General features: G+C 38.3%; 2 protein-coding genes across 2 annotated transcripts; one reads left to right on the top strand and one right to left on the bottom strand.

The window, feature by feature from the left end:
- Positions 1–13,279: 13,279 nt before the first annotated feature.
- LOC139717214 (prestin-like) lies at positions 13,280–50,995 on the bottom strand. The gene is made up of 16 exons (XM_071628714.1): positions 50,893–50,995; positions 36,624–36,956; positions 32,622–32,732; positions 31,078–31,334; positions 30,288–30,452; positions 29,163–29,315; positions 27,170–27,252; positions 26,414–26,564; positions 24,600–24,713; positions 22,735–22,812; positions 20,679–20,774; positions 19,618–19,794; positions 18,195–18,434; positions 16,223–16,487; positions 15,302–15,417; positions 13,280–14,332 (listed from the first exon to the last, which is right to left on the bottom strand). The coding sequence occupies exons 1-16, from the start codon at positions 50,987–50,989 to the stop codon at positions 14,210–14,212; spliced, it is 2,559 nt and encodes an 852-aa protein (XP_071484815.1). The 5' UTR covers positions 50,990–50,995; the 3' UTR covers positions 13,280–14,209.
- Positions 50,996–54,170: 3,175 nt separating this feature from the next.
- On the top strand, positions 54,171–58,638 carry LOC139717177 (tumor suppressor candidate 2-like). Its single transcript, XM_071628677.1, has 3 exons — positions 54,171–54,507; positions 56,833–56,959; positions 57,620–58,638. Exons 1-3 carry the CDS (start codon positions 54,332–54,334, stop codon positions 57,692–57,694), a joined length of 378 nt encoding a protein of 125 aa, XP_071484778.1. The 5' UTR covers positions 54,171–54,331; the 3' UTR covers positions 57,695–58,638.
- Positions 58,639–60,948: the final 2,310 nt, after the last annotated feature.

The following is a 60,948-nucleotide window of genomic DNA, read 5'->3' as shown; positions in this document are numbered from 1 at the left end:
CGCCGGCCAGCTAGCTATCTCTGGCGCTGGCAGCGATCGATGCATCTGGATTTGTGACTACTAGAGTCTTAGATATTTTTTTTTTTTGCTAGCTAATTAAGAATTAATAAAATCAAACAACTTATACCGACTATGAGCGAATGGGTAGATGACTGACATATGGCTGTAGCCAAAACTTGAATTTCAAGGTCAATATCGGTACGATCAGTGAATGTTTGTAGACTCTATTTCTTTGGCGATGACTTGGGTACTCGCGTGTAAGCCCTGTATATTCACATTTGTGTAAGACTTGCAATAGAATAAAAACCGCTTGGGAGAATTATTGCTAGGCGCAAGCAGATGTCTTGCTAATAAGCCTAGGCTGTTGACAAGTTAACTGATATAATTAAATACAAATAATGAAAAAGAATCTTGAGCTAGATATGGCGCAATAAATTGCAAGCTATCAGTTAACTTAACCTTTTTAGGGCAGGCTTTTGCCTTTACTCGGGAGTGTCGGGCCAGCAGGGGAGAATCTGTCTAACGTTAGATCTTGTCTAGAAATCTAGGCAAGAGTCCAGACTAGATCTAGACATATTGACTTCTAGAACCCTACATCCTATATCATTTTCGGTTGCCAATAACTTCAGGCAAGCCTAAGTGAGTAAACCAAACGGAATATAAATCTAACGTTAGGCGTTTCTAGGCCGTATCATGCCTAAACTTAAGTTACGACTACGTCTCCTGATGTCTACAACCAAAACTTCTACTGTTTTAGGTCTAAATAACCTTGCATAACATCACGCAAACGCCTAATATTGTAATCTACAAAAGTGATTTTTAAATCCTACTTTCTTAGTATGATTATGAAACGGATGTTTGCCACCATCCATGGTTTAATAATTATTCCTAAGTATCACTTTATCAAAAGTCAAATTCAGAGTTCCAGGCCAAAATTGAATAGGCCTATGGTCAATTCAGTGCTGAACATTGAAGAAGTGAAAACAATATAAGAATTTAACGCATCTTGAAACATTTATTTAGCTGTAGTGTAGGCTGTAAAATGTTTGTCGTAATAATAAAGTCTAGCCAGGAAAAGTATTCTAACTTTGTAGGACACCAAGGATAAAAAAAGAAAAAAAAATCAATGAATTATCAAATTCTTTGATCTAAACTTGTCTTCTAAGATGAACAACATATTTTACGAATATGCAGTGATAACCTAATTAAATAGAGAATCTAGTAGACATAGCTTGTTTCAAAATCTGTGCATTTTTATACCGTTGTATTTCACTTAATTGTTTTTAATTTTGCCTTAATTTAGCATGCGTCAGCGGTGTCTGAATTTCACACACTGCCGTGCAGCTTCGATTTCCATTTTTTCTGTTATTTGTGCACCCAACAACTGCACAATGTGTTTTTTTTTTATCCTTCCTTTGAAGCTTTCATTGTAGATCACTATGTCTGAATCACTCAATTTGTCCAAAAGAAAGGCATTGAAAGCCGCTGAATGACTTTTCCACACAGTGAGTAAACAATCACAATATTAGCGCGGCGCCAGCGGGCGCCGACCGCGGCGCAGCGGCCGCGCCCGGCTAACTATGCGCGATGGGTACGCTAGGCTGCTGAGCTGCAATGCAACTCGCTGGGTAGCTAGCTCGCTGGAAGCCCCCTTTGGCCCCCAGTTATGGCGACCGTTATAGCGCCGCTAGCGGCGGTAAGTGAATAGGTCATCAAAATTGAATTGGTCTATAGGCTTGTAAAAGTCTTGATGAAAAGTATATTGTAAAACCGCAGCTCTATTTTGAAGTCTTTTGGAACTTGTGAGGATTGCTGATGATATCAGGATAGAGGACATACATGTCTTGTCTTGGGTCAATCTTTTATTTTTTTCAAAGTGATGTGTAAAAGTAATTTCTTCATGCCATTTATATTGTCATGGTGTCTGAATGAAGCTTCAAGGGAGAGTCATCTTCTGTATTTATGATCAATTCTCTGTGTAAGACATAACTTGTCTTGCTGTATGACAATGATGACTGCATTTAGACAACATCATTAAGGTTTTGCCAAATTTACATGTATAGACCTTACCACATTCAGGATTTCAGTGTTTCATTCAATACACATGGCTGGTGTCAGTGTGAAGACAGCATGTGTGTGTTTCATGTTTCCAAACCTTGTCTTTACTTTCATACATGTATGATATTCATTTGTGTATCCTGTTACTCAAGATTCCATTGGGACGTAATTTATCTTTCAGTCATTTCTGAAATATGCTTTAAAAGAACAGTTATCCAAGAAATAAGGTCAATATGATTTAATTTGATCATAGCAACACCATTTCTGATAAGTTTTACTTTTGGTACTAGTTGAGCTGCTTGTTCTGTAGGTAGAAAATCCACAAGTGTTAATCTAGAGCAAGCAAGTTGTGTATGTTTCACATGGCAGCTGCCATGTATATATTATTCACTCTTTTTCACTGATCTTTGCATTAAAAAAAGTTAATACTTAGGAATCCAAGCAATACCTTACCCGGTAATTTATGAAGAAAATGTCTTTTTGTGGTCACAAATCTTGTAACTTGTTATATCAATAAATTATGGGTCCACTGGGCTTTACTTACAAATAATAATGATAAAAAGCTACTAACTCCCAGTTTTTTTTTCCTCTGTCTGTCTGTTCGTCTGTACTTGCTCAAACTTAATGTTAATACCTTACATACAAATAGAAAGCACATTACCAAAGCTGACATGACTGGCATTCTTGCTGTAGAGCAGTGTACATTGCTTTAAGTTCAAAAACATTTTTGGCAGAATAAATGTAATTTTCAATGCATTTCACATGATCACCAAATTACAACTCAAAAGGGTAACTCTGAACTCCTTTAAAAAAAAATCCAGTTTAGTTAAAAATAATATACATTCACCTATTAGCAGAAAACACAAATTATCACACAAAGTTTATATAAAGAAGGGGAGGTTGTGTCATAGACTAATGAACACTAAAATGGCAGAGTGACCAACAAATTAGTATTACAACAAATAGGGCAAAAACATTTTTCTTGCAATAAAAAGCAATCATTTATTGAAAACAATCACAATAGGAAATGCAATCGAGGCGGCTCAAAAAAAAAAATGAACGCCACACCAAACCATTTCATAGATATCCTCTGTATTCTGAAAATAAACTCATTTTTATATCATCTCATAAATCTGTATAGTGCATCAACATATCTCACGCAGGTCTGGGTAGGACATTTATTTCTCGCATATATATCGCCTCAACAATCTAACGCTGGAAGAAAAACTCAACAAGAGGTGACAGAAAATACTGGTACGGAACCACTGACATATACAAAGTAAAGTAGTGTGGCTCTTGTAACATTCACTAAGTTCTTTCTAGACTGATATAACATATAAAGAAATTCAAATCACAACAGAGGGCACTCGTGCTACAGAAGGCAGCTTTTCTTGCAGAGTATGTACAGTAGCACGAACAACACTGGTATAGAGTGTACTCCAGTTATAATGGACATGGTTATAACAACATTCCAGTTACAACGAAGTAAAAATTCAGGTCGCAACATTATCTGTTCTATATTTCTTCGGTTATGATAAATTTTGATACAAAGAAAGAAAACTGCTGGTCCCGCCGCGAGGACTTCAATATAACGGGAGTCCACTGTACTCTCAATAGATGCATGGCAGTCATAAATTCACATTCACTGCCAGCAGCCCTAAAGTACATTTCACCAAATGAAAACATACTCGTCTTACTCGCAGCATGTCATCTTCCTGATAGTTTGATGTTCCCCTTTAAACTACCAGGGTGAAATACACACATTCAGATACAAATAATGCAGACCCAAATATAAACTGGCCCCTCACAGCCTCTCCCAACATTGTAGCGAGATGACCAATGACCACTGGCCATTCATTTCCATGACAGTTTGATAGAGAAGCAAAATCTCCTAGCTGGACAGTATTTTGCCCTGCCTTGAAAGCGCTAGTGAACTTGACTGGGAAAGGCATTGTAACGGCTGTTAATTCTGAAGTTCCCGTGATCATCCCCTGGCAACCAGCAGCATGCACCTGGAACCACCACAATTTTTATATCATGTATTTACGATTTTCTGTTTGTATTTTATGTCATCTTGTATTGTATATTGTATATTGAATTGCCGCATAAATAATAATAATAATAATCATCATCTATTTTTACTGCTTTAAATGGAGCATAATGCAACATTTGACAGCTACCAGTGAATATACAAGCAAAAAGTGAAAAAAAAAGTGAAATACATAACGAAGTGAGCACTTCAATGTGCACATACAAACATATTTGGCATACTGACTGTAATGTCATGTCACAGCATTTTGTTGTATATCCCTTGCATTTCTTTGAATCTATGCTACCGGTGTACATGTATACATGTGTACCTGTGTCTTGTACAAATGTATTCTACTTAAGTACCACTGTACTATATGTATGCATGCAAACAAAGCAATTTTCCAGAAATGGATAATGAAACTGAAATGAATTGGAATTGAATCAAATTTGTCAACGTTTGTCAGCCATCAAATGACATTCTTCTCTCCTTGTGTACAAATACAGCAAACAATAATACTTGTATCCCATCCTTAACAGACTCACACACATGCGACAACATCATGTGGTTCTGCCTGACGTCACATTAGTTTTGCATACCTGTGCAGACTTACTGCCCAACTTGTGGGCCAAGCTATACTACGTATATATTATTACTGTGCATATTTCAGCTATTTTATGAACACCAGTAATTAAAGGTTTGCATTTCTCAATGAAGAATCTGATAAAATTTTGAGAAATATAGTAAATCGTTCTGTTTGTAGATTGGGTCAAAGGGGGCCTGAGCTTTCAATTCTACCAGAATCTTCATTGGAGACAAAACAACCTTTCTCAACATGTAGATAATTTCCCTGTTATACACAAAGACAGAAAAACACACAAACACACAAACAAACCACCATGCTATCAAGTCATAGGATACACTCCCTGACTTCATACTTATCATGCATCGTCTCTACTCCACGAAAGTATTATTTGGAATACTATTTGGTGAAACGATGACCTATATCCACAAAGGTGGTTTAAATTTAGTCCATGGTTTTTACCAAATTTCTTGCATGTGACAGATAGCGTATGTCAACAAACATCCAATAACTGTGCACTGATACTCGCATGTGTAAGGTATGCCTATTGCACAACCGATTTTATTCCATGTTCTAAATTAAGGTTTTGACCTTAAAACCATCTTCATGAATACTTGTGTAATAGTCCAGGCTCAGAATCCACAGCAAATGCTTTTGTGCAACAAAACCACAGTAGAATCACTCTCTAGCATTCCTTTCCATGCACTGCACAAACATTACTATTATTTGTTAGTTTTTTCAATTTCATTCTTTTTTCTCAGTCAGGAATAAGCCCTGACTGATCTGTGAGATGCTTAAAACTAATTTCTCTTTTTGTTTCATTTAATGATAAAAATTGTAACTGAGTAATAAAATGCACATCCACCACTCAGTAAGAAGAAATACAGCATCAAATGCAAAGAACACACTCGCATTACATGCTTCGACCAAAGAATAAAAGTATTCAAAAACATACAAGTCTGACCTCACGAGAGAGCTCAGAATATGGCAAAATGAAAACAGAACTCTAGCACGGAACTACGTAAACCTAATAAAGCTTTAAACACAAACATACAAAAATAAAATTTATCATAAATCCTCAATCATAACTGTCCTTCGTGGTTGAAGGCAGTGAATTCCTTTTTCTCGCCATCGCAGAGGTCTCATTGAAGGCTCACTATGGTTAGAAATGACATCATATCTGAAATGCACATGACACATAATCCCTCAACATCTTAGAACAATTCCATAAAAGCTTTGAAATCTGCATCTCCTCCTTGAAATATGCTGCAAAAAAACTTTAACAAAAAATGAAACAAATTTCCATGGACTAGTGCCTCACCTGTAATGCAAAAGTGACAGGCAGTCTATAATCAAATCACTTCAACAAAATAGTTTTCCATGTTAGTTCACTTCTCCACATCAAATGTTCTCAACACTGCTATTTCTATTGTCAAGGAAGAGATTGACACTAAATTTGTTGCCTGGTGGTCCATTTTGGGCCACCAACATCTTTAAATCTGAAATTTTGGTGGCGCAACAAACATATGTTGTGGCCTGATATACAAGCAAAAGAAACAATCCATTTTAAATCTCCCTTGCCAGATTCGGCCATCAAAAGATAAATTTATTACAAAATACTTTCCTGTAATACTTGCTTCACCTCAACTTTTTCTGATGTAAACATATAATCCATAAATGTGGAAAAACAAATTGTCACTGGAGTAAATGAAAGAGCAAAAATGAAATAAAAATCACTGTCATTACAGAAAATTTAGCACCATCATATACTGTAGCAGTATTTCAAATATATACATTTAAACTTCACACAAATCTAACTAAACATTACTTTGGAAATATTTCTTTACCATCCATTTCATTTCTATTTTTCACATGTGTGAATGCAAACAAGTCCGTGCTGGACACAAATTGACTTAAATATTTGGCACTTGCTAGAATCTACATTCTCCGAAGAGAGTATCTTCAAATATGAGATGACCTGTTCAATTCTCTGAAATTCACCTCCTGCTAGCAGATATACAAGTCAACATACTATGGTTCTAGTTTTGTTACTGTCCTACAAATGAGACTGATTGTATTCTTATAACCACTGATGAAAAGGTTAACACTAGTGACTGAAAAGGTTTGTCTGCACATTTCTTCTTTATAATACCACCATGCTCTCCCCAATGTCCTCGTAAAATTTTGGGAAACTGCTTTGATTACTGTATGACAAAGTTTTTCCTCAGTTTCACATGTCTAAACAAACAAATCATACACATACAATGTACTTCATATATAACGGGAGAAGGTTTGAATGCATCACACGACACACAAAATCAGCAAGTTTTCTGTATTTGTCTGGATGAAATATGATTTCGAGCATGAAAATAACATGACTACAGTGCTACCCCTAATGTCCATATCTATGTTTTGCTTTATTTTCGAATTTTAGGACATGCCATATCGCAGGACTTTATCAAATCCTATACTAAATGGGGAGACACTGTATATTAACCAGTTGAGGACGAGTCCCGAGTATACTCGGGCAGGTGTCTATGGGAATTGCGCGTTGTAGCAAAATCAAACCGTCCTCAACAGGTTAACTGCATGATCAGTCATAGCAACCTGATTACAAGCAAAAAGTCATTTGAAGTGCACACTGAGCAGCCACACAATGCTGGATCTGACTAGGTCGTTATATAATCTTTCAAAGACTCACAAGCATTTTGATACATTTCTTGACTAAATATACCATTTTGACTCACATACAGAGATAAAGCCTCACAAACCAAACTGACTTACTCGAGTTGTGCAGTGAAAACCTGAGAATCCTGGACAAATTGAAGTCCTCTGTCCACAATGAGAATTGGGGAAACATTTAAACAGCGACCAGCAATACCAACAGTGGAGGGATGCCAACCTTTTAAACTAGTATCTGTAGTATTCTGAGGGCTGAAAATGAGCATTTTTGGTAAAAAAACAGTATTTTCATCTTTCCTGTAATACATGTGTGTAGTAATGCACTTTGGGGGGGGGGGGGGGGGAAGTAATTTCCATCATATTTGCTTTATTTTTGCACTAAAAAAAAAAAAAAATGGAAGTAGTGCAAAAAAAAAGTAACAGTTGATATCTCTGACAGTGAGATCACATCTTTCTTTAGCATGTTGCCATGGTAACCAAACTTATACATTTTATCTCCTCTGAGATAAGGAAGACAAACAGAAAAAGGGATTATACTTGTACCTCTAGGTCCTGCAAGATCAAGTACCCTAGTATTAATGTTTTGTCAACTGAGATCCAACCTCATGATCAAATAAGACCATTTTCCCCCTGCAAAATTAAAAAAAGGTTTATTCAGAAGCAAATATCATATTTCATACAATACAATACCACCAATATTACATGAAATGCCGCAGACATCACTTGATTTGTGATGTTTTTCTTTTCATTAATATTGCAAGTCAAATTCTATTTTTTGCTTTAACAACTCACAAAATATCTGCCTTCTGTATAACTAGTGCAATGAACTGTATAAGCGGTTATTTTTGCGAATTTCGCGAAATCACAGTCGGACTGCAAATTTAAACAACACACAAAAATGTCGCGTTGCACTATAGGTAATACTGCATTTACGATACCATTGGTGTCAATTCACAAAACAAGATCTGGCGAAAATGTCTCTGACCTCCTCATTCGTGAAAATATCTGTACGCAAAAATAACAGCTTATACAATTTGTCTCAAAGGAGAAAAATCACTAACATTTCTCTCAAAAATTTTAGTACCATTTTCTCGTTTTATCCTCATTGTGGTTTTCTTGATGACAAAAATTGCCAAGTCCAGATTTGTGACATATAACGCGCACAATATGTCAAAGCATATATACAACTTTGCTTTGGTATGTTTTTATTACAGATGACTCTTATAAATAAAAGCTTTCAAACTCTGAGCCAGTAGACTTACTCAAATCACTGTACTTTAACACATAAATTTCTTAAAGGCTCTCCTCAATGTGTGGCTGATCACAGCCTAAGTTCAAGTTACATATTCTCCTAGTAACTTGGTCCTCGGTTGCTGCGAGTACAAGGTAGCAAGAAGGTATAGCATTAAAAAAGTTTCAGTCATTATCTATAAATCTAGCTCATGCATCCAAATACACTCAAGTTTTTACTGCTGGATCAAGAAATTACACTATACACACTGCACATCATTATTGAGCTTTTACAAAGAAATTGACTCGAGTCAACTACAGTGTAAAAGAATGAAATAGATTAATATTCTTCTTTGGAGTAATTTATATAAAAAAATGACTGGTAAACATTTTTGCTTGATGGAAAAATTCTCATCAAGTAAGCATTTTATTAATTTATTTTCAACCATTTCATTGTCTTCAGTTATCTGAAGAATAATCTTTAAAATGTAAATCTGACAGTTCAGCATTATTGCAATCATAAACAAGAATCACTCTTGTGATCTGAATGCACAGTCTTAATGGAAAGTATTATTCTTGTGGTATATGGAAGACATTTTGTTCACTAAAGTAATATCTCTTGTACATCTAACCACATCCATCCATACTAAAGACTCTGAAAATCTCCTCAGATTTGCAAGATGTTATGACAACTTTAAAGGACAAGTTCACCTTCATAAACATAAGGATTGAGAGAATGTAGCAATATTAGTAGAACGTATCATTGAAAGTTTGAGGAAAATCAGACAATCCGTTCAAAAGTTATGAATTTTTGAAGTTTTTGTGCAGTACCCGCTGGATGAGAAGACTACTGCAGTGTATGAATAACTTAGATGTCACATGCGTACAACAATATAAGGAAAATATAAAGAGAATTTCACAAAATTCCATCTTTTGAAAAAAAGTACACATTCCCCTGACTCGTTACCGACAAATGTTATGGGTAATATTATTCCCCCTGCCTTTAGAAAGAGGCAAGTCAAGTGCACTTTTATTATGCCAAAAAAGTGAAAATATGTTGAATTTTCTTTTACATTTTCTTTATACTGTTGTACGCATATGACTCACAAACTGTAGTAGTCTCCTCATCCAGCGGTTCCAACACAAAAATTTTAAAAATTCATAACTTTTGCATCGATTGTGCAATTTTCCTCAAACTTTCACTGATGTGTTCTACTAATATTGTTGCATTTTCTCAATCCTTATGTTTATGAAGGTGAACTTGTCCTTTAAGTACCAGTAATTCACACCTGATTTCAGAAAGGTCCCCAGACAAAAGTGCAGGAGTTTGAAAGGTGTGTGAAGAGAAGAATGTACTTTGATAAGATAGTTTGTGACTGATGGGGCAAAAACTACACACACTAAATACATGTGTACTGCACAATTAAGGTTGATTGGCTGGACGCTGTGATGCCATCATTAAAACATGATCAATGTAATCTCAGCCTCAGAGATCTTATAACAGCTGATACATACATTCACCGATCATAGTCTCGTTTGTTAAGTCATATTGATTATGAGATCAAGGTGAATTGAGATGTATTAAAATGCCTTATCAATAGAAGACACAAACTTTTCTTAATATGAGTTACTTGACATGATCTCTAAGTTGCTCCAGATCACAAAAGGATAACATATCGGTATTTGTTTGTTACCGAGTGATTCCAAAAGACTAAATACTCGACAGAGAAAGAGCTCATAATAGATTTTCATGGTTTTTCTTCATAAGTTTTTGATAATGACAGCATAGGAACAAATTAAAAATGTGAAATGATAATCTATTACTGGCAGCATGTAATGGCAGCGGATGGTCATCAGTGTCATACATATGTGACCCGCTACAACAAAAGGATCCTAAAGTCGCCGACAGCTGAGCCGAGATAATCGGGTTTGAAGTCACGTCATCAAAATTGGTCAAAACAATCGGATTTCTGTTTCTGACATAATCTTGTAGTCTAATGTTTTGTCTATCATCTGCCTAAAATTTGAAGCTAAATGATAAAAGGAAAGGCAAGAAATTAGCGTTTTTTCTGGGCCATGATTTTCCAACTTTCAATGTAACAGAAACGTGTCCGAAGATTTGGATTTAGTGCCGCAGCTAGACTCCGCCCCGAGCAATGAGGGAGTGATCTTATTGGTCAGTGCGTGGCATCCTGATTACTGATTGGTCGTGCGTAGACCGCTGGAGCTAAGCTTGTGAACATCACCTGCTATTGTCAAGCGGTGAAAACTGTCTCGCCTCCCCTCCTTGATCATGATAGCGTCGGAAGGAAAACTTTGAAGGCATTTTTCTCTAGACTCTGATTTTCTCAACCACTTGACATGCGCTAATAAAATCATCGATTTTGGTCTCCGCAACCGAGTACTTTTATGAGTTGTGCTATATATGAAATCAAAGTAGAAGAGTAAGGGAATCATGTCATGCCATTTTCAGAAAATTGACCTCCCCCGACTTTCAGATTCTTTTGTTGTAGCGGGTCACATATTGTCTTTCATATCATCACAGCATTGGTAATTGTCCACTGCATTTGCTAGTCTGAGTTGTTTCCCTGTGCCAAACTTCCCTGCAATACATGTACTTTCAGTAGAGCACCAGCAAATTAGACAAATCATACCTGTTTTAACATAATTTCCACATACTTTGACAATGCGCAGCAATACACAGAGTAAATGCATAAAATAAAACAACCCTTGGCAATCTTTTATAATGCCCACATGCTGTTTGCACATGCATACTGTCATTCACTCCTTTTTGTGCTTTACAAATGACGTGAGACAGTGCAGCTGCTGCATAAAAATGATTTACATCCAACTTGGATCAGGAAGTGGCAGCTATAGTGCCAGATTAATCATTAACACAATACTTCTCACCGTTCATGAATCATGTCATGTGTAAATCATTAACTCACATGAAAAGAAACAACTCGCTGGTATGCAGGATAGTAGCATTTTCCACTCCACTGGCTCCGTACATCTTTGGCGCAATTCCATTTCTGTCCATCAGGTATGCATGCATTCAAATCAGTTTTCAAGGTAATTACATTCATCGAACTAGGTAATTAAACATTGGAAGGAGTTTTGATGACATAAACAATTTGAATGTTGTAAAGGATTACTGCATGAGACAAGGAGGATTGCACAGAAATTACTGGTAGACATTTGTGCCATCATATCCCTCTAAATATTTCATTCACACTCAAACTTTCCAACCAGCATATTTCATTCAGTTCTCATCAAATGTACACAGGAAGTTGCATATTTTTCACTTATTCCCCTGCAGGTCATCATTTCACGCTATTGCTTTAAAAAAAAAAAATTGAAGAAAACAGTGGGACCTACCAAAGTTTGACTTCACTCGGTGCTTCACTCAATAACCAGGGGCCCGTTGCATAAAAGTTACTATTATGGTAACTTTGCCATCCAATGGTAACTACCATGGCAACAATACTCAATAGCCAATCAAAATCAAGAATTCCATGGAAGTTACCATTGGATGGCAAAGTTACCATAATAGTAACATTTATGCAACGGGCCCAAGGTAGAACTTTGTGAAGCTAACTTGGATAAACACATTCATAGCTCCTATATACGTCTCCTCTTGTTCAAGTCCACCTATGTACACAATTTCTGTGCCTCCTTCTTCAGAGATATCAAAACCTAAACACTAAAAAGTGAGAAAAAAATGTGGATTAGGATGCTCAAAGGCAGCATCTCTAAGCCATAGCATGCTCATCATGTAGTTCAGTTTTAGCCCAAAACATCACATTCCTGTTTACATAAAGCAAATACAGCCATTTGGAGAAAAGTCTTGAAAATATGTTGCTAATAACATATCATTTTTCTAACTCTGTGTGATTCTGCCATAAGATACTGTCAGCTTATTACAAAAACCCAACAGCTTCACCTTTTAAACGATGATTCACCTCAAAAAGATAAACATATTTACTGTTTTTACACATTTGTGACATTTATGAAGAAGAGAGAAGAAAAGATGTTGAATAAAGATGTTGACAATAAAGACACTAAAGATAGATAAAGGCTAGCAGAGATAATGGTAATATTCCATGTGACATGCATACAGCTAAAACCAGTCATAACAGCGAAAATGTGTTGATATTGCAAGTAAAGATAACTTTCCATACATACTCCAATCCAAGCAATTGAAAAAGCAAAAAAATGCAGACATCACAGCAAGAAACGTATTTGAAAATCATTTGTGATGTACATTAAGTCACTGTCAAGAGGCATTAAGTACTGTCAAAGTGGGTATTTTTGCGCGAGTAAGTTTTCACGCTGGCCAGATAAGATGAATTTCGTGTGTTTTTTTAAATTCCAAGGAATCAAAACAGTAATTGGAAGAACATGTAACAAGCCAAAATATTTGCACACTTTTATTTTGCACCATCTTATGGTCCCGTGAAAATTTCCACACTGCAAAAATGTCCACTTTTACAGTAATCTAAAGGCTGTTTATTTAAATAACAATGAAACATGCACATAAAGTCTGTCCAATTATTTTGCAACAGTTTTGGAATGCTTGTAAAGTCACTTAGTACTAGCAATATAAATCATATTTCTATCTTATTTCTATCTGACTCAAGCTTGGTGTATTACAGCAAGTCACTTTCCATCATCTGAAATAACAGATACAGATATTCACTTTGCAACCGCTTGCCAATCAATTGACAACTGATTTATGTCAATTGATTTACGACAATTAATCTACATGAATATAGGGCAATTTGTCAACCAGCTGCAATAACAACTCGATGCAAGAATTTCATGAAATTGAAAAATATTCACTTCGTTCCACTATCTTTAACAAGAGATTAAAATAAGCAATTTCCCGCTTCATCAACAGGATGACAGTCTTGAAAGGGACATAGTTAATGAATGTGTCTTCAGGTGACAGCCGACACTGAGGCAGTCCTCAAAAAAGAAATGATACAAGTATAGCTTGTACTTGTCTTACGCAAGGGTCACATGCTTCATTCTGTTAAAAATGTCCAAACTCACATTTACTTCAAACCCGTCTGCATGTTAATGGTCCATACAGTGAACCTAGGAGAACAATAGAGGGCAGTATTGCTGCTCAATGGAGCGTGATCACTCTACATAGCTCTTGGAGCGTACAATCACATTGCAACTGCTGAAGTAGCAATATTGGTGAAATATCTGAATTCAGGTTGTTTTCCAACAAGTTTCCACCATCCATCTGTAACATTCTCGGGATGACGGGACACGCCAAACATTCTCTCTGCGCCTTTATTTTTTCTCTCTCTCTCTTTTTCTGTAAGTGTGCAGTACAGCTGTCTGACAACCACTCACCGTATAAATTTCAGAATAGATAAGCGTAGGTCTAGTAGCTCTATTCACACTTTGATATTGGCACATTAGACACAAGAGTATGAAGGATAGAACTTGGAGAAAGAGGAGAATGAGGCACCTTATTTTCTCAAACCAGAGCACTTCAAGACTTTCGGAGTTCTTGCCTTGCTCAGAGAATGTTTTCAGGATTAATTGTTTGGGTGCAGCATTGTTGGAGAGGTATTTATTTTGACCTTTGTTTGGTGTATGTAGTCTTGCTTTCAGACCTCACTAGATGGAGATGCAACATCTTCCGTGAGTTCTGGGCTCTCCTCTGCCTCTGTTGAGTTTAATCGGTACATGACCACAGCCGCCGGGTCAGGCACAGAACGACGGGACGATAACTGTGGAGAGAGATCATATTGGAAAGCCATTAACAAACTAAGAAATCCAATACAGAATTCAAATTAACTTGACAATGCATCATTTGTTTGAATTGCAAAAACAAAATCATTCTTTACTTTTGCAGTGTAAACACACAGTTTCTTACAGTCGCAAATGTTGCACTCATATCATATGAAATGATCTCTCCATAATTCCAATATATTCGTTCTTGAAAAAAAAAAAGAAAATGTATGTAAGATCCAAACGTTACGAATATTAGCTGTGTAAATGACTATGTAAGTATTTTGTTGATTTGTTGATTTGTATTGATTTTGAAATGCAGAAATAAAAACTGAACTGAACTGAACTGAACTGATATTACTAGGTTAATTGGTGTTTCAACACTGCATGCCATTAATTTCAAGCCAGGACTAATGCTATTGTCACATAAAATGCTATAAAAAAAGAGAAAAGGTTAAAATGCATAAAACATGACTACATTGCAAGTTAGGATGATACATTTCATCCACCTCGAATATTGGCTCCAAAAAATGTATGATTTACAAACCTCAGGGCCACAAGGCCTCATTTCATATAGAGATTTCAAATCATGATCTTAACCACGATTCCAGTTACTCCAGCACAAGATTCTCTACTAGTTCTCTACAAGGCAGTTGTAATCATTGTAGGTTACTATACTATTAATTGCACATATGCATACACACAAAGAAAACTATCTGACACAGTTTGTTCATATAACAAGGTACCACAGCTTGAATCTGGACTCAACAAGAGATAATGGTTTCTAGTTGAAGGGGAAAAATTCCCAACTTTGAAAGAACTGATGAAAATTGCAAATTTGCAATATATTTCTAAACTCCCACTATACTGTGGACCCTGGAGATGTTGTTCCATAGCCCTGCTACTGTTCCCTGTACTTCAGTCATGCCACATTTGTTTGACAAGGTCAGGCTAGCCCAACGACTCACCAGTTGGTGTCCACTTTCCACACTGTGCAGTACTGCATCATGCAGAGTCACATAAATTTTATCCAGACCTATAAGGTCTAAGAATCCACTCTTGTACATCAAAGCTCGAATGGGTCCTGGAATGTGACAGAAAGGGAGAGCATTGGATCACTCAAAGTCACGGCATTCATGAGATCACCCTGATCAAAATCCACAAAACTCAGGTGAAAATGGCTACGCACTTTTCTACACAGTTTAAAAGAGTAAGCTCTGAGCTCTAAAATGATATAACTCGTTCAAATTGGCCTATCCTAACCCATTCAAAAAGTGGTTGAAATAAGAGAGAGTTAGGAGATGCAGTTTCATAGAAAGGAAGAAAAGAGAGTTTAGCCCCTTGAGGACAAGTCCCGAGTATACTCGGGCAGGTGACTATGGGAAATGTGTGTTGTAGTAAAATCAGACCGTCCTCAATAGGTTGAAGATTGGAGTCACTCAGGCCTGTTGTGCTGAAGTATAAGTGAAAACATGTTCTATTTCACAGTAAAAACAGCACCTGTAAAAAAAAAAAAAAAATGGTCCAGAAACAGTTCTTATATCTTGATTTCGGTTTTCTTCTAAGCCGCCAAATCTTGACTGTAGGTAGAGAAGAGCTTGATCTCCCAGGTTTGACAAACTTTAACAATTCGAGGCGGTCACCCCAAATGACATATCCTGGTCCATTGCAGAGATTCCAATCTGCAACTTCTTGAGGGTTTTAAGCCGAGTGGTCACCCACGGCTACCATCTGCGACATAAACAGGTGTCAAAAAAAAAATCCAGGTTCTATCATCTTTGACATACAGTCCTCTGACTTTTGGAGCATTGTGTTGATTTTCATACATAAATGAATGATACTGGTGCTGATTGTGCTAATGAAATACTGAATGCAGATACCTCATTTACCTCTACAATTGGCCAGGACAACATCAATGTCCACTTTCTCATAATCGGCGATGATGACCTTGAGTGTACTGAGGCCCATGGCATCCACGAAACTGACCGCTCCAAAGTCCATGATGATAGTCTTGACCAGGGAAGTGGAGCGGTGGTTCTGGTGGTTATTGGTCCTCACGAGCCCAGTTTCCAGGGAGCTGTTCTGGGGTGTGATGGCCTCCGTGTTAATTTCTGTCTCATCCTCAATATCATCATTGGTCTTCACATCCGCTGACTGTTCATGTGAAAGATCAACAAAGTTTACTAGAATAGTGTTTATGGTTCACCTGTTTCATTTTTTTAAACACTTTGTAGTATAAATGAGTTTGATAGTCTTTTAACCTGTTCCTTCTGCAATTCTTTGAGTGCCTTAAATGCCCCCAAAACTAGATTCTTTCTGCCCGTCGACAGAGAACGGACAGGTTGGTAATCCACCTGAGTAAAAGCAGTCAAGCGGTACATGTATCCCCTTACCATGGTCAATTACATGTGCCATCAAACAATGAAAATATCGATCGAGTGCGAGGTATGAATAGAGCATGCGCTGATGGGCTTACAGACTCTTTTGTTTTACACGAAACCAGGCGCTTGAATGGGATGACTGGGGTCAGCGAACACAGAAATCTACTCGAGCTCAGCTTCGATCGCTATGTACATGTTCATACGAGTTTTAAAGCAAAGCAGGCGCAAACTAAATCAGAAAAAACTAGAAATGTCGCTATGGCGACTGGTATGCCTCCGCCATAATGCATGATTCTCCTAATAGGTCTAGATAGTACAATGTACATGTGGACAATGTGTGATTACATTTTCACAAAATTGGCAAAATATTAAAATGACAAGTTTGTCACAAATGTGTTGGAATGTTCACCTTCCTTGACCTAGGTTTAATTGGATGAATAGGAGAGCATGTATTTGGGGATTTAAGAACTTTAACTTGACTTTGACCCATTCATACATTTAGGCATTGAGTAATTTTCAAGGTATGGAGAAAAAGTGCAATTTCTGTATTGAATAGTAAATTGTTACCATTTTCATCTGGCCTTTGACCCTAAAATTCATAAGATAATCACTGTCAGGCAAAACATGCATAAATATGTAGTACATTTCAAGATAACTTGAGCCACTTCCGAGATATGGAGGAAAAACTTAGTTCAGCACTTTCACTTGATCTTTGATCTTTTGACCTTTGACCTTTGAGGCAAAAACAAAAACAAAAACTTTCCACAGAATTTCTATTAGGTTATACATGCATACACCAAGTGTAAAAAAAAATAATCTTGCTGGCATTGCATAAACATGACGGAAATAGTTAAATTTTGAAGTGTTGCCCTTGACCTTTGACCCCTGACCTTTGACCCCATGAACCCTAAATTCTCTAGATAATCACTGCTAGTCAGTTCATGTATATATACTATGTTCCATGAAGATACCTTAAACAATTTCCAAGGTACAGAGAAAAAAAGGTGAAGTTTTAATATTATTACTTGACCTTTTGACCTCATGACCCAAACTTTCACCAGAGAATCTTAATTGGGTAATATATGTATACACTAAGTTTCAAGAAAATATCTTCAGGCATTGCATAGATATGGTGGAAATAGTGAAATTTCATGTACTTGACCTTGACCTATTGACCTTTGACCTTGAGCATGTGCACCCAAAAATTGATAGGCACAACTTCACCCCCTAATACACATACATGGCAAGTTTCATTAGGATACCTCAAAAGGTTTTGATAGTTACCCTGTCCACAAAATTCATTACGGATAGACGGAAGGACGGACGGACGGACGGACAACTCGAAAACATAATGCCTCCGGTACCACTTCTTGGCGGAGGCATAAAAAGGTAATAATGCTGTGATATCCACACCAACAGATCGCACCATTTGTTACTCACAGCCACAAAGTCTCAAGTCCAACAAGATCAGATTACTTACCACTGTCTGTAACTCCTGCCCATCTTCTGGCGTGGAATCCCTGTTGTTGCTGTTCTTGTTGTTTTTGTTATACTTGGCCTGGTTGCTTGCTTCCTTCCGTTCTTCCTTGGCCCTCTCCTGTAGAATCTTAGGGGGGTTGATGCCAGTCAGTGAGTACATGCGCTGCTTGACGAATTCAGCGTTGGCAAAGTAGACTGGAGCATTCACACGGTAGATCTTGATACTTGGTATTTCCACAGCCTGCAAATGGTGTGGCAGGAAATGTATTAGCATTAAGAGGGTATTGGTGCTACCAGGACAATGACAAAGCTACAAGAAAGACATACAGAACCACAGTATCTGACGACTGATCACACATTTTTTGACTTACAAATACATAGCAAACATAAGCATTTGCCATTTAGATAATTATCAATATGTTTTTAAAACCCACAAGCTAATAGCGTAACAGGTATGCATCATACATGTGTATGTTTAATTTCACATACCCACACACAACACCACATTGATTAAATCTAGAAAATAAACAAAACACTAACACATCACGATCAGTCACACATAATCATGCCTGCAGAACAGGCCACGCACACACACACAAATACATAAGGGTCACGCACACACACACAAATACATAAGGGTCACGCACACACAAACCCACACCAATGATTATATGTGACCTGCTACAACAAAAGGATCCGAAAGTCAGGGGAGGACAATTTTCTGTAGATGACATGACATTATTCCCTTACTCTTCCACTTTACTTCCATAAATAACACAACTCATAAAAGTACTTGGTTGGGGATATATCGCATATCGATTGGTTCAGGAAATCAGAATTTCGAGAAAACCACCTTCAAAGTTTTCCTTCAGACGCTATCATGACCAAGGGGAGACAAGACGGTTTTCACCGCTTGACAATAGAAGGTATGCTCAGATTAGCAACCTCCGCGATGTTCATTCAAGTTTAGCGCCACCGGTCTACCAATCAGTAATCAAGATGCTATGAACTGACCAATACGATCACTCCCTCATTGCTAGGGGCGAAGTCTAGCTGTGACACTAAATTCAAATCTTCGGACAAGTTTCTGTTCTGTTGTGAAGTTGGAAAATCATGGCCCAGAAAAATGCTAATTTCTTGCCTTTCCTTTGATCATTTAGCTTCGAAATTTCGGCAGATGACAGACGATACATTAGACTATAAAATTATGTCAAAAACAGAAATCCGATCGTTTTGACCAATTTTGATCATCTGACTTCAAACTCGATTTTTTCGGCTCAGCCACCAGCGTCTTTAGGATCCTTTTGTTGTGGCGTGTCACATATATAAACACAACAGGTGACATACAACTCACAAACCCGTCACACACAAACACACAATAGGAGGCATAAACACACGCACTCACACACACAGGGGTCACTTACTGCATCATAGTAGCTCAAATCCCGGTAGATATCTGTTTCTGGGATGTTTCCCATAATGCAACATTTTGGTCGCTGTGTGCGTATGACGATAGAAAAGATGGCAACAGCCACTCCGACACCAAGACCTATGTCTACTCCAAGCAGTATGACGGCTGAACATGTCACTATCCACAGCATCTACAGATAAGATGGTGAAAAATTAGGAAGAAATGATGATGTATTGAACCATGTGCTCCTTTCATACAATGTACACATAAATGAAATTAGTGGCATAATTGCCATTTCAATATTTGGATTTCGCAAGTGCTGAGTAAACACAGATGCTTTAATGCATATTTACGATACATCATGCATTCTCGGATAAATTATAATTAATTTCTACGACAGGAAGTACAAATGACCTTTTTTTTTTCTCTTTTTCTATTTTTGGAAGGGGTTGGAATTGGATGCATTGAGATCTACAAAGACAGTCATCATCAATGCAGACCGAATGGTTACTATATCTGTTTAACTTTTTCCAGCGATGTATGTAACTTCCGAAATTTTAAACAGATGGCAAACATTCATTTATCAAAATCACAGGTTTTCCAATGAGAAATCAGGAGATACTTGTGTGTAACCTGCATTTTAAAGGGAAAGTCCAGATGAATTATATAATTTTGAAAATATTCTTATTCCTCATCCCAATCACTGTACATTCTTACACTCTGTACCTAGCATTACTAATCTATAGTAATTGAAATGTAAAAGTCTGAAAATCATCCACAGGTCTCCTTTAATACACCAAGAAAATACCTAAATCAAGGAAGACTTTGTATTCTACTTTCAGGACACAAAGAGCAATTTCAAGTTTCAGGGAGCCTCCTAAAGAATCTGGGAGATTTGGCAACTCTGAGATGCTATCCACAGCCTCTGATCAACTTCATATTAATTCTAATTCATGTTTTAATATAAGATACAAGTTACAAGTCTGACAACAAAATGCCTTCAGCGCTAAGTGGTCAAGTGAAACAACAACACACACCCATTACCAGGTAAAACACTGTGTCTTGACTACTTACACAATCGATCTTGGAGAATTTCCACAATTCTTTGATATCTCTGAATTGTCTGAACATGCCCCTGAGTGCCACAACAACAATCCCTGCCAGACAGCCCTGTACAAACAGGTGACAAGAAGTATGAAATGAAAGAAAAGTTAGTAAGTGAATTTGATGTAAAATAAAACAACCAAATCATTGATGATAACGATAACAACCAAATCATTGATGATATTAATAACAAATAAGTGATCTTGAAAGGGTAGCTTTCCCCACCTTGACATTGAATTTGATTTCATGAGCTGTATGCTGGTCTGTGAAGAGGAGTAAGAGAAAACAACCGTTTAGAATACTTATAAATAAATTTTGCATGTGGGTTATAATCAAGTTTCGACTGAATTTCACCAAAATTTCAAACTAATGTTTTGAACTTCAAAGGTATGATCCTAATTTGTGACTAGCATCATAAAAAAAAAAGAAATTCAACTTTTTAAACAAATAAACAAGAGACCCGCAGGTCTAGCACTCACCTGAGTATCGCAAGTTCACCTTTCACACAGTCACTAATCTAAATTATTCACAGCTCTACCAAAATTTGACCAGGCATTCTCAAGTAGAAGATGAAAATGTACAATAAGGGCCAAAATTTTTTAAGATTCCTTAATTTGGGGGATTGGGGCCCCCTGGGGCCCTCTGGGTGGGGCATGGTGCCCATTTTTATGAATTGAGATCCTGACCCCCTAGGGATGCTACTTGCCAAGTTTGACGAAAATACATCATGAGGTTTTCAGGAAGAAGATGAAAATGTACAATTCAGGCCCCTATTTGACCTTCCCAACCAACCCCCCCCCCCCCCCCTGCCCCAAGAGGGGCACCCCTGGATCTCCTGAGATGAACAAACTTGAAACTACAGTCATTAATGTACTAACTCATAGTATTATCTAAGCTCTACAACTTCTAATTCTACAGAAGATTTTTAAAAGATTCCTTCATTTTGGGGGTTTGGGGCCCCCTGGGGGCCCCCTGGGTGGTGCATGGTGCCCATTTTAACAAATTGAGATCCTAACCCCCTAGGGATGCTACCTGCCAAGTTTGGTGAAAATGGGTCATGGGGTTCTCAAGAAGAAGATAAAAATGTACAATTTAGGCCCCATTAGGACCCCTCCTCACCCCCCTCCCCTGGGTCCCAAGGGGAGCACCCCTGATTCTGCCATGAACAAACTTGAAACTACAGTCATCAATGTACTAACTCATAGTATTAACTTAGCTCTATCACTTTTGGTTCTAGAGAGGAAGATTTTTACAGATTCCTTAATTTTTGGGGGTTTGGGCCCCCTTGGGGGCCCCCTGGGTGGGGCATGGTGCCCATTTTAACAAATTGAGTTCCTAACCCCCTAGGGATGCTACCTGCCATGTTTGATGAAAATCAGTCTTGGGGTTTTCAAGAAGAAGATGAAAGTGTAAAAAGTTTACGCACAACGCACGACGTACGACGCACGACGTACGACGCACGATGCACGCCGGACGAAGGGCGATCGCAATAGCTCACTAGAGCCTTTGGCTCAGGTGAGCTAAAAACTGCAGGTTTTTATATCAGTCTTATACGTTTTGTGTGTGTGTGTGGATTTTTTTTTTTTTTTTTTGCTGTTTTGTTTTGGTTTTTTTTTGTCATCAAATACAAAACTATGTGAAATATGTGGATACTACGACCAAGGTCTGTAACAACCTCTGCAAACCTTAATAAATAATGAATCAATGAATAAGGGCAAAACTCTTGTTTGGGTTCTAAAATAGGAACACTTTTTTCATTAAAAGAAAATATATTGTGTTAATTTTTATGCATAAAAACATACAAAATATTCTATAAACAAACTTGATGGTAGCTCTTCAAGGTTGATTGAGGCACCTGTTAGAAGCCATGATTTTATATGAAAGCAATCATCATTAAGTACACCTTACTACCAACAGTCTATCTGTTTCCTTTAAAATTTTGACTGATATATTGCTTTCCTCTAAATGCCTCTGATAAAGAGCTGTCTTTCTTTGAAGGTCAATCTCTCCTGGAGACGTCACCTACCACGGGAAGCGCCTCAAAGAACTGAGTCAGCAGGAAGAGAACCAGGAGGATCGGGATTGTTGAAATTATGCCAGCAATCTGAAGACAGGGGAAGATATCGAGAGAGACATATGTCTTCAAACACATGCTGCTATGCGATACTTGTGGTTTCACAACCAAGGATATTGGGGGTACACCCCTTCTACTGGCCGCATTATTAGCCTGCCTATTCATCAAACAAACTGAGGAAAGAGCCTTAAAGGCTCATGTATAGCTCTGACATATACATCAGGAGAAAACAGACCAAAATAACTTCCAAAGAATAACTTAGAAAAAAAAAGTACAAAAACATACAAAAAATTGATACAATCAATTAAAAAGATGTATAAGGCAATCAAGTAGGAATAGAAATACAATACATTGGGAATGAAATTTTGACAAGCGACTGAGCAATTATACATCATTATATGCCCTGAAGAACAAGTAAGTCTGTCTAATGTACCCACATTTGTAAACAAGCTTGACAATGAATGAAGTCTTCAGCAGATATCAAAGATGCTCAATAACAATCCCCACTTTAGGAGCAATTGCATATAAAACCCATAAGGAATTACCAAAATAAGAGCAATGAACTTTAAAGGCATAATTTACCATTTGCAGATAAAACAAAAAGTCAGCTATAGTGCTTCAAAACAGTTCTAAAATATGAGTTAGGGATACGAACAGCCAATGTAAAAAATGGAATCAGTATAACTAATGTTAAGTATTTTTTAATATACAAAATGTGAACCATAGTTATAATAGAAATGTTTCTAGACTAAACCATCCATAGTTATGGTTTAGTGAGAAAAAGAGTGATATCTCCTCATATAAAGTTTTATTGCGAAATGTTTATATGGTATGATGTTTTGTGATACAACTGACCTACACACATGCATCAAAAGTGATATCTTGAACATTTTTAAAATCACTGCTCCCAATGGTAAGCAGGACCCTTTAAAGTCTCATTTAAATTGTACTCGGGAAGCATTTATCTTTCCTTTTTGAAACATTCAACTATGTATACAATTATAAAGACATATGAAAATAGAAAACCAAAAGATCTCATCCTACCTCATTCAATTTGCTAAAGTTTGAGATCCAACAGTAAGAAGCCTTATATTTGAGAAGGATGCAGAGCAAATCAGGGTTATATACCCGATTCATCCACACGTTGATAATTTTAGTTTTCTGATTTGCAATTCTAACCACAAAGCAGCAGTAATTTTAATGATTAAACAGGAGAGACAATGCCATATTTGCTGCTCTCAAAAATTATGCTACTTCCCCAAAATGACCTTGCCTGATTTCTAGCTTGAAGAAACTCACAGGGGATTTAATTTAACCAACATTTCATCAGGCTTTAACCCGTTGAAGACTAGTCCTGAGTATACTCTGGCAGGCGTCTATGGAAAATATGTGTTATAGCAAAATCAGCTCAGCCTCAATGAGTTGTGTGACAATTGTGACAGTTATCTCCTGATTAATGGGAAGTGATTTTGAACATCTGAATTTTTTCAGGAAATTGCTAAATTTGTGCACGATAATTAGTATTCCTGAACTTGGCACGCTAATATGTAATGGGGGCTCTTAGATACAGCAAGCAAACTCAAAAATAGACATGAAGAAAAAAAATCAATGTGAGAACTGGATACACGAAATCAAAGCTGTCATCTAATGTCAAAGGTCAGTTGACGCCCAGTCCATCCACTGGCCGCTCCCATAACTGGCCCCTTCCCATCACTGGCCCCTCCCCCTCCATTGGCCCCTCCCCATCACTGGCCCCTCCCCTCATTGGCCCCTCCCCATCACTGGCCCCTCCCCCCTCATTGGCCCCTCCCCCTCACCTGTGTCTTGCCCCCAGCCAGGTCTTGCAGGAGTGTCCTAGACAGGGATCCAGAGCAAGGGTAGCAGAAGAAGAACCCAGACAGGACATTGCTGGCACCGTAGCCAAGTAGCTCCTACCCCGAGGAAGAGGGAATAATTAGGGAAGACAACATCAATTGCATACCAGAAACTTGACAATGCCAAGAACAATATTAGTCATACTGGATGCCTCTTAAAACAGGAATATCTGACAGTCAAATACAAGGTGACATTACAAAATATCTGCCGTTGACTTCTGTACCAGTGTTGGCCTCATCAGTTGCGACACTACTGACGTTTGGGTGATTAGTAACTTTGGCCTGTAATCAAGTGTCATGTATAAAGCACAGCTGAAGTAAAATGAAGCAGCATGAAAAAAGAAATCTGCAGATTACCTGGGACCACCTGCATCATGTCAACTACTTCTTTACATTTCCTGTTAATTTGATAATTTTCCTGTAACTCTGTCCTTACCCTCTTGACAGAAAACAACACAGGTGCACATGCTTCAACTTCGAGAGGCAAAAAAATGACTTTTCAAAAATTGACTAATTAGAATATTACATTGTCTATTCTCTGATGCTATGATATAAATAGAAAAAAAATCACATTTTGAAAATTTGACACCACCTGTTGCTTGAGGGATCAATTTTCATATTAAATGTAGCATCTGGTATCTGACTTTTCTGAAGGCACAATCATGCAAAACACACCCCACCTGGCTGCCATATTGAATACTCTTGACTCATTCAAGGCAAAGCAGTCAGGATTTTTACACGCTACTCACATTATTCACAAGGACCAAAAATAAGATAAGGGACAGTTTTGAGTATGGGAAAAAATATGCCCTTTGCACTTGCTAATTTAAACAATTCCGTTGAAATCAATAGCCACGGCTAATGTCTGATGCAAGAACTTTTAAATGTCAACAGTGGTGCACGATACTTGTGACAAATATTGAAAATGGGCAAACACAATGAAAGTGAGAAATGGATGAGAATTCAACTGTAATAGATTATCAGGCAATCTATATTTCTCTCTGAGAGTGAAGTGGTGTTCTGTTTTCTTCCTTCTACTGTATACACAAAGAGAAATGAAATATGGGCTCAGCATTACAACACCGTGAATTTCTCAAGTACGGCGACATAAAAGTTTTTTCCCCGCTTGCCTAGCTGGGTAACCCAGCAACTGTCAAGTGCCTTTGAAGCCTATCACACTTTGACTCTCAGAAGGTATTATTTCATCTCTCTTTTCTTTCTCAATAAGAAAATAAATCATTCTGCATCATAAATTTACATCTTTAGTAACAATTAAACATTAAATACCTGAGTGTAATTTTCTGAGGCAATTTTACATTTACGCAGTCTTCTGAATTTACCTCAACTTGAAATACCTTAATCTTGTTAAACTATTTCAATTATGACTGCTGCTGTTGCGACTACTACTACTATTACTACTAATTATAATGATGATAATGATATTAATGATAGTGATTTGATAATAACAATGATGATGATGATGATGATAATAATAATAATAATAATAATAATAATAATAATAATAATAATAATAATAATAATAATAATAATAATAATAATAATAAAACACTTATAATGATAAGAACAATAATAACAACAACAACAATAATCAAAATCGTCATCATTATAATAGGAAAAAATTCCATCTTCATTCCACATTAAGAATCCTCAACTTTTAGAACTTCTGCAGCTGAACTATATTTGAACCACTGGAATTCTCTGCTAGGAGCAGGACCTGTTCCTATTGTGCCTCTTACCTGGTTAGAGGACATCTCATACTTGTTGCGCTTGGCGAAGATGACGGTGAGGGAGACGGAGATGGAGAAACCGACGATGGCGATGACGAAAGCATCACTCATGATGATGTGGGCGTACTGCATGGGCGGAATGAATGGGGCTGGAAGAGACCTGCCAAGGAGACAGCAGCAGCGCAGCAACAGGTGGAAAAGTCATATGATTGGTTGTTACTAACATTCAACTATAAACATTCAATATTCTTCTAATATAAAAGTATGTTACTAACATTCAACTATAAACATTCAATACTCTTCTAATATAAATGTACATAAATGGAAAAGTCACATGCACAATCAATATTACAGTTCAATATACATTCAATACATTAAATTTAACATACACAAGCAGAAACACAGTGTGAAAACTACTGCTGCTTTTCCCTACCAAACCCTGATCATACAGCAAACCTGCTAGACAGGAGCTTCTTAAAAATATCATTAATTGACAAATTATGCACAACAGAAAAAGATAATAATAGTATCAAATAAATGGCAAATAATGAGTGGATTGTTTTATTCTAAAATGAAATGTAAGACAATTATTAGGCAATGCTGTTCACTTATCATAGATTCTTATTACCTATCCTGGTACGTACCGGTATACCTGGGTTTTTGAATAGGAAGTTTTTGAAGGGTGAGATTTCTAACACACATCTAGGGGAAATATTCAATAAAACTGTTAACTTGTGTGAAAGGACACTTTAAGTGGTATCTTACGAGGACGAGATCTCCCCGACGATGGGCATGCCATACTTCTTCGACAAATTTCCAGTGTAGGATGCTACAGTGGACATAATTATCTGAAGAACAAATCAGCATGAAAACACAGAGATATCTTAGTTTCTGTTTCTGTTACAATTGCGTGAAAAACCCATTTCCACATTACAATGTTAAGAATCTACTGATGATCACACAGACCCTGTTTACAGTGCAGGGCTGGGCCGAGCCTGGCCTCAATTGTGGTACTCAGCCCCGCAATTCTGTCCGTTTACAGTAGAGGGCTGGGCCCGGGCTTTAAAATCAAACTTTACAATATTTTGTCGTAGTGGCGCTATGCTTGTAAACAAATGATTATTATTGATAGCACGCATGTTGCAATGTGGTACCGCATTTGGTCCAGTTTGCGTTTACAGTGAGAAAAGGCCAGGCCAAGCTTGTCCAAATGCAGAGCTTGGCCAGAGCTTGGCCAAATGCACAGCCGTTTTTGGTACCGTACCACATTTGGCCTTTTGAGCATTTACAGTAAAAGGAAGGCCGGCTGAGCCTGTAAACAGGGTCACAGAACATTCCCAATGGGTGCAAAGAATGTGCTACATCATAGATTTGTTATAGAGACTTCACTCTCCACAGCGAAGGTTCTCTAACAGTATGCAGTCACTCGGGAAATGTCTCAAAGTAAAAGATATACCAGGTACTGTAAAACGAGGAATTTTCGCGTGCATTTTAATTTCGCGAATTTCGCGAGCGCCATGATTCGCGAAATTAAAATGCACGCGAAAGTTCTTATCTACACTATATGCATTGAATGCCAGTGGCAGTTCGCAAAAATTTCATGCCGCCAAAAAGGCCGTCGGCTCCAATTCGTGAAAATTTCATGCCGCGAAAATATCATGTTTTACAGTACACATGAGATCCACCAAAAAACAGTGATTGGACAAATTCATATCCTGGGACAAACAAAATACATAAGGGTTACTGGAATTTGTTTCCCTATAAACTATCATGTCCTTGTAAAACACACACACACACACACACACACACACACACACACACACACACACACACACAAAAAACAAACAAACACACAGAGAACAATGAAAAAAGTAACAATATTAATTGCCAAAAGAGAGTTTTTGTCAACATTCTACTTTTCAGTTAGAAAATCAGTATTTATAATGAATCTCAGCATGCTTCTTACACAAATTTTTGTGAAAGACAAAACTTTCACAATACTACTTTTTCATGTTGGGATAATGTCATATGTGCATTGCACCTGTTTATGGAAGATTTTGCGGCTAAAAGTATTTTGCACAAAATTCAATATATCTACAGTGATATTTGCATGCCATTAGTTTTTAAATAGTTCATTTAAGTTTATTATTTACAACACATCTTCATAACAAAAAAGAAAAAAAAAAAACCTGTTAACAGCCCCAAGCTACAGTTCATTAAAAGTGTTCGGCATGAACAATCGGCAAAACACCACAGTACAAAAATAGCACTGGTACAAGACAAAGGTTAGATAATTCGCACCTCTCTAAAGAATCTACAAGGAATTCTTTTGGTCTTATCTGCATTGGAGCATGTACAAGTCTGGCACTCTGGTACACTTCATCGTTTAAACTCAAACAATATTGGACAAAGGTCGCATAATGATGTCACAGAGACTCAAACCCAAAGCACCTTCTGATCTGGAGATTCTCCCGCCTGAAACCCCTAGCAAACGGGAGACTCCAACTTGATGTGTGCAAAGCGCGAAGTTCCAAGGGTTCTAGATGTTCTCTGGTGCTATCTAAGGCTTATTTTTTCAACATACAGTACGATAGAAATAAGTAAGAAATCCTTTCCAACGGGAGACAAAGAGCCAGGGCGGGAGAACGGGAGATTTTGCAAAAATGGGTTTTCGGCGGGAGATCTCCCGTCGAAAACGGGAGAGTTGGAGTCTCTGATGTCGACTGAATGAATGAAAGAGATGTGATTTAATACTTACAACAAAGAGTTCAGTCGGGAGGGGGAACTTCAACTTGTCTTTGTACCTGTCTTGAAGTTCTTTGACAATTATTAAGAAGAGAACGACGAGGAAGCTGTTGATGAGGGCACAGACGTTGGTTTGGTTGATGTGGGTAAACAAATACTTATATGTCTGAAAATAAGAATACCACAAGTCCAGCATTAGTGACATTAAAGATACAACAAGCACATTTCTTTAAAATCAGAAATGACATTTTTAAACATCTAAATAATAACAGCACCATGCACACTGGCATATCATACATGTATTGAAGTGTATGGACACATTCATACATACACACATTCACACGTATACACATACCTACATTTGTATATATGCAAACACACATACATACAGTACTGTACGTACACAAACACATATACGTTTTTTTTTTTCTCAGATTCAATATAACTGACTTCAAAGAGTCGTGAATATCATCTTGTATCATAAAATCCTGAAAATGATGGAGATTATCTTCGAGTGTATGATGAAATACAAACAGCACTGTTTGTATTGTAATGATTATACAGTCACGCTTGTTTTTGACAGTTTCAAAAATTCACTCCGTTCACTTTTCTGGGCCATTCCCTCTTTTTGGTCTATACTTATTCATCATCATACTCCCTTCTTCGGCATGGCCTTGTAATGAGGAAAAACAAAATCTGAAAGTGAGCAATTATTCAGAACTGTAAATATTTTGTGGTTTTTCCTCAGAGCAAAGAGAACACATGAAACAATGCATGACCTCAAGGATAGCTAGGTTTTATCAACGACCAGTAAGACCATGAAGATAACATTATCAATCCTGTGTGTTCCGGTGCTCAGAGTGCACATTACGATGAAAAAATAGTCTGTATTATTCTACCACTTGTGCTGATAGTCACAAGCAAGCAGAGCATTACATAACAATGCTTGACAGAGTGTAGATTATATTTCTTTGTACAGTTATTCATTATTCCATCACTTCATCATATCTAATGGGGTTGAGAAGTGAGGGACTGCATCTTTTTTCTACATGTAAACAATGTAAGCCATTAAAGCACAGCTATGTACAGCAAACCCTTGATGTCATTTTGCATTAGTTTGTAATTGATGACTCCGTACCTTTGGAAGAGCAAATGGGCCTGAGTAGCGTGGGACGGGAACTCCAAAGAGTTTGTTGAACTGACTTGTGAAGACATGGAAGGCGGCACCTGAGGTAAAGCCACGGACCAGGGGCTCAGCGAGGTAACATGTGACAAAGCCAAGTCTGAATATACCCATGGTCAGCTGTGGGGAAAGATGGCAATCAAGACGATGAAACACTTCAAATTTGCATTTTAATGAATCAGATTACGGATCTTCCCTGTAATTCAAGGGTTTTTTTGTCATACATTTACAAAACACATCTACAACATACAATAGTTGCTCTGACCCAGAAGGCATTTTACTGACAAAATGACTTCATATTTCTACAAAGTTATTTGACCATGAAATTCTACCCGGTTCCTCTACCAGTGAATAGGTACGCCTCTCCTTGACAAGCATTCTTGCTTTCTGCAATAATGACAGCTGACTTTCACAGTCAAAAAACAATGAGAACATCTATTGTAAGCATATCTTTGTTGATCTTATTTCGTGCCTGATCTTAATTTTCTGCAGAAAATCTGAGAAGAGATATTGTAAAACAAGAAATATTCGCATGCATGTTAATTTCAAGAATGTTGAAACAGCCAAGATCTGCAAAATTGAAATGCACACAAAAGTTCTTGTCTGCACTTTATGTACTGAATGCCAGTGGCAAATCGCGAAAAATTTCAAGCCATGAAAGAAGGCCGTCGGCTCCAATATGCGAAAAATTTTCATGCCACAAAAAATATCTTGCTTTACAGAAGTTGGTAACGTGGTCACCCACCTGTATCAAGCCAACCATCATGGCTAGGAGAGCTCCTATCTTGGCCCGCTCCAGCATCTCCTCTGCTGGAGTGAATGAGACCAGGCCTCCTCCACTACCGGGGGGACTGGAGGACCCGTAGGTCACACTGGCCTCTGTAGGGCCCCCTACTGGAGGGACTGTGGGGCCGACAGACGACTGGCTCAATTCCTTCATCCTCTCGTCCATGACTTTGTCTATTGCTGTACCAGCCATGATACTCACTACAGCAAACGTGCCTGAGAGTTGTGATAACATGGATCAAAATCAACAAATAACATGATTATCCCTAAATGGAGTTTTTTAATGAAATACGCATTGTGTTCTAATACAGTTCATTTCTAACAGATGATTCCATAATATACTCATTATAGTTGATAACTATCTAAATTCCTTGTAGTACAATGTATTATCATTTTGAAACTGAATTTTACTCTCTGTCATTTTGCCATATTGTGCTTGTATTCCATAAATTGTCTATCACATATAGCTTTTCAAGAGTGCAGAGCTACGAAGATATCTCCACCATACCTCCATGAAATCAAAAAGTCCGACATCGATTAAAACCTCATGTTAGAGATAATGTATTATACAGCTCAACCACTGTGAAATTACGCATTCATTCATGACAATAGTGGGGATATTTGTCCTAAATCTAAAACTTAAAGACATAATTTACCATTTGCATATGAAACAAAAACCCAGTATTTCACAAGTTCTTCAAAATAATTCTAGAATAAGAGTTAGGGATGGAAACAACCAATGTAAAAATTTGAACTGGTATAATCAGTGTTAAGTATTGTTAGATATACAAAATGTGAACAATAATAATAATAACAATAATGGTTCCTGACTATTAAACCATCTTCAGTAATGGTTTAACAAGAAAAAATAGTGATATCTCTTTATATTTTAGGCTTCACTGCAAAATTTTATACAGTAGGATGTTTTGTGATACAACTGACTTACACTGTACACATATATGCATCAGAAGTGATATCTTGGATATTTTTTAAATCACTGCTCCCAAAGGTAAACAGGACCTTAAATGGTAAACAAAACAGACTAACAAAAATACCACTAGAGTTGAATACATGTTAATATCCTACTGGGTGGAATTATATCTGGATGATAAAATAAAGCTTTGTACAATATTACACCACTGTCAAGGTCAGTATACCATTCTCTATCTCTTACATAAAATACCAACATGATTTAACGAGTATCATAAATTAACTTGACCTTAGTCAATCACACATTAATGAATCATTTTCCAAGTTTGGTAACCAGGCAGGAGGAAGGAGGTAAAAAAATATATATATCTTGTTACACATTTGCATATTGTATCATCATTCCAATGATCTTTTACCAGTTGGAAATCAAGTCATACCACAGCAAAGTAAAGTTGTTATCTCGTGTGCTATCTGAAAATTACAAGAAACTTCATTTATCTGCATGATACATGCTGACACAATGACTAGAGTACTTCAGTTCTGTTCTTCTGATACACTGTATTAATGTCTCACCAATGTTGAGTTGTCTGCTTGTTCCAAATATTGCATAGACCAGTGCTGGGAAGAAGGAGGTATACAGGCCATAAATTGGACTCAAGTCTGCCAAGATAGCATGGGCCATACCTACATTCAACAGAGAAAAGAACAAAAAGTAATGATTTTGATTGCTCTCCCTCTCTCATCATCTTATCTATGTCACACTCTGAGAATATTAATCAATTGTGAGCTTAGATCATAGTTTGCCACACAGTATGAATTGATATCAAAGAGGACAGTATTTTATCAAAACTGCATTATCTACACTATCATGGCACACAACCAACTTACATATTCAGTGTAATGTGCAACATCACTCAATATCTTTATATAATATTCACAATTACCATCTAAGGATATAAAGTGTTGTTAACATTGATCGATTGCAGATTAGAGAATAATTATTTTAAACCCTACACATTGATTTGTGAACCCTTAAAATCTTTTATTCTGAAAACATTATCTATTCTCTACTTTGGTTGCCCACATCTGAATAATTTGACTTATTATTTACAATGTCATCATTATTTCATTTCTGATCTATTCAAATTTATTCAATGTGTGTACATGTCAAGAGGGCATCAATTACTACATTCATTGAATCTAAGGTCCAAGAATGACTGCAATTAGCAACTTTGTCAAACTTTGTCGATACAACAGTGCAAAATGCTGAAGGTACAGATGTAGAAGAAAACTTGGACTTTGTGCTTCACAGCGAGAACCTTTAGATCTGCGTGTTCTCTGTATGTTTGCCCAGTACCAATTTCTTTATTGTTACTGCATTTTGTAGATCATGTTTGTTTTGAGCTTGCATTCTATAATCACCTTATCATGCTTGAAAGTCATCGAGCAATTTAACAACATGTTTCTCCAACAGCATACAAATTTTCTTTCTTTGAACAAGGATGCCTATTCTTGATTTTGCTCAGTCATTCTCGATCAAATCATGATGACCTATGGCATTCACTCCTCTTTAAGAAGCACAATCTTTGCGTAGTGTTCTTACATTCTTCTATCTGCCATACCAGCACAAGTGATACAGAAGCATCGAGAGACTTGGTACGGATACAATTTTCATCGTTGATCCGTGCATTGTTAGCATGCCTATACAATTTATGAACTCCAAAGCAAGTAATAGGAGTGCAGTTATGCCCAAGATGACAGAAAAAGTGCTGGTAGAGTCCTTAATCATTTTCTCATTGATACAACCGTACTATCATCTTACCACGTGGACATATATACCGTAGGATTGCCGATTGTCCTAAATCGCCCTGCAGGATGTTTTGATAGCATTCATATATGGCATACCGTACGTACACTTGTATGTGCTAAATGATACATATTGTGATATTGACATCAGTAGCAATGTTTATAATGATAATGATAAAAAATAACAATTACAAAAATGATAACTAGCATTATTATCATTATCATTATTACTTTTATTATTATTATTATTACTATCAATATTACTATCATCATTATCATCATTACTATCAATATTACTAACTACAGGAATATAGTTTTCATTATTATCACTGTCCTCCCAAATTTTAATCCTGTCATCATCCTCAAGTGGGGAAAATAGAAGAGTACAGAATGTAAATATCCAATGCCACACAAGACACTCCCACAATTCAAGCTGCTAGCGTATGCCATGACACTACCTTTCACTGATACAACACATACTTGGATTCTGCAGAGTCATTCCCTATTACCCATAAGATCTTACATCAAAAGTTGAATAAGCAGAAAGAAAGAAAATCATGGAAAAGCAAGACATATACGTCAGATAATATTTAGTTGACCTTCACACTAATAAGTTCTGTTTCACAATAAAGCAGCCCTCACTAATATCAGCAAATTATTACAGTGCACTCCAATTATAATAAACATGATTATAATGAAATTCCTGTTACAACAAAGTAAAAATTCAGGATGCAACATGATCCACACCATGTATTTTTATTGTTTATTTGTTCGGTTATAACGAAATTTCGATATATCGAAGGAAAACTGCCGTACCCGAGGACTTCATTATAAGAGGAGTCCATTGTACATAAACAAGACAAGTGCCATATGTGTCTCGCCCTTAAAAAAAAAGAGATATGAAAAGGGTAAAAATTTATGGCAAAAAAGAAACGTGCCATAAAAACTTAACATTGGGCCCTTAAAGTTCACTGACCCCTGCCTGTGACCTTTGACCTTGTGGCGACCATCCACCCCCCAAGGGACATCTATCATCCAAGTTTGGTCACAAACAGAACTATGGAACAAAAGTTACGACCCATAATAGAAACGCGCCATAAAAACTTAACATTGGGCTCTAAAAGTTTGTTGACCCATGCTTGTGACCACTGACCTTGTGGTGACCATCCACTCCCCAAGGAACATCTACCATCCAAGTTTAGTCACAAATGGAGTTATGGATCAAAAGTTATGACCCATAATAGAAACGCACCATAAAATCTTAACATTGGGCTCTACAAGTTCGTTGACCCCTGCTTGTGACCTTTGACTTTGTGGTGACCATCCACTCCCCAAGGGACATAATGTATACCATCCAAGTTTGACCACAAATGGAGTTATAGATCAAAAGTTATGACCCATAATAGAAATGTGCCATAAAAACTTAACATTGGGCCCTAAAGTTCATTGACCCCTGCCTGTGAGCTTTGTCCTTGAGGTGACCTTCATATACCTATGGTAAAATGTGAAACTTTGTATGACCCCTCTTCCCTCGAAGGTTGATGGCAATTGAAGCCCAGAGTAAAGAGTTATTGAAGTTTTTGTAGCGTTACGGACAGACGACGGACGGACGCCGCAGGCGATCCCTTAGTCTCCCCTCACCTCCGGTGGGCTCGACGAAAATACTATTAATATTCATCAGTAGAATAAAAGTAAATACTCAAGCATTAATTTCCTATTATCTCCCACCACGCCATGTAACAAATTCACATTAATAGAGAGCAATCTACATATCTAATCAGAATGGTTTGAGGACAGTGTTGTACATCAAACAAGGGAAGGTATGACCTTCCTATCTTGATGTGATACTGAAATCCTTTTTTGATCAACAACCACTCCGAAAGTCCATGGAACTCTTTTCAATAAAGCATCCATCATATGTTAAATTATGGGCTTATGTCTTCCAAACTGTAATGAGATAAATCCACAATGTATCAAATCTGCAAAGTGATCTACTTTGATGGCCTTGGGCTCTGGGCTGGGAAGATACATACATTGCACATTGTAAAATATCAAAACAGATTAATCAATGGATAGCAAAGCCCAATGTGGCAACATGGCAATGTGTAGCTCAACACTTTGGCTGTAATGAATTAAAACAACAGTAGTCCATCAATGAGTTTCAAGGAGATTTCTCTGATGTTTTTGTGTTTTTATGATGGCACCAGGAATTTGCATCAGGTGTCACAACTACAAAAAAATACTGGCTTCTGGTGTCACAGCCAGCAGACCAATGAACATACACATTTTCTAGTGTAATTTCATCTGCATTTAATGAAGTATGTATTGTTTTGACTGGTTTTGATTCACAGCTAAAAGATCATAACTCCTATGAGTTGATGAGCACCACAGAGTTTATTGATAGTTAAAGATACAGATGGCTATTTCTCTTCAAAAGTTGTGGATATATTGTAAGCTGCAACAGCATCTACTGTAAGGCGAGAAATGTTCGCAGCATAAAATCTTTGCGAATTAGAGCCCACAACTTTTTTTCGCAGTATGAAATCTTAAAGAATTGCTGTTGTATTGGCATTCAAAGTATTAAGTGTAGACATGTATTTTGATTTTGCAAATCTTGGCTCTTGTGAAATTTATGATATCAAAATGGTTTTACAATGTGGTCATGACACTTTGAAGGATGTGGGTTTCTACATTTGAAGTTGGTAACAATCCTGTTGTTCACCATGTATGGCATATGATAGTTAAGTAAGACTGTCTGGGAGTACTCACCAAGGGGTATCCTGAAGATACCAACTGTTGTACCAGAGATAATGTCTGACAGCAGCCAGCCCTTTAGGTCGTACTCTGGCAGCCAGCTCAAGATGGGAACCACGGAAATGAAGAACTTTTTCACTGTGTTGCATGACAGGGACATCTTCCCACATCCTCTCCTCACCCGGGTGGCAATGTTCACCTGCTCCTTGATGGTTTCTTCATGTTCGTGCTGGAACGACTGCTCCGTGTACGCAGGTCGCGAGACGTAGACATTCCGCCGCTTGCGTAGCTCCGAGTGCAAGTCGGCATCCATGTCCCTCACCTCCTCAAAGGCGGCCATCTCTTTATCTGACAATGACATGGTATATTGGTGTTCAGAATAAGTGACACTAGAGTTAGGGGGTAACTAAGAAGGCAATCACACAATAAATGTTAAAGCTCCAGATCCCGTTACGAGCAATTGTAAGTACTCTTCCCCAGTTCTGAGAAGGAGTAAAAGTTCACAAATCCATGCCGTTGTCTACAAACTGTTAAAAACGCGACAAGAAAGGCTCTTGATTCTTCAGTAACATTGCACTGATCCAATCTTCTCTCATCTGCTCTCTAACAAAGGTTAGTTCCTGAACCACAACATGTGGTATGGTCTAGGTTAACACAAAATTTTAGGGAGTCAAAGAAACGACATGAAGTGTTTTCAGGTCGGCATCTGGAGAGCTTTGAACGAGGACCGTACAGGAGTGCAAACTGGCTTGACACAGGCAGATGAAGTACTTCAAACTGGTTGAGAAAACAAGCTTGCAGCTCTAGTGAATCAGCTCATAACCTTTCCGTCTTTCTTATATCTCCATCTGACAAAGGCTACAGGTGACATGTGATTTAATCGCTCAGGAAAGCTAACTTTTCCAGAAAGTTGGGGCATCCACATGGAGATGCCAAGTATTGAGGCCCTACCTTTCTTGATTGATAACGAAAAACGAGTTGATCAAAAGTTCAGCATTGTTTTAAAGGCAGAAAGTATCAAGCTAAAAAACTCGGGAAAATGGTAGTCAATATCTGGGTGAAAGTTGCAAGGCAATAGTACCAAATATGGCAAATAACATTGCCAGAATAATTGCATAACAAGGTAAGATTTTCTTAATTTCTCATCAAATTTGTGTGACATTTTGCACTCGCCTCAGAAAAAAAAAACAAAAACATAAGTCATTTGTCACTTGGCGCCCACTCACACAGCCAGCAGGCACATGTCAAATGTGCAGTTAGTCAGTTCAGTATTGTGACATCGTAACAACAGTTATATGTTCGTGAACTAGACTCCAAAGCCAATTGCAATTTGCACGCACACACACACACACACACACACACACACACACACACACACACACAAAACAAAAAACTGAAGTTATATATGTTCACTCTATTTTTTTTTTGTGAGCATGGAAAGTTCAATCATTGTAATCTTTAATGTTGCTACATTTAGTATCACAATAAAAAAGTGAATTGTATACGTGTCTAATCTTGTTCTTCACAAAGTTGGTGACTCATCTTGAATAAAAAAGCATCAACTTGCACACTTTTTTTACAATATACCTAGGTTTCTTACAATACCTGAAAATCTATAAGAATCCATAATAAAATAGACAGCTCCATGAGTGGTATCCACAATGTTGGGAGAGGTTGGCTAGAAGTGGTCGCCATAGAAACTGTTAATGTTTATACTGACACGGCATAAGGGGCCCTCTAGCCTTGGCAATAAATCATGCTGCCTTGAAGAGGTTTTGAGGAATAATCCATGCAGGCAAGGGATATAGACTTCAAGCATTTCATTTTATGGAGATAAATTAGGCTCTTACAAGGTGTATGTACATGTATCAAGCACTGTTAGGCAGGGCATGTTTGTTTGTTGGTTGTTGTTTTGGGGGGGTTTTTCTGAGCAGATGGCATTAGTTAGGGATAGGATAACTAAAATTTACTGAAAGATGAATATATTGCTGTTTTTTCGAAAAAAAAAAGAATGAAAACAAAATTTGTGTGATTAGAACACTGTAACAATGTTTTCTTTCTTCCCCGAGGGGTACACATTACAGGGGTTGGTTACAAAACATTTTAGGCAACTACAGTGAAATGTAGGATGTACATACTGTAGTCTACTTGGTACTGGTAGCTCAAAATGTTTGTGACTGAGGTGTAGCTTTAGATGTCTTGAAGTGTAATCGTGTATATCATATCATCTAATAACCGATTAATTTGTGTTCTTATCCCTACCATAATTTATTCTGTAGCCCAAATTTCCACCTCCCCCCCCCCCCCCCCCCCCCACATACACGTTTTACCCCTGTACCCTCTCAGGAATGATAATCAACAGCAGCCCCCCCCCCCCCCCCCCCATCACAATACTAGTTGCATCCACACTAGAAACAAACATCTGGGTGAAGTAATCTCATAAACATTCCCCTCTGCCCAATGACCACAGAGGGGATGTGCTGAATGGTCTATCACACATTTGACTAGTACAAGGTAAATCGACTTAATATCATTTGTTTTGTCTAAGGCTAAAGTTGACCTTTGGCTACATACACTGTATACAATTGTAGGTACAATGTAGGCAACTGTGTATGCAGTACACAGAATGTGTATCCTGGCATAGGGAAGGAAGACAAAATCTTGTGACAAGGAACTTGTGACTATCATGCCATCAGTGTACAAACTGTACATACACACTGACCATTTCACTACCGGACGTCCGGGATCCTTTTGCCACAATTGGAGGTGTATGATTGAAAACATTGCTTATCATATATGTTACAACCACTGACTACTTGGTTATTTTGGAAACAAACAAGATACAAAAATTGTACATCTTGGCCCCATTTCATAAAGAGTTGATTTCATGAAAACTCTTTGCTGGAATGATAATTGTCACAGTAACGACAAGAATACAGCTTCCTGATTGGCTGTTTGCTGTGGGAAGTTGTCATTCCAGCAAGGGTTGTCATTCTAACATCTTTTATGAAATGGGGCCCAGATCTTCCCTTAAGAAATGTTTACTCTCTTCTGACTTCTCATCAAGAGATGCAATTGAGTTAAACAATTTTGTTTTTAAAAAATGAAGCCATGTTTCAGGTACAAATTCAGATCAATCTTTTTGATTGAACATTTACTTGAGTGATATTTCTCGGTTGTGTCTGCAAGGAAGCCACAGAAAGACAAGATAGCTCTGCCTTTCTGCCACAGTTTCAATGTACCTTGTACGCATTGCCATAGTACATGTCTTTGTCTTGATCCCATACGGTTGTATCAAAGACCCACTAAACAGGCAAAGATGCTGTTACAATGTACTATAAGACACTATTAGACCACCGCAACAATACTGCAGTCTAGAGTCACACAACAGAATCCTTAGATCCCTATAACCCAAGAAAGTGTTTCATCATTTGATTTACCTATACTGTAGATGTACTACTCTACCATCAATATGTCTGCATTTGCCCTTCATTTGTTACACCAGACACGGACCCGTCATTGTCACCACTATGCTGGAGGGGCATAAAAATCCACGAAGTCCTAAGTTCTGTGTCTATTGATCAAAGTGATAACAGTATTACAAGAGAAACCAGAACCACTTACCAATTTCAATCATTTGACCGCTATAAGGGGTAAGACAAGCAATCAATGTTTACTTCTGATGCTTAAAGGGATGGTAAAGTATTGGTGGAGATGAAAATTGGGCTGTAACTTTTTTGCGAGATACCAAGAAAACATATTATAGTACAGAGCATACTATTTTCAGAGGAATTCAAAGTTTATTTGATGAAAATAGGGTTTGGAATAGCTGAAACATCCAAAAACAAAGTAAAACAAAACAATCGAAATAAAAGGTGGGTCCCACACTTTATTAAGATCACTCTGTTTTGGATATCTCAGCCATTTCAAAACCAGTTTTCATCAAATAAACATTGAAATCCTAATGGAATTACATGCTCTTTCATATTTCATAAGAGGTTTCTCACTATATCACCAAAAAAAAAAAAAAAAAGATAAAAACCTGAAGTCAAGTCTCAACCAAAACTATACAAAACCTTTAAAATGATTTTGATTTCTTAACAAGCATATACTGAACCACAGGCCCCTCCCTCTCCCATCTTTCAGCACTACTTTACCAATCCAATAGCCTATACAGTAGATATCACACAGTAAGCACAGTGTTTTTTCCAGCTTCTGCTATTAAAGTACTACATTGAATTGTATGAACAGGTCAAACTCTCTTACTCAATGAATTGGCAACGCCGTCTTGCTCAGAATACTTCTATGTTTTCATAATTGACATAATAGATTAAGGCAGTGGAGCAAATTGCATGGATGGTGTACATGACAAACTACAGTCCTCAGCATTTCATTGAATTCTCTTTTTCCTACTAACTTTTCTGTCTTTTGTGGCTTCACTGGGTGTGAAAAAGTGACATTCAGAAGCCCAAGGTGTCGCATCATCAAATATTATGAGGGTACATTATGTGTTAAAAATAAACTTAAAGTACTTGTCATATTGTATCAGTTCAACTTCCAACCAAATTTAATTGTTCACATCCGCTTTTTCTTGTGACAAATGAACTGATTGCTTTACCTCAACTTTGACACATAATTAAAACTGGCTTCCTTTGTGATAGGTACATGTACATGTATGTACTGCTTAATGTGGGGTTGCATTGAAGTTGCCCACCAATGCAATGTACTGTAAAAGTGGATATTTTCGTGTGACTAATTTTTTGCGCTTGGCCAGGTAAGAAGAGTTTCGCGTGTTTTTAATTTCGCGAAATCAAGACATCAGCTACGGGAACATATGGCACGCAAAAATATTCGCGTGCTTTTATTTTCGCGCTAGCTTCTGGTTGCGCAAAATCCGCGAAAATTTCAACACCGCGAAAATTTCCACTTTTACAGTAGCTGTGGAGATGCAAACTCAAGGACAGTACACAAATAGTGACTGCTTATGAGTACAATGGACAGAATATTTCACGAGGTGAAAGATGAAATGATCCATTAAACTTGGCTGCACCTCTTTGAATGGATCAATAATTTCATCTTTCCAAAGAGTTATGTAAGTTCATGTTACGATGACACCAAGGGGCAAATAAGTTTGGTTTGGCTTTACACCCACTTCAAAGATATGTTATCCAGGGTATGTTATGCTGAAAGAGCACTACACTAGTAAAAGATGTCTACTGGAATTTAGTGATTGTCTCTGTCACCTGTGCCAGGCCAGTACTACAGACAGGTGCTATTGCCAGAATGCGGCTGCTCACAATCGATCGCAATTGCTCCAGTCTTATTTTCTTAAAGGACTTAGGGTTAGGGTTGTGATTAGTACGACCAGATGTCGTGCAAAGCACCACGTCTGACCTTAGCCCACTAACTTACGAGTACAGTATAGATACTTGTTTATGCTAAGTTGTAAGTTGTGAATGTCAATATCGATAACAGACACCCATGCAAGATTAAACTGATCAAGATGGTGAATACATAGGTCCAAATAACAAACATAATGTGATGAATTAAAAATTCATATTGGTGGACAGAATGTGGTGATCTTTCAGATCTTGACTGGTACAGCCCTGTCGCGACTTCTATACACCGACAGGGTTGTGTTACATGTATATACTATACAATATGTAGTTAGGTTGTGACAAGGTTTTACTTTTAGGTTTACCGGTAGTTTGACGTGAGGATTAGGATAAGCGTTTTTATACGACAGCAGAAGATGATTTGTTTGTGTACTTCCCTGGTTTGTGGGTAGAATTTATGTCTGGCTTTATATAGCATGCAGATATTTCATGGGAGCAATTGTTGAATTAGACAGAACTAGAAATGTTGCTATGGCGACTGGTATGCCTCTGCCATAATGCATGGTTCTCCTACAGTAATAGGTCTATAGTACAATGTCCTGACAATGTGTGATGACATTTTCACATAATAAACAAACTATTAAAATGGCAAGTTTGTAACAAATGTGTTGCATGTTCACTTTCCTTGAACTAGGTTGAATTGGATGAATGGCTACCGGTATTTATATTGTCTAAGAGTGCAAGAGTGCCGGTATTTGGGGATTTGAGGACTTTTACTTAACTTTTGACCCTTTTATAAGTTTAAGGAAGAAGTGAAACTTTAATAGCCCTTTCACTTTACCTTTAACCTTTTGACCTTTGACCTTTTGGCAAGAAACTTTAAAGAGAATCTCTGTTGGGTAATACATGCATGCACTAAGTTTCAAGAAAAATCCTGCAGGCATTGCATAGATAAGAAGGAAATAGTGAAATTTTGAGGAGTTGACCCTGACCGTTGACCCATGACCCCTAAATTCCCTAGATAATCACTGCTGTCAGTACATGTGTACATGCATATGTACTAAGTTCCATGAAGATACCTTGAACCATTTGTGAGATTGGAGAAAAAAGTTTAACATTTTCACTTGACCTTTGACCTTTGACCTCACGACCCAAAGCTCTCTCTGGAGAATCTTTATTTGGTAGTACATGTATACACCAAGTTTCAAGAAAATACCTTCATGCATTGCATAGATATGGGGGAAATAGTGAAATTTTGAGCATTTTACCTTGACCTTTTGACCTTTGACCTTGAGCAAAAGTTGATACGCGCAACTTCGCCCACTCATACATACTGGTACATACCAAGTTCGATCATTAGGATACCTCTAATGGTTTTTTAGTTACGCTGTCCACAAAATTGATTACGGACCGACGAACAACCCTAAAACATAATGCCTCCGGCGACACTTCATGGCAGAGGCATAAAAATCCGTCTGTGCGAAGGAATCTTACCATTTTTTTACTTTTATGTGATGTAGTCTCCGCGGAACATGTCCCCGACAACAAGATACAGACTGATCTTTCAGTCAATTGTTGAATGAGCAAATGACTCATGATCATGGAACCAGCCAGGTGTGAGGGGGCTACGAGGGAAGTCAGTTCGGGAAACCCACTCACAAGGGGGGCCCCTCCTTATAAGTAACCCGTCCCCCTTATAAGTAACCCCGTCCCCCTTGTAAGTAACCCCGGGGGCACCCCTTATAAGGAGTCTCCACGCTTTTTTGCAATGCAACGCGAAAATGAAAGGACTGCGGCAATTCGCTTGATTATGTCCATAAAGCTTCACAAGTTTCCTAGTTACTCACGAAATTTGAGCAAAATCGGTTTGAGGCATCATATCTAAAATCATGGATTTAAATGCGATGTCAAACGACCCATGCGAATGCTGAAATGCGAGCGATTACGGGCGTGAGTGTCGCCAGGCGCGGCGGCGCGGCAATGCTTGAGTGCAGACGTGGCGACTGAGTACGTACTCAGTCGCCACGTCTGCGCTCAAGCATTGCCGCGCCGCCGCCGCGCCTGGCGACACTCACGCCAGTAATCGCTCGCAATTCAGCATTCGCATGGGTCGTTTGACATCGCATTTAAATCCATGATTTTAGATATGATGCCTCAAACCGATTTTGCTCAAATTTCGTGAGTAACTAGGAAACTTGTGAAGCTTTATGGACATAATCAAGCGAATTGCCGCAGTCCTTTCATTTTCGCGTTGCATTGCAAAAAAGCGTGGAGACTCCTTATAAGGGGTGCCCCGGGGGTTACTTATAAGGGGGACGGGGTTACTTATAAGGGGGACGGGTTACTTATAAGGAGGGGCCCCCCTTGTGAGTGGGTTTCCCAAACTGAAGTGAGGAGGATCGGACAGCACACCCTCGAGCCTCAGGGCCAGGGCTCGGGCAAGGGATCAACGGAGAAGCAGCTTCCGTGTTAACCGTTACGTCCTGCAAAGTCACCCAAATCAACGTGTTTGTCCAACAACACACTCGCACTCACGGACGCAGACATTAGCTAGGGTCTCCGCGAAACAAATCGTGCCTTGCGCCTTGCCTTTGTGTTAGTCACTTCCAAAAGGTCCTCTACCGATTAATAGAGCTGGAAGTATAACTTGGGTTACAACAAGAGTGGACGGGAGTAAAGTTACCGTAATTACACAATTTGAATTAGTTTTGAAATGTAGATTTGAAAGTCATGCTGCGTTTGATGTCCACTGTATGCTGGGGGAGATCATTCCAGAATTTCACAGCTTCAGGGAAAAAGGATTCTGCGAATGGTGTTGATGAGCACTGAAAGTTACAACTGCTTCTTGTGTGTTCTACTTCTTAGACTCTTCTTCTGAAGTAACCGCAGCAGCGACCCCATACGGACAAATACGTACCGTAAAGGGTTACAGCGCCCCGCGACGGGGTTACTTCTGAAGATAGTCTCCTGGTGGTAGATAAAGTTCTGCATGGAGTATCTTATGGAGCGTGGTTAGCCTTTGGATTAGGCGTCTTTTCTCTAGTCTATGCTCTCCCATTTGAGTGACTAAAAGAATCATTTGAATTGAATTGAAAAGAAGCACATAGGATCTAGCAAGGTTCTTTTCTAGCAGTATTCCAACACAAAGCCTTCCTTGTTTGACCACGCTTCACATACAAAATCAACCACGCCAGAATAGATTCCTACCTTCTTCGTAGAGTTTATATCCGGTTGTCAATCACAGCCTGGGCCCATTCATTCCTGTAGTCCAAGGTACGGTGATGTGATGTATGATCACAAGACGACGGGATTATACAGTGGTCGGACTAGGGCTCGTAGGGGGGCGTTTCATCAACGAGTTCGTCGGAGGTTTTCACCGACAAATTTGCTATCAGCCAATCAGACGCAAGGATTTCAGTAGCTTTTAACATTTGTCGGTGTAAATCACCGACAAAAAGTTTCATGAAACGGTCCCCAGGACTGTCACTGGCTGGCAGAGTATGGCGTATTGCTTTACAACAGGTTACACACAGTTCTCTGCTTCTAGCACGCATTGGCTGTGGTATCCGTGCTTGCATTTGAACAAACCTTACTTGTTCATTTTACAACCACTACCAGGTACTAACGTTACTAGTGGTCCTAAAGTACCAACTGAGAGATGATACCAGCACCCATCGCAACAACTGTTTCTATAATACAACAGCATCTAAGGTATAGAATACTACTAGAATCACGTGAACGTATAGCTACGTACGTGCATATATAGCCCCTTTAGCTTTGACCTCCACTCCTGCACTAGTACTGGCAGCTCGTACCGGTACAATAATCTTGATTGGTGGTCGTATCGAGGTGGGAGTGTGTAGCATGGGTTGTCGCACGCGCTTCCCGGTTTATACCCCGCGATGTTATGGCGAAATCCCACTCTGATGAAATCGCGGTCCACGTGTGTTGTGTGTTATGAACTACTGAGTAGTCACAGCATTGTACACACGGTGTACTAAAGGCACAGGGCGCTTAGTTCAAACAGGGCACCTCCCTGGTTCAAACAAGGAGGTACTACACTAGGCGAGCGCATAGACACCTGTCTTTCATTTTTTGTCGTTTGATCGAAAGTCACGCAGGAGCGTGCAAGATGTTGATTTTTAGAAAACACCGCATAAGGAGTTTAATATGTAGATGGTTTGTGGCTCCATTCATCCATCAATTATTTCTTGGTATCATTGATGAAGTGCATTTTCCTCTATTTGAATAATGTTTCTTTTCTCCATTCTGCTTTTTCTTTTTTTTTTCATTACTCTTTGATTATTCATCCATGTAAATGTAATGTATTTAATAAGCTCCATTATTCAGGTTGATTTCAATGTAGTAGGCCTATCAGTCAAGTACCAGAAAGCACATGCTCACTGACTTCGATAAGATTAGATCGGAATTATTAACTTTCTCTGATGAATAAAGTTGTACTTCAGAATCATCCTGATACTCAGCTGTTAATCAGAACTGGGAAGCCAAAATCGAAATTGCTTTATCTGAAAGAAAAGCATATTCCTAGTAAGATGAGTAGTACCAGGTTCAACATATATCTTACATCACACGAGAGATCAAAGGTAAAATCAGACAGAAACACCGTGCGTACAAACGAGCTATGAATAGCCAGATGCAGGAGGACTGTCCAGAGCCTCTTCAAGAAACTAAGATCCCAAGTTCACAAATCTCTCCGTTCTGCCAGGAGGAGATATCTAAATGAGGTAATGAGTTTGAGAGAAAAACCCAAAGCCTTTTATCAATACGTTAAAAGGCTTAGGCAGGACTCCACTGGTATTCAACAACTTTTCCACAAAGGATGTCCTAAATCCTCTAGTCAAGAAAAGACAAACATCTAAGGCTCCAGTCACTTCGAATCAGTCTTCACTTCTGAACCAGACACTCCCCTACCTAACATCCTTCCTTCCAAGTATCCATCTACTGAGGAAATAGTTGTTCATGCAAACGGTGTTGACAAAAATCCTCTCGGAGGATTTGATCCTATTAAATCAACTGGTCCCGACAACATCCCGGCCATCCTTCTGAAGAGGTAGCCTCTGAAGTCAGCCCTATTCTCTCCAATATCTACAACCAATCACTAAAATCTGGCGAACTACCCAAGGATTGGAAGAAGGCCCATGCTGCTCCGGTCTTCAAGAAAGGTGAAAAATTACAGACCTATTCCCTTACCCAGCATTCCCTGTAAGACACTAGAACACATTGTTCTGTGATGAAACATCTCGACACCTACTCCATCCTTTCTTCCTGTCAGCATGGATTCAGAAGGAAACATTCCTGATGATCTCGCCAATTCATACAGGAAGAAGAAGCAAGTTGATATGATCATGCTGGAAATCTCAAAGGCCTTCGGCAAGGTTCCACACAAACGCCTTATATTCAAACTCATACAATATGGAATCCAAAACCAAAACCTTATGTGGATACAAGACTTCCTCTCCAACCGTCAGCAGTCTGTAGTCATAGAAGGTGCCACATCCAGGGTTTCCTTCATCACCTCAGGTGTTCCCCAGGGTCCCGTTTTGGGTCCTACACTTTTTCTTCTCTAACATTAATGACCTGCCCGAAGTAATCTCATCTACAACCAGACTTTTCGCCGATGACTGCATGCCTATATACCGGGAAGTCAGCAGTAGCACAGACTCCCGGATATACATCTTGGTGTCACTCTATCTAATGACTTCAAGTGGTCATCACATTCATCTCAGCAATCTCCATGAAAGCTAATCAACAGCTTGGTTTCATCCGGCGCAACACAAGGTTTTTCCCTCAGTCATTCAGGGAGGCAGCTTATAAGTCCCTTATACGACCTCACCTACTAGTATATTGCTGTAGTGTCTGGGACCCACATGATGGCCACGGATATTCAAAAACTGGAAAGGATTCAACGCCAAGCAGCTCGCTTTGTCACAGCTGATTATAGAAGAACGAGCAGTGTGACCAGCATGATCAATAAGTAGAAATGGCCCAGCCTATCTTCAAGACGTACTGTGAGCAGACTTATTTTATAATTATGGTGTACAGAATCATGAACGACCTTGTTGCAATTCATCCAGATACATTTTTTACCATTAACTCGTCTAAAACCAGGAAAAATCACGACATGTGCTTCCAAACATACCGCCCTATAGGGGCAACATCGACAAATTTGCATTTGCCCAGAGATCCATACCTGAGTGGAACAAACTTCCAAACTCTGTAGTTTGTGCAGTCTCATCTGAGCAGTTCAAGGAACTCTTAATGACCCACTTTAAAATCGTATCTTGTGATCAAGCCCACACCCCTCCTCTCATCGTGCACACAAGTTGTATTCATCTCCGTGATAGGCTGCATTTTATAGCCCTTTGAAGATTATAGAAGAAGAAGAAGAAGAAGAAGAAGAAGCTCTCGAATTACAAACAATCTGCCCATTTAATCCAGGATGTTACACATCTTTCTGTTTTGTTTTGTGCTTTTTTTTTTCGATCAGGAATCATGCAGCCCAGTGTGCTTTGATAGGCTTAATACTTCTCCAATTAAAAGTGGTATATGACAGTGGCCTTTGTGACCCCTCCCAATTGAGAGGGGTTGGGAAGGGGTAAAGATTTCCAAAGACTCAGTTTGGAAGGGAAAAACTTTATATTTCGGGCTATGCAATCGAATTTGATTTTAATTGTAGTGCCACAATAGTGATGATGGGGCCCAGAGTCGTATGGGCCCTTCGAAGCAAAAAATAATGTACCCCCGGATGTTTTAATCATAGTACTTCGCACTGATTTTTTTTCACTATGTTTAATTCCCTAGAAATTTGCTTTTAAACGCTCTATAAACGCGACTTTTGTACTGTTTTTTTAAACAAAAAGTCCCTATACCGTGCATGGGAGGGGGATATCCCCCTCCCACACCCTTCCCCCTCCCCCCCCCCCCCCCCCCCCAACCCGGTCGCTTTGCTCCCTCGCCGAGGATCTCACACCGTCACATAAAATAATGTACCCCCCCCCCCCTGTGTTAATCATAGTACTTCGCACTGATATTTTTTTCACTATGTTTAATTCCCTTTGCTTTTAAATGCTCTATAAACGCGACTTTTGTATGTGTTTTTGCAAAAAGTCCCTACCGTGCCACACCTTCCCCCGCTCGGTCGCTTTGCTCCCTCGCCGAGGATAAGCGTGGGCACCAAAGTGACAAGTTAATCTTTATATGGTGTAATTCCACAGCATATTCTGTGAACTAATACTGCAGAAATATTAGGCTGTTGTTGTTCGATTTAAAATATGGAGAGGATTTTGTCACTTATTCATATATGCGCCGACAAACGAAACCTTTAAACTTTAATTTGACAATAAATTCATTTTCTTTTCTTTCAATACCAGGCATATTGCGGTCAGCATCATCATTTTATATTATCCTCGCTATTTATAGTAATTTCTTGAATTCTCCTCGCTATCTATAGTAATTTCATTGCGGGGCTATATTGTTTCTCATTATACATCTCGGATAAAAACGACCCACGTTAATGCCATATAGGTCTACACACTCGTTATTAGAACGAATCTAAACGAGTCTTGACTATCAGTTTTGAGAAGATCCGACAAGGATAGGGTATATTCTTTTGCAACTCCCGAGAAAGAATATCAACTTTGACAAGAATTGCGAGCAGTATTTCATTCAGGTACATGAACACATTAGGTCTAGATTGATTGTATCAAGCTATCTTTATAGAGTTAGAGGAAGTTGAAAAATGGGAAGATCTCTGCGCATCTCTGACTATTAAGGGTCCAGTTTACCTTTGGGAGCAGTGATTTTATTTTATTTTTTCAAGACATCACATTTGATGCATTATATGTAGGTCTGTTAATATCACAAAACATCCTACCATATACAATTTTTGTAATAAAGCCTAAAATATAAGGAGATATCAGTATTTTTCTCATTAAACCTTAACTGTAGACAGTTTAGTCTGGAAACATTTTTATTACAACTATTGTTCACATTTTGTGTATTTAACAATACTTAACATCGATAATACGGATTCAAATTTTTACAGTGGTTGTTTCTATCCCTAACTCACATTTTAGCACTATTTTAAAGCACTATTTAATATTGCTGGATTTTTGTTTCATCTGAAAATGGTAAATTATGTCTTTAATGCATCGCATACACAGTGCAAGGCGGCGAGTTGGTGATTAAGAGCACCCTTTACCCTTTCACCACTGGAAATTCGCTCTGTGATGATGGTGATGATGATGACGATGATGGTGACAGAAACAAAGAAGAATGGTGAATAAAACATCAAAGGAGCTGAGCTGCGATCTATTATACAACAGTTCTCCGGTATGAAAATCTATGCCTTTGAGCCATCGCTCCCAAAATTACGAAAGTTTTTGCGAGCAACACAATATTTGAGAACAACAGTATTTTGTAAAAACCCTAAAAACATGTAATATTTCAAGTCTTATGTTGCCGCTTATCGACAACCAACCAATTAGTTATTTAAAATTTAGGTGACGACAAACGCACTAGTGTAACTTTCAGAAATTACGCATCTCTTATTCCGTGTGAACGTTTTAAAGCCAATTAAGGCTTAGTATGAAAATTATCATTAAGCTCAAATCGTACACTGAAATTCTGACTACATCACACAAATTCACAAAATCCTGAAAGTCACTTTAATTCTCACATTGTTCTCATAAAATAAATTTGCAGTGATGAGAGAATGCAAAGAATCGAATTCCTGTCTGAATATATAGTATAGTGCTCGAGCGCGAAGCAAAATGATATTATTATACGTCTGTTGAGAATGATAAGGGCGTTAAGTTGCCACTAAACCCAAGTGTTCAAGACAACTTAACGCCCTTCTCATTCTCAACAGATTGGCCACACCGTCTAATTTAAGGATCGACACATTTCACCTTTTAATAGGTACATACCTCCAAATGTCCTGTTCGGAAGAAAATTGAAGTTTAAAGATCCTAAAGGTACGAGGGGCATGATGCAAGTTATACGACATCTATAATCAATGGACATCTGATGTTAACAACTCTTCTCCCTGCGTTTCCTCCTCCGCCTTCTCCTTCGTCTTCAGTTTGTTCTGCCTCCTGCAGATCCTGGAGATTAATAATGACTTGGATGTGTGTATTAGTGTGTGTGTGTGTGTGTGTGTGTGTGTGTGTGTATGCGTGAGAGCTGTGTGTTTGTAACACGAGCGGTAGTTTTCCAAGAATTATACTAGTACTGTACGAGGTTCAGCTTCTGGTTGAATATATTGCCATGGAGAGGAAAATTCCATGTTTATAATGTTGTATGAAAAAAATGTCTCATCCATCACGTCTTCCTCCCATGGCCACAAAAGCCTTTTAGATGCCTATTGGTATGCCGTGAATTGTTGGTACAGGTGATAGCCTATGTTGCTACGGGTGCACGCCTCTACTGTCTATAAGTAAACCTCATTCATCTGAATGTTTGAGCAATGATGGCATACCGCTGATTCCAACAGTGAGGTTCAAGAGATGAAGTTCCAACTGCTGTGATTAATCAAACAGCTGTCATTTTTTCCCTATATGGATGCTCAAAACAATGTCACAGGTGCCCTATAATAATATAGTGCCTATATTATGATGATTGGGGTTCGATGCCGCCATCTTTCTGAGTAATCTAAAGAGATTCAACAATAAAGAAGTTGAACTTAATCAAATTAGAATGATAAAGCATAGGCCCTATTATGACACAAAAAGTCAATCCATCAATATGTGCACAAAACGTAAATCTTGAGCTGTATACTGAAAGTGTTCGAAAATTGTATCCTCCTGCCAAAGCCAATTTATCACTTTTCAGACTAATTCTGACAAATGAAATAGATAATGTGATATGTATTATCTTCGAATATAGTTCTTTATAAACTGATATATATCACAGCAGTATCCAGACATTGTCATATTCGAGTTATTATGAGGTATAATTTAGCAATATTTGCGCAATTTCTATAAATTCGCGTATTTCTTCCCATGTGGGGCAGCTCCGGTTTGGCACATACTCCAAACAATTTTGTGTGCAGCATGGTGGCATCAAACATAATATCGATTGGGTTCGACTGCATTATTGTGCTGTGATTCCATCTCCGCAGAACCTCATTTTTGATTCCTTAAACTTCCGTACATCCAGGAAAATTTTAAGAAGAAGAAAAAGAAGTAGAAATGGGGAGGCCTGAGATTTTGACATACACAAAAATGTGAATATTACAGCAGCTGGAGAAAATAACGTGTCCACATTGATTGACGGGAAGTGATTGAGTCTTGTAGTCCCTTATTTTCCGAGATAAGAGTGCAAAGTGAATGAGAGAAAGATCTAAGAAATGCTGTCGATGCGAGAAGCTCAAGCTCCTTGGTATATAGAGAAGATAGATAGACTTACTATTACAGCAACACGGAAATCCTGGCTCCGAAACGCTACAATATATACTTAACAGGATGTAACCATAGCATCTCTCCTTCAAAGAAAACAGCTAAATACTTTCCGCAGATTTGCCTTTGTTAATTTCTTGATCCCTTGTCAGCATATGGCCGTGTGACTACTACGTTCAAAGTCATATAAATTACTGAAAATGAAAACAATGCTCGTGACAAGATAGTGTGTTCACAGATTTCACTGAAACAAAAACGATTTTTAGTTCATACAGATTTTGCCTGTATTTTGTGGATTTCGTGAGAAATCATTATTTTGGAAGCAAGAAATACCAAGACAAACTATTAAACTGAGACTGCACAATATAACACGTATGTTTTTGAATGAGCTATTCATGAAAACATAGTTTATTTTCAAATATACTACATATTCGATAAACATTCATCTTCCATCGAATATTATGTGTCGAGTATAGGGGCCTACTGCTTAGTATGCAATCGAAGAAACCTCGTTTCATGCTCACATCATCCGCACCACTGTCCGCACACAATCATCTTGCTGTACAGTACGAACTGAAAGAGGGCGCTGTTCACATTCTATCCTAGGAGACTTCAAGGCTCTGTCTATCCTGAGACAGAATGTGTTAGCCTTATTATGCTTGTCATTCTGATGAAGATTCTGCTAAGGATCGAAAGCTCATCACTCCATTTTTTATTTTTATTTTAACCATTACGATGGTTAAGAAATTACGTGCAAAGGGTCTATAACGCCCGCGTAACCTCACCACAGACCTAATGGTGTAGTGACTGGCAAAATGTTTTGAACATAACACCTCTAACTTGACAAGCTACTTTGGCACTTAAAAAATTACTGTATGCTTAGTATACTGTCAATATTTTAGGAGGCTGATCATCACATCAAATTCGTTGTTCATGTGATAGGGCACCCAAGAAGATAAGAACATGTCATTATTCCTGGTATTAATATAGAATGTAAAAGCGCAACTTATTTTCACGTTTACTTTTCTTACTAAAAAACAACACAGTCATATAAAGTATATGCCAAACAAACATAATCAGTTGTACTTTCATGAGCCCGGGTCATAAGCTTGGGACGTAAGATAAGCTATGGAAATTAAAAGTTCCACTTCATATTTTCATACAACCGCTCTGTGGATGCTGTTCTTTTGGTTTTTTTTTTTATTTGATTTCGTATTTCTTATTGCAATGTCCCTCCCCCCCCCCCACACACACAAATTACTCCCCGTGATTCTAAATTATCATTATCCAGTCGAAAATAACACAAAATTGACAAAAAAAAAATATTTACCCGATTGCTTATCCATGTAATGCGGAAATGCCTAACACAAACATGGGATCGAAGTGAAGATGATTTCAATTAAAACGAACTGATTTTCTTCATCTAATTAACGCCCTCTTTCTCCGACCCCTTATAGGCTGTTATGTTGGGACCTATTTAGCACCTAAAGATTCCTCGAGTTAACAGTTAGGCCAACTCTCAATTAGTTGATGTCTGAAGTCTCCCTTTTTATAAAATTATCATCTATAACTTCTCTGTATCCCGCTCATATCTTTCGACCTCCATTGAATTAAATACCCAATCTTTATGCGTGCCATGAAAGGGAATGTTGTTGCATAAACATTACAGACATTTTGCTTTCATCAGAATTCAATGTCAAAATTCATTCTTTCCAAGCGTGCCAGAACGCGGAGCTTTGAATGAGAAGATAAAATTGCGCGCATGAAAGATACCATAGACAAATCGTAGGTGTATGATTAACCAATACCTCTCACAGTGCGAAGCTCGTTAAGAAACGTAATGTATAATGCCTGATTTAGTCATTATCAGGTCCAAATAGGGAAAGAGTTGCATTATTCCTTCTTGAAGATTATGAAGAACACATCTTAGAGGTAAAGAGTGCGCCTTATTACAGCAAATTACCTCACAATGGGCAGCAGGTCATCGTCGCTTATGCAGAAGGTTGTTTCGCCGGTGTCGCAATACATGGGTTACGGCCACTCGACGGTAAATGACAACACAGATAGCGGTAGTGAAGCCAGTGAGAATGGAAGACCGTTCAAAGTGAGGAAATTGGCGAATCCATTTGTTTTAACCAGAACAAGGTAAGCAGAAATAATTGCAAGATATATGTACAAGATTTATGTATATGGGACAGGTAGCTGCAAGATATAGCTTTGATGAGTAAACGCATGTTTGGAATTAATATTACTGCGACCAGCCCCATACACGCGTAGTTCCCCACACACAGTATCTAAATTTTAATTGTAAATAATTTTACAAGGGGAAGGAACGCCCGGGGGCGCGGGGTTAGTTTGGATTATGTCGACTCCTATCGCTTAGTCTGCAATCTTACTGAATTCTTGTCAACTGAAACGTTGATTCAATGACAATGCTGTTCAATGAGGGGATCAAGATTGACAAGAACTTACGCTAGATCTGTTCATATAGGCATGCCTTATCATGCTTATTAACCCTGGCCTGGGGTGCTGCAGTGCATGCTTCGCAGGTAACTGCGACAGCCGCCACACTGCGTGTGGTGGCTGCGCCGTGCTCCCATCCAGATCTTCATGTTGAACAAACGGGTGCCTTTGCGGCGCTATATTTCCTTAATTTTTCAACAGAAACTACTAGGAATACTTACATGGGTCGATGAAACCTAAATGACTATCATCGGCGACTGTTTGATGCATTTCATTGCTTGTGATGCACAAAATGATGTCTTATAAGCAGCTCACCGATGTTCACAGAATTCACAATCACTTGCACAAGCGCACAGAATACTTGAACTGTATTGCTAGCCTTTTGTCAAGGCCCTCTCGCTGTAACGGAAGAGCGAACGGACGAGCAAAGCTAGTCCATCCGAGCGCACAGTGCTACCCCACTTGGCTGGGCTCTCCACACCATATAGCGAGAGGGCCTTGACAAAAGGCTACGTATTACTTGCTACAGACGTAAATATTCATAAATGAATGATACACGCAAAAAAAATAAAATAACAACAACAACATGCTGCTGCAATTTTTTTTTTCCGTACCCTTAATACGCAGAAGAAATGTGTTCCAGTAATGCTGCTTGAATCGCTTACAAAATAATAATAAAATGTCTTGATCATGCACATCAATTAGGTCTTCACACTGAGTTCATGAATATTCATTTACAATGTTACTAGTATTATGTACATCGACGATGCGGCCGATGGGGGGGGGGGGGGGACAAGGAAAAAAGAAAAACAGGCGAAAATACTAGCAATAAAAGCATCAACATTAACTTGTCCTTTTAATACGATTATATAATCGAGACAACTATAAAAATTACAGTACTGTACTACAGTATTGCAAACATTGAAAATGAACTGTTTGATGCATATTCATTTCACCTTGTAATTATGCACTGAGTAATTATGCATTATTCATATCCTTGAGCTTCCCTACCGATGACGTCATTATTTACGCATGCGTAGATGCGTGCAAATGTATACACGTTCAAAATGACAGCAAGGCTCTCCTCACTGGGGCAGGTCGCTTACTCCTAAAAAATGTGGAAAATTTTGCAGTTTCCAGATGAATTGGTGAGAAGAACCAAGCCAATGAAGTAATCTGTACTTCAATTTTGATTGTTACTGTGTTCATTATCGAAATTTACTTATTGTTTATTTGTGAAGTCGCCGCATGTGGCAATAGGGGAGCTATTCGTTATTCTCACATAAGCGAAACTGCGGGGAAGCCGCCAGGACCGCGCCTGGTGGCACGGTCTCCGGGGCTAGGCTGCAGGCTGCTCGCAGTTAGGTAGAACTTTAATAGAAGGTGCTCAAACTGACTTTTGCTTGAAAGTCAGCAGACTGGATTGAAGTACAGTAGACTTATTTGGCACTAATCATAAAAAAGGCTTCAGCCACAAGAGAAAGGGGATGGCATTGGGGCATACAACATGTGGAAGCTAGATATCAAAATTATGCAGCTACAACTGTATACAGTGTTGAAAGTGAACATCAAGATGAAAAACCTTCTGAACCTTCTGAACCTTCTGAAAGTTATAGCCAGCACGTTCACAAGGTGGGAGTTGCTTAATTTACTGAAAACAATGACGATAACAACCATCACTGCACTGATAACCAGGGCCATATGGCTGCTATTACTAGAAGTAGAATTAATGGATCATTTAGAGTGAATGCAATGCACTGCATGAGTGAATGCTGGTAGGTCCTTTCAGTGTCACAGAACTAACACAGGATGTAATACTGAATATAGTGTGAGAGCAGATGATATATGCTATTCGTTAGCATACAAATCATTCCTTTGAAAAGCTATGATTGGGATAGATCAAATTCATATTCCTATATTACAAACAAGTTTTTAGATATTTCTAACACCTATTTGACAGCGTTGTACTCATTTTCTTTTCTTTCTTTTTTTCTTGATAATTTGAAGTTCCATGTATATAGATGAAGATGGTCAGGTGGCGCATGAGTTCTATGAGGAAGCACCAGCAAAGAGCAAGAAAAATGGACGAAGGCGAGTCGGCATGAGGAGAATATACCGCAATATCGTTCCACAGGTAAAACAACAAATGCTGGCAAAAGCATCATCAATGACATGCAAAACATTACACTGCTGATGTTGAGTAAGGTGCTTGACTTCAGAGATGCTACATAGCCTTGATTATCAAACATTAATCTGAAAAAAGGGTAAGCAAACCAGAGGCATGTTCACCTCTAGTCAGACACCTAGAGATGCCCTTCTCTTAAAGATGTTAATTAATCAAAGAAGTCTGTGAATACGTGAAACTTATATTGCACCATAGATGTACAAGGTGAATTTCCAGTGAACACCATAGTTCATAGTTTTTGTCTTTGTATATTTTGTATTGTTTTCCTTTTTAGGTTCTAGATATGGTGATAATATATACTGCTCAAAACCATTTGGCCTCAGAAATGTTGTCATAGGAAGAGTGACTAGTGAAACAGAACAATCTTAAAATAAATAAATTCTTGCATTGAGTTGTATTTATTGCAACTGATTGACAGTCTTCTATCTTGGAATCATTCTACTGGTTTCTTCAGTACCTGTAAGCGTGGCTTGTACTTTGTTGATGAAGTTGAATACACTTTGCAAATTTGTGTATGTTTGTGCCAAAACAGCAACGGGGTCAATTGAGGAAAGCTGCTACTAGTGTGACCTATTGTGCACACTGTTTCTTGCATTTTTGCAATTACAGGGAGAGGTTGAGGTGGACCCACCAAGGTTGAGAGGGGAGCTCCCTGCAGTAATGTGGGAGCTGCGAAGTGCATGACACAGGAGACATCCTAACTACACTGGCTGGAGCTCAACCCGATCAGGAGACTGTGTATGTAGTTTGCAGCAGTACAATGAAGTACATTGACTTGAACTCCAAGAAAGTGGAAATCCTGACCGTCTCAAATAAGCCGAGGGAGAATCAGTAGACATGTATGAAAGATATCAAGGTGCTGTGCTAGGGGAGGATAAAGGCATGCAGAGAGTAGGATGCTCCATCTGTCAGCAAGTCATCCTTGGAAAACGCAGCAGCCCGCGACCATTTCATTGTGACGGGCCCACAGTGCGGAACCTGAAACTAATGTTGAAAGGAAAGCTACCTGGGTAATGACCAAAGGCAGAGTTCTAGCTTGTGTTTGATGGCTTGCTTTGAGAAATATAGATTCACAACTCTTTGCATTTGATGCACATTGAGGTAGATAGGGAAATTGCCTCTCTAGAGTTAACACAGTTCTACATTCTCATTGACCAAGCTCTGAAAGAGTCCACTTCCCCTGTGACAACTAGATCTTGTTTTGTGACTTTGTGTGATATCTGTTTGGCGTCAGTGTCAAATATGCTGTCGCGTGGTGTAAAGATTTTGTCACTCTGTGGTCTGCAATAATTCTGGACAAATGAAAGACCCACCTGTGCTAATCTGTGTGTGCCCTCTGTAGCTTGGAGAAATGAGGACAATGCTACGACATATGAGAAAAAGAAATGTTTAATGACTGGGTACATTTTTTTTTTTTTCATCAGTTTGTGTTCGAGTGCTCTCTGGCGCAGAACAGATGCGGTAAGGTACTGTATGCTTTTGGACCACATCAGGAGGTGGTCCACTTTTGGACTGGCACGGTTTGGTTCGCTTTGGGAGAGCTCCTTTTGTTGGTAACCATGACATCATGCTTGTTGTAGAATGCTTTTATGTGAGCAGTTCGTTACTTTAAACTTACCAATGATCAAACCTAGGGTTGAGTGATGAGGTGGTTCAATCAGCACACTAGTTAATGATTCTGGGCTTGTTCGTACAATCGTCTCAATGCCAGGGTATCAATTTGATATATACAGAAATGAATGGACTGCCAGTATTCATAAGCATTGTACTTCATTCATTGTCAATTATTGAATGCAGTCACAGTCTGCAGACAGAAATGTGCACATGTGTTTGTGTAATGCGAGGATGTTGCTTTATGAATGTATTAAGGTGACCCAAGTACCAGCTTTCTTAACTCTCCAAAACAAAGGCAGATACAACCTATGGTTACGATCATTTCATCAAATATATCAGTACAATTATATGCTTGCTGCAGTTGTAAAATCTCGTAGAGTGTCGGCATCATACAATAATTTTGAGAACTGTTTGTTTTCTTTTCCTTTCTTTTTTTTTCAATTTTAGTGAATTTCATGAATCACTTTTGGGTCCCAAAATTTGATAGCATGCAAAAATGTTACAACCTGATCTTGATCACATAAAGTAGCTGAATGAACGGACAGGCGTTAATGCACAACGATAGCCTCGGTTTAAAATCATGAAAACAACATCTCACTAATAATGCTTGTTACCTCATTGGCAAAAATATCTGAACACAAAAATTAACAGCTTTTACAGTATGTTAATACCAGTGTGACCCCTGAACCTTGATGAGATGATCCCTGAAGCAGCTTCTTCTTCATCGTAAACTGGTATAGGAGGAGATGTGACAGCATCTTACACATAATGAAGGACAAAATTTACTTTTTACAATTGTGAAATTTTTTCAATGAATTGGAAGGGAAACTGTCTCGCAATAATCAGAAGAATGAATTACATTTTAATTCATGATGATGATGATGATGAAGATAATGACAGTGGTTGTAATGAAAGATATGATAAATAGATACTCAATGGTGATAATGACAGTGGTGATAACAGTTGATTCCTTTAAATCATTTATTCCCTTAGTTAGGAGAGTATTTGGCTGCTCCTATTCAGTGTGTCATGGAGTTTCCCAGAATTGTCACAGTTGTAATGGTTTATCACACCCAACAGACCTCTCGTGTGTCTCAAGAATTGATATTTGTATCAAGATTTATTGGCAGTGAAGTGCATACATTGATGGACAGCTACAGATGTGTACTGACAGATGTGAAAAGGGGCAAATGATGGCATGTTTAATAAGTCACACATTCATGTGCTCTCTTGGCAGATGGGATGATGTTGATGCCAACCAGATGAATCACATCAAATTAGTGTCATCCCCCTTCCATTTGTTGCATGGCAAATACATCGTTTTTGTCCTTGAGTCAGCAAAAGTGGTGCTCAGGTCTTAACATTACTGTCTTAAAGCTATAGACCAAATGACATGCTCAAGCTCAAATATTAGTAAACAATATTGTAGTGGTGATAATTTGCATTCCAACCTCTTTCAGCAGGTAGAGGTGGAATACTGGAAGATGGTATTCTATAGTTCGTCTTTTACAAGTACTTACTGGGAGAACAGAGAGTGTGATTTGCTGTTCTTTGTTGGGTCACAGTGTACCCAACAAGGAAAAGTGACTATGTTAACATACAATGTACATTGTCTTGAGGTAAACATACATTGGGGAGCAGTTTGCACACTATAATGACCACACAATATGACAGTGCAATATGTCTGTTTACCCTTTGTTCTAGTCCCAATTGTAGCATTTTGTAATGATGTGTACCAGTCCTTTATGATGTGTATCATGTATTGAATGGTGAGTGTGACATGTGTGTGAAGTTCAGAACTGTATGCTCATTTGACAGTTGTCTCTCTGTCTTTGATATGCCATGATTGGGAAATTGTAAGCAATGCCTATGCATCAAGAGTTTCACCATATTCCCCACAGGTACACATTTGTCAGTCCTTTCAGTTTTAATTGTCTTCCTTATTTTTTTCTCCCCCGCATGAGACTTGGAATGGCCTTATCACTCCATGGCCTCTTCCAAGCCTGAAAACATCTTGTAGTATGATTTTGTTTTGTTTTTTAAATCTGAGTCCAGACAATACTAGCATAAAGCGTACCATCATTGTGGTTTTCATTGCAAACCAACAAAACAAAACAAACAATTTGGCAGAATTACATAATCACAGCAGTCCCGCAGCCGTGAGATGTAGAATGGTAGTAGCTTTAAAATTAAAACTCTATGGTGCACCGAAAGTGTGTAGGGGGAGGGGGGCTGGAATTTAAAAGAAATGTATCCATCGTACACCTCACTTTGGAAGTACATGAAGCTTTTTTATTTGAGTTTACAATTCAACATTTTAAATA

This window comes from Diadema antillarum, unplaced genomic scaffold, assembly GCF_040938485.1.
Source record: "Diadema antillarum isolate AM-2024a unplaced genomic scaffold, OU_Dant_1.0 scf00000072, whole genome shotgun sequence".
Taxonomy (NCBI): domain Eukaryota; kingdom Metazoa; phylum Echinodermata; class Echinoidea; order Diadematoida; family Diadematidae; genus Diadema; species Diadema antillarum.
Note: the sequence above shows the minus strand (reverse complement) of the source record. Positions and strands in the feature narration are given on the sequence as shown.

Excerpts from the sequence above, each read along its gene's own strand:
- LOC139717177 (XM_071628677.1), top strand. The coding sequence starts at position 54,332 with ATGGGCAGCAGGTCATCGTCGCTTATGCAGAAGGTTGTTTCGCCGGTG. Across the intron at positions 54,508-56,832 it reads TTTGTTTTAACCAGAACAAG|TTCCATGTATATAGATGAAG; the intron begins GTAAGCAGAAAT and ends GATAATTTGAAG. Across the intron at positions 56,960-57,619 it reads ACCGCAATATCGTTCCACAG|GGAGAGGTTGAGGTGGACCC; the intron begins GTAAAACAACAA and ends TTGCAATTACAG.
- LOC139717214 (XM_071628714.1), bottom strand. The coding sequence starts at position 50,989 with ATGTCCATTGATTATAGATGTCGTATAACTTGCATCATGCCCCTCGTA. Across the intron at positions 26,565-27,169 it reads GTCGGGGAGATCTCGTCCTC|GTCTCTTCCAGCCCCATTCA; the intron begins GTAAGATACCAC and ends TCTCCTTGGCAG. Across the intron at positions 15,418-16,222 it reads TGTCCTGGCCAATTGTAGAG|GACCCATTCGAGCTTTGATG; the intron begins GTAAATGAGGTA and ends GTCACATTCCAG.